This window comes from Cricetulus griseus, chromosome 2, assembly GCF_003668045.3.
Source record: "Cricetulus griseus strain 17A/GY chromosome 2, alternate assembly CriGri-PICRH-1.0, whole genome shotgun sequence".
Taxonomy (NCBI): Eukaryota; Metazoa; Chordata; class Mammalia; order Rodentia; family Cricetidae; genus Cricetulus; species Cricetulus griseus.
The window spans coordinates 123,278,502-123,350,590 of NC_048595.1; positions in this window are offsets into that span (position 1 = coordinate 123,278,502).

A 72,089-nucleotide genomic window follows, 5' to 3' on the forward strand; every position below is an offset into this window, starting at 1 on the left:
TTTTCTTTCAGTCTGGAGGCACCCTATGAGATGGTGCGCTGTAAACTTAGGGCAGGTCCTCATTTAATCCTTTCTGAAAACGCCCTCACAGACACACCCACAGGTGTTGATTAATACAATTAAGTTTAAATGAAAATTGAATCATTATAGCACTAAACAACATTATCTTAATATTCCAACTGTTAATCTTCCTTTTAGTTCAATTATTATGCAAACAGACCTTTGTGACTGAAGTTGAAAAATGGATGGAAGTAGAAGAAAGCAGCCTGACACTAGTCTGTGGACTAGCAGAAGAGGAAGTCTGAAAAATACCTTCTGTTCAAGCCTGGATAAAACCTATGATAAAATCAAGTAACTCAATAGTGTTTTTCAATCAATGCATACTTACATCATAGGTAAAATTTAATTCTTTTATCAGTCTACTTTAAAGTCCATTGCCACATCTCTGAAGTATAGGCTTAGCTGTTTAAATGAAAAGCCATTTTTAATATCTAATATTTCATTGTTTAACTGACTTAAGAAAGTATTCTGAGCTCTACTTTCAAATGGGCTACTACCATTACCAGTTTACCAAGTGGTAAACTGGACCATTTGGCATATTATTTTAATGTCTTTAAATGTCTTAGTTTTATCTTAGTGCATCATTTAACTTAAGGTGAGTAGCATGTGCTAAAAGATCCTGGATAGAACCCTAATATTGCAAACACAAATACATGGAATATGGTGGTCCATGCAACAAGCTAACTGCTAAATCTAGAGAACATAAATATCTTATTTTGCCTTTGAATTCTATTTTTGACTGTTGAGTTACCAACTATCTCTTTATCCTGACTAGTTGAAATGGTGCAAGAACAAATGAATGTGCAGTGGCAGACCACCTCCCAACAGGGATGCACCTGCTGACCAGAGAGCATGGAGGTCTATAACTGCACAAGGCAGAGCCAAGGCAGACAGTTACAGCGGCTCTTGTGGCAATGCATTAGAGACTGGATGATTGAAACAGTAAAACTTACTCTTACAAGCCCAAGGTGCTTGCAGGACTGTGCTGCTTATGGTGTAGGAAAGATCTCCTGGTTTCTCTCTTGCTTCTAGTGGCCACTGAGTTATAGCTAGAATGATCTCATGTATCCCCATCTAAAGAAATCCTCCCTTTATATGTCTGCCCAAATTTCCCCATTTTAAGAGCACCAGTCATGCTTATCAGGTCCACCCTATTACAGTATGACTATAGGCTGTATAACAGATTCCTCTGAAATAGAAATGATCCATCCTGCAGGGAAGCTCCTTAAGCAGGAAGGAAAACAAGTCAAAACAGCTTCAGGAAGTTCCTGAAACTGACCAGATTCACTAGTGCCCCCATTCCTGCCAGAGTAAGCAAAAAAAAAAAAAAAATGAAAGCCTCTCTTAGGAGAAAAGAGCAAAGCTATAATGAAGTCTCTGAGACTGGACCAGCTTCCTAGAAGAAGCAGAAACCAACTGAGCTACCTGGAAGAGGTTTAGAGTAAATGAATCACTTGGAAAAGACTCTCTTTAACAATGCAACCTGTACTATTTATAATAGCCAGAACCTGGAAGCAACCTAGATGCCCCTCAACCAAAGACTGGATAGAGAAAATGTAGTACATTTACACAATGGAGTATTACTCAGCAGAAAAAACAATTGAACCTTGAAATTTGCGGGAAAATGGATGCAACTAGAAGAAACCATTCTGAGCAAGGTAACCCAATCACAAAAAGACAAACATGATATATACTCACTCATATGTGGATTTTAGACATAGAGTAAAGGATTTACAGCCTACAATCCACACTGCCAGAGAAGATAGTAAACAAGGAAGACCTTAAGAGAGACATACATGGTCCCCTGGAGAAGGGGAAAAGGGAAAGGGTCAAGATCCCCTGAGCAAATGGAGCACATGTTAAGAGGGGGGAGGGAGCTAGGAGAATGAGAAGGGGAGAAGAGGAGGGATGCAGAGGACATGAGGGAGAAGAAAGGTTGTGGCAGGGGAAGAATAGAAGATAACAAAAATGGAGATACCATAATAGAGGGAGACATTTTAGGTTTACAGAGAAATCAGGCACTAGGCAAATGTCTGGAGATCTACAAAGATGACACCAACTAACAATCTAACAGAGGAGAGGTTACCTTAAATGCCCTCCCCTCATAATGATATTGATGACTGGCTTATATGCCACCCAATAGCCCTCATCCAGCAGCTGGTGGAAGTAGAAGCAGACACCCACAACTTATCACTGAACTGAACTGGAATCCAGATGCAGAAAAGGACAAGTGTAGAGCAAAGGGGTCCAATCCAGGTTGGTGAAAACCACAGATACAACTGACCTGAACATCGGGGAACTCCTGCTCCCCAGACTGATAGCTGGGATACCAGTATGGGACTGATCCAGACCCCAGGAATATGGGTTTCAGTAAGGAAACCTTGAAAATCTACAGGACCTCCTGTAGTAGTTCAGTACTTATCCCTAGCATAGGTGTGGACTTTGGGAGCCCATTCCACATAGAGGAATACTCCCTGAGCCAAGACACATGGGGGTGGGCCTAGGTCCTATCCCAAAGGATAATATAGAGTCTCATGACACCATATGGAAGGCCTCACTATCCAGGGGGAACATAAAGGATATGTGATAGGTAGGGTTTTAGTTGGAAGGGGTGTTATGGGAGGATAGGAGGGATAAGGGCACTGGGATTGTCATGTAAAACAATCAAAATTTTTAAAACCTGCAAAACACAAACAAACAAAAAACAATGCAGCCTGTGCAGTGTGCTCCAGCTTTCTATGGCTGTCACCCATGCTTGGGTGGGCTTTGGTGATACAGTTGTCTTTAAGTCATTTCTGTGCTGTAAGTAACTCCAATAAAACTTATGGTTCACCAAACATTGCTTCCACATTATTTATATGTTGGTCTGTTATGGTTCCCTATCTGGGGCAAGTAGACATGTGTGTTGCATTTCCCTGAGAAAATTATGTCAGACAATATCACTATTTTAACTACTACATTGCTAATGACTCCATTTTACAAATAAGTTAATAATATGAGAGACTAGGAGTTAGAATTTAAACACTGGATATTTTGGGATATTTTAGTGAAAACAGTCAACTCACAAAACCCTTCCTGAAGAGCAGTATTAGCACCTTATGCCTTATATTAATTCTCTAAGATAACTTTTGAGTCTATTGACAAATATAGAATCAGAGGAAATCACAACTTTAATAACAATAGTCATAAAACGTGAGTGCCAGATGATTAATAAAAAAGGAGTAGATAAATAAAACTTGATGAAAGTTGTTATTTGCTAGGAATTGGAGTAATATCAGCTGAAAAAAAAAAGAAGAAACTATCTGTAACTCTGAACATGGAAATATTATAGGAAGACAAGAGATCTAGTTTTAAAGCTGAAGAGAAGTGATCACCTAGAAGGAGGACATACAAGGCCTGAAGCTGAGCAGGTTCATTAGGAAAACTCTGTCCAAAAACTGGGACATGGGGACCACAGGGGTCTTTGTATCCCACCCCCAGCATTTGAGCAACTTAAATATCTTATTTGAATGCTGAGGACAAATCAGGTTGTTTTCCCATGGTGTTGGTAGGTAGAGATGAAGGTTGGCACTGGAAACAAAACTACAAAGCATTGTCCATTAAGTTTCTACTGAGTATGTAAGTAAGGTATAGGTATACACTTCCGTTTGGTGTTGAAGGGATTTGCCCATGTACAGTAAACACTAAACAAGAAGTAAATCTTTATTATATATCAATGTGTCTTCTTCTTGCTAAAGACTCATTAAGACATCATCCCTCCTTTAAGTCTTGATTATTTATTATTATTCAGTAATAGCACAGGTAGTTTCATTGTTCTAAGTTTGAAGTTTCCTGGTTTTGTGCCAAAATCCCTCAAATGTGTATTACACGGTTCCATGCGTTGGTAAACAGAACTTTCCGAACCTAGAGTCAGTGGTGTTATTTGGGCAGATGGTTTACAAAACCAAATTAGCTCTTATTAGACAGCAGTAAGCATCCTTAGTTATTCTAAGGGTGAATGCAATTGATTTCACTGTCTTAACACAATATGCTGTTGTTGAGCCTCCTATGCCATGGCATGACAAATATAGCTGTTAAATAATTTAGATGTTTTACTAGTTTGATATTTTTCCTTCAATAAAACCATTATCAATTCAAATAACTTAACTTACACTTATAAGAAGTATCTCCATTTCAAGTTTTGTAACACTGCTACTCCACATATGGCTGCATGACAACATTGTAAATTGGATCCCCTTGTAACCAATAACAGTATCCCACATCTCTTTCGATTTTTTCAACACCTGATTTAAATGTTGGAATTTTTGGCAGCAAGTGACAGAAACTATACATTAAGTAAAATAAACTTAAATTTTCAATATTTAATATGACAATAGAGCCAGTCTAGGCTACAGGTTTAATTCATTGTACCAAAACAACAAGCAAAAGAAAAAAAAAAAGGGTTAAATTGTCAGGTGTAAAGGTGTAAGGAGACACCCTTCAAAGAGTAAGACATTGAATCTCCAGCTTGCTTCCCCCACAAATTCAGGTTTCCTGGCTGCTATGCTCCTTGAACTACCTGTGGCCCTTCACTGTCACTTCTTTGGTAATGATGACGCTGTGGCAATGGCCTTAGCCTCTATTATAACTTTAAAGTGTAACTAATTGCCATTTATAAGAGCAGGCACTTTAATAACAAAGAGATAACAGATTTAGTAGTCAACATTCTAAATCTAATGTGAGGCCCTTCTGTATGCTGAGTATGGAAGTATTAAAATTTTAACTTCCATGATGTCACTTAATAGTTTATAAGTTATGTTGGGATGAGACTCAAAAAGGGAGTATATGTTTAACAAATGTCATTCTAGATGCCTAAAATAATCAGTTCCTCCATTTGCTTTGTCCTCTACAACAGAAAGAATTCACTGCTAAACCATGGCCCCTGGGACCAAATAGTTACACCTAGGTGGCATACATAAACATTATCAATAAAATTGTGTTACAAGGCCCTTAGCTAGTACATGTATAACATTTGTTGCTCGACTCTATTAATTTCATCTAAATAGATTATGAAAAATCAGTTTGATAATTGTGAATGTGGTCACTACACGTGGTCATTCTGGTTACTTCACTTGTATTATCATTTATTTATTGTTTGCTTGTGTCCTAGAGAATAGGATTTTCATCATTTTCAAACTGTGTACCGAATATGTATAAATACGTAAGGAATAAATTAACTACAGAACAAAAAAAAGAGTTTTATTGGAAAATTATACAAAGCACAGCTGAACCTAGAAATTCAGGTGATATTACCAAATCTCTGTCTTATCCTTTCATAACTAAGTCTTTGTTTTACTCAGTGGCTTCCCATCTTAGATGAGCAACACACACATAATTGCCACCAAACAAAAAATCTGAGCTCTTATATAAAGAGTGCATTCATTTCTTATTAAAAGGGATTTTGTATGTCTGTATCTTTATATAAAGCAGTAAAAGAAACAGCTCCAAATAATGGAAAGGCACAGCAACTTACTATTTTCATAGCCCAGGCTATAAAACCAGAATATTCACTTGTTGGTGAGAGGTTTTCAATTTTCCATAGGACATTTCAGTTCCACAAGCTCAAAATTGAAGATGCATTCCTGAAAATTAGGCAACTAATTATCTGAACAGTGTTGGTTTAATGATCAGTGAGATTCAACTCCTAAGAAAGGGAAATCAACCACAGATCATTCCTTAACAATGGAGGGGTGCTTGATACCATTTTTCAAATTCTGGGAAATAATTTTGATCAGGCTCACCCAGTCTCCAAACAGAATTAGGTTTTTATTTTTAAATTTAAGTTAAACAGTATATTACATAATATACTCTTTTAGAGGAATGCAAAACTAATCTACAAGAGTGACATGATCTTGACATCATGAGTGTTATTGAGAAGAGAATTTTTCCATATTGATCTATCAACAGGAATGAAAATGAAGTAGATGCTCATTTTTGTGTTCTAAGAATCTCCTGACATTTCCCACTCCACTTACATAAGTCATAGCATGTCTACCACACCATATCTAATGTTAACTCACTAAAAGTGGTAGGATTCTATATACTAAGTTGATATCTGAAGGGAGATTCACAAAGCCAAAATATTCACTTATTCTCTGTCACTGAGATTAGCAGACCCTATGGCCTCACTGCTTAGAATAAAACCCCCACAGCATAGCTCTCACTCTGAAAAAGTGCCTCTGAAAAAGGGCACTATGATAGCATCGCTTACTGGGTATGAATCATCACACTGAACAGTGATGATAGAAAAGAAACAGTAGAATAAAAAGTTATCTATTTTTGTGACTACAAGTGGCAAACATCTCCTGCATTGCTTTTCCTCTGTTTTCCATAGGGGGAACAAAGGAAAGTGTAATCCAAGTGACTAAACAACAGTGGCCTGCTGTCCTGTTTCAAACATAGCATTAACATTTGTGCCTGTGTGTGAATTTGATATTTCTGCCACAGCAAATCCTGAAGAAGAAGAAAAGTCATCTATCTCTTTGTCCTCGGAATTTTGAAATCAAGAAACAGCTTCTGCCAGGTGTGATTGCATGCTCTTATAATCCCAGTAGTCAGGAGACTGAGGAAGGAAGACTGTAAGAAGTTCAAGGCCAGCCAGAGCTATGACATGAGTACTTCACAGAAAGATCCTTTAAAAGGGGGGGAGGGAGAAAAAGCTTGCCATCTGTTAAACAAAAATCATGGAGAACAATGAGAGACAAACCCCAGTGATGAGAGTGCCTTGTCAGATCTCATCTCATCGTTTTCTAAAATTCATTCTCTCTAGGCCAATTTGCTTCTAAGACCATACTGCAATGGATTGGCTTACATTAGGTTTATACTGTTTGTCACTTAGTACTAGTTCACATTCTTGAATAGACACAGAACTGGCACAAGGCTCTAGGTCGCTTTTTAAGTACTTCTCCTGAATGTCCCAGTTCTAATCATCTAGCCATATATTTCAGATTTGCTGGGTTTCCTTTAACATATTTAACTCAGAGGCAAGGTCTAACTGCCCTTTCCCACATTTGTTGTTTAGAAGTATAGCATCTGGAAAAGTTAATCAAATGACCAAGGCAATTCTGAGTGGACTTGCACAAATTCATGTGAGTTTTACTCTATTCAAGTAAGAGGTGTGAAGAAGTGCACACTTCCAGGCCCTTCCATGAACCTGTCAGGTCAGGTAGTTTAGAGGAGTATATGGGAATCTGTGTTTTTATTTTTTAGTATTATTTTATTTTATAAATTTTAATAAAGATGAGTTTACATTATTTTCATCCTTCCCTCTCTCCTCTCAGGTCTCTTCCCTCCAATTCCTTTCATATTTCCTCTATGATCAAATTGATAGCCTCTTTTTCTTTGTTCATTATTGTCACATATCATACATGAGTGTAAGTATGCATAAATATATAAGTACAACCTGCTAGATCCCTTTTTGTTGTTTGTATGTATATGGTTTCAAGGCTGACCAATTTGTATTGGATAATTATGAGAGGACTCATTCCTAAAAGAGGCTAATCCTCCCTCTCCCAGCAGTCATTAGATGCTTGTAGTTCTTTGTCTAAGGGTGGGACCTTGTGATATTCCTACCATATTATCATATCAATTGATATTGCCATTGTTTAGGTCATGTTTATGCATTTCTAGGAGACTGTTTCACAGCAGACTTTATTCTGGCTCTTAAATCTTTTTGCTGTGCCTTCCAAAGTGTTTCCTAAGCCACAGACGCAGGAGCTATGATGTAGATGTACCCAGTAGGGCTGTTCCCCAGGGTCAATTGTTTTCTGCATTGTGTCTAGTTTTGATTTTCTGAAATGGTCGCCATTTGCTGTAAAAAAAAAAAAAAAAAAAAAAAAAAAAGAGCTTCATTGACTATGGTTGACAGCTATACTTCTCTGTGTATATAAGTACATTTTAGACAGTAGTTAGGAATTATACTGGTCTAACAAAATGGTGGTCGTAGATTTCCTGTAAGGTTTATGACCTTACTAGCCCAGAGAGGTTGGTTTGGCATGGGTTTTCCTTCCATTGCACAGGCCTTAGCTTTTGGTTGTGTGGGTGTCACTTAGTTCAACTTTATGGATATCTTACCATGCTGGTCATTGTTCTGGTTCATAGATACAGCTGGGTAGAACTATTAATTGCTTCCTTCCTTTGAAAGCTTGCATGGTATTTTTGAAGCTAACCCAAGGGAGGGAGTTTTCAGGTTTGATCCAGATCGAATCACCTGAATCCTGTGTTCTGAATGCATTAAATCTTCAGCAGTAGGAGCAACCACGGAGAGACAGTAAGTGCAGCAGCAGCAATCTTTATTACTTTGAGAGCTACTTGGATTACTCTAACCAATCATTCTAAAGAAGGGTTTTTGTGCCTAGTATTGGGGGGGGGATGTTAGTGCTCTTGGGGGGAGAATTATTAGTCTAAATGACATAACTTCTTTAAGCTACACACACATACACACATATACATATACACACACATACACATATACACAAACACATACGCACACATATACACACACATACATACACATACACACATACACGCACAGAGATCCACATACACTTATGTGTATTGTGTATAATTTTAGATAAATATGAAATGATGATTCTTTGGGATCTTATCAAACAGCCTTGATGTTGTTTGTCCCGAATCTCCTTGTCCTTTTGTATTGACCTTCTTCCTCTCTCCCAGGTTCCCTGGATGATCATTAAAATGAAGCAAGTTTGAGAGACTCTACATTAAGAGTTTGTATTATCTTAGAGCCATAATTCTACAGTGTTTTGCTTTTTCAGTGAACAGTAGGACCTACATAATCTTTATATTCCTCATTCTTCAAAAAAGAAATATTACTGTTGTTATAATTCTTTGTTCTGGCCACTTGGAATCCCCTGATTTAAGGATTGTAATCTCCACAACTTACAAGTGAACCCGAGATCTCTGAAAGCTACTTCACTGAGGCAGAAAATGTTGTCTAATGAGCTATAAGCCTGGAGTTTAAAATTTTTCAATAGTATGTGAGTCTAATGGACTACTCCTGATGCATAGATAAACACATGTGACTATTTTTACATTCAGGAAATTGTAACTTCATGGTGTTCACCAAGATTTGTAGAAAACTTTTTTCATGTTACCCTGTCTAGTATCTCTCTTATCTCCTGGTAGAGAATTAAGAGTTTTCTTTAAAGGAATCACTTTTAGTCAGCTTGAATGTTGTACATTAAGACTTACTCCACTTCCAAATGTTAAAGTGGAACTCAGTTGGTTTAAGCCTACTGTGTATTTCATGCCTCTGCATGAGAAACTGGTTGAAGAGAGGACACGGAAACTAAACTGAGGGAGTTACATACAGTAGTTTGCTGAGTATCTGGGAATGAAGAGCTTCTGTCTTCCATAGGAGGCACAAGAAGAAACTTTTCATGAGGGAGGCATGAAGATGCTAGAACTAGAACCACTTGCCTGGTCTGGCCAAAATGTAACCCTATAAACTTTTTGTTGTTTATGGAGCAGTGAGTTGGGTCTTTTGAAATCTAAAGCTTCCTGACATGTGAGGCCCTTGATTATTTCAGAGTGGTCCTTCCTGGAGGAGAGAGATGAATAAAAAATAGAGTGAAACAAAGCTGCCTGGGATTCTGCCTCATCACCTAAAACATGATTTCTGAGCAAAACGGAAAAGATAACCCCATTTGTAAAGAACACCGTGTACCAACTAATCATAACTCCCGAACTAGATATCCATAAACATAATCTAGTGTTTATTTTCTGATTCATGAACTCATTGTTTATCTCCGAACAATATAAAACACCAAAATCACCTTACATTGTCTTCCACTAATTGCCCTTATTGTAACGAAAATAAAACTACATGAAATTAAGTTTATCACAGAAAATTTAGGGCATATGGTGGCTATATCTAGGGAACATCCACCTTCTTTTATTGGAATAAATTATTGTTAAAATGAACACACTGTTAGAAAGGCTGTTACCAGTCTGCAGGTCATAAAGATAAAAAGAGCTAACCAACCTCTCAGTGCAGAATTGGCAAGTGAAAAGATGTTCTCTGCACACGATAGGTACACAGTGAATATATTTGACTGACAAGAACCCTGCTAGGATTAGCACTGAGCTATTAAGCCCTGCTGTTTCTTGCTGACTTTGCCAGCCATGGCTGTGGGTAATGAGAAGTCTGTAGCCACTAACAAGAGCCCCAAGCTACATCTCCTTTTCTTGCACTTCTAACTTCCACAAGCCATACAGTCAGGTGCTGGGCTCTGGTGCTGATAGGTGGGCAGGGTCTGAAGCAAACATTTTTATACTGGATAATATGCAGAGATAAAAATTTCACTGTGCATTTGTCAACAAGCCTGTTACTATGGAGTTTGTAAATATATTCATTAAGCTGTAAAATGATAGCCTTGTATTGAAATTGACCTGCTTTTAACCTATGTGTTTTAGGCATCTGGCACCTAAAAATGCTGCCACAGAAAACGAATCATTGTAGATGGAGCCAGTTAGCTGAAAATAACAAGAGGGGTTCAAGTCTCTGAATTCCTGGAAGAGATTAAGTGAAGAACAAAAAAGTACAGAAATACCTCTGAAAATTGAAATTACATAAGATATTTTGGGAAAAAATAAATGAAAAATAAATTTGGTTTTCATCCGTGTAAGAAATACATATGCCCAACATTCTTAGTCATGTAAGAGAAACTGAGAGAAACATGAACCACTAAAAGGTCTTAGAAGTATAGCCTTTACAAGACAAAGCTTTGTCTGGGAGGTAAGCAACTGTGTTTTCAGGAATGCAGCAAAGTGTGCTGGGCCCATAAAGTATCTGCAGAAGCCTTAGCAATGTGTGTAATCCTTTCCTTCTAGCATGCTCCATCAAAGGCAAACGCTCAAATGACCAAGTTTAACATGTCACACTCCAACCTGCCCATGGAAGAACCCTTGACCATCATAACTGTCTTTGGTCATTTCAGCATCTCCCCTCCCACTGTTCATGGTGCCACTTATCACTGGGGTAACTGTCACTTACCATGCAGTTAGCAAGTACTAAGAAGTGTGCTAGGTGACTTCCACACACCTTCACTTTATCTTAACAAGATACCTGCTTCTTTCAGTCCTTTGACAAATAAAGAAACTGAGATTCAAGGTTAGAAAATAATAAATAAAAAGTAATTGAATTTTAACCCAGCCTATATGATTCCAAATCTCATGGTCTTAATGACCATCATCATTATTATTACCTTTGGGTTTTATAAGAGAATTTCCAATTTTCTCAATAGGGATAAGGAAGCCAGTTTTGGTGGCCCATACCTGTGATCTCATCACACAGAAGACAAGAGAATCAGGAGTTCAAAGCAAATCTTGGATTTGCATTAAGTTTGAGGCCAACCTGGGCTACATGAGCCCCTGTATCAGAAACAACAACAATAAAAAATAGTGTCAAGGTAATATATCTCAGTTTTGCAATTTGATATCAATGTCTAATGAAATTCTTCTGATTAACTACCTAAATTTAAAAGAGAAGGAAAGAAGCTAGAGAAATAGCTAACTCAGTTAGTAGTGCTCACTGTGAAAACATAAGAACCTGAGTCAGATCCTGCAGAGAACCACACACCTGTAATCCCAGTGCTGGGGAGGTAGAAACAAGGGGCTCTCTGGAACTTGCTGACCAAACAGTCTAGCCAGTGAGCTCCATGTTCAGTGAGAGATCCTGTGCAGAAATTAAGTGAGAAAGACATTGAGGAAGACACTATATCAGATGCTGACCTCCGCACATATGCACTCAAATGTACACACACAAACATACACACACAATGCACACACACACACACACACACACACACACACACACACACACACACACAGAGAGAGAGACTTGTTCATGAACACTAAGAGAAGACAAAAATGTAACAGACACTGTGTAACTGTGGCTTTTAGAATTATCAATTATAATTAGACAGAATCTGGCAGTTCAGACGCTGAGAGAACACACTGAACTTGTACATTGCCCATTTTAGTAATTATTTGCCCGGCTTGTCGCTGATTCCATCTGAAGCTCATCAGCATGCTCTCCATCCAGGAAGTTTCTCTTTTTCTTCTCTGCTGTTTTCACTGGTGTTCTCACTCTGCATCTCCTGAGGAAATGTTAATGATTTTGGAAGGCCAGCGGCTGTGATGGGGCCACGAGTATTAACAAAGCAGTGCTATTTCATATGGTGTTACTATTCATCTCTATACACATGTAATTCTTTTCCCCTTTCTCACTTCCTCTTATTCCTTCCTCTCCATTATAGATCTCCCATGCCAGTCATTCTTCTCATGGTCCCAAGGTAAGTTTGTTTATTATTATTATAATGATGAGATACAGGAACATGTATTTATAAAAAATCTAGGCCTTGATTTTGATCAACTTGATGATAAGATATCAATCAGGCTTGCCACTAATTAGAAGATGTAATTTTCTTCCCCTTCAGCATTCATAAGAACAGGTGCAGGGCCAATGCAGTCCAAGGTCCCTTTGATTTGATGAGGTACAGCAGGTACCAACACATAAACAGTAGTGGTACATGCAATCTAGTAACACAAGCACTCCACCACCACCACCCAATCTCACTCTCAAACACATTTATACCAGCAGAAGTCTCTTTAAAACTCTTTGCCTGTTTTGGTTGTTGAAGATGCCCTTTCTCTTGTTTTTGAATGCAAGTTTTTTAGGACATTCATAACAACCTCCTTTCAAGTGAGACTTCAAGATTATTGTTTTTATTTTTCATTCATTTTTCAAATATGCTCAGCTCTCCCTTCCTCCTTCTCCTCCCCAGATCTCTCTGGTATTTGATAAGTGCTACCTGTTGTAAAGCAGGGTGACTGGAGCAGTACCTGGGACTCTTGCACCCTTAAGAGCATGGCATGTGCAATTTATAGGATTACAGATCCCCCACAGCCAAGGCTGACAAGGGAAGCATGCCATTTCTTTCTACTTTCTCTGCTAAGCACAAGGCTTTGCACTTGAGAAATATTGATCCTTGGGGCTCCAGGGGCAGGGACACATCGATGAGAAAGGCAGATTCCCAGTGTAACTCTAACTCCCCTGTTAACTTTTTCATTTCCCTGCAGAAGTTGTTTCTGTCCATATTTTTACTTCAGCTGGGCTGAGTGGGAGAAAGAACTCAAAGGGAGGTTGAAGCAGATGGTTGTCACAAACTGCATACGGCAATTGAGAATTAGTGTGCAAGCATATGCAACCTGGTACAGTATGAAGCATTCCAGCATATGAGTGCCGAAATAAATCAAGCCTGGAGAAGATTGGGACGGCGAAGTGATGAGCTCTTCTTTCTTTGCTACACATATATATTTAGGCTTGCTGAATTCATTAGGATATGCTCTCTGTTTTCAGGAGGCAAGCTAACACCTACATCGAGCAGATTCCTGTAGATTCTGATATCTCACTTGTTTCTCTCATCCAGTGTGCATCATGAAAAGAAATATTTCTGAAGAGAGATGACTCTTTTTCATAGAAGACCTGGAGATGATGATATCAACTAGTCTGGACGAATTTGACCTTTATAATAATTAGTGACCTATCACAATTTACATTTTCTTCCTAGGTCATTAAAACAATTCTACCAGCTACACCTAGTCCACTTACTTGTTCCAGTCATTCTCCTTTTCCTTTTTGATTTTGGTGTTCTTGGCACTGTTGGGGACCCATCTATTGAAAACAATCCATTGACAAACCTAGAAACATTCAAGTGTTTTCTATCAATAATGGTCTTAAAGAGAGAAATGCACTAGTAGCAGTTAACAGCCAACAGTACTCCACTCATGACCTGGAGGTCTTCAGTGAGAAGATGTATGTACACAATGCCTTTTATCATCAGAAACCCCTCATGATTTGTCCTTATTTGTATCACAGGGATGCCAGGAAGAAGGGTGAAATGAATGCCTGCCTATTTTAAAAACACAGATACAGGAAGAGAGCTTAACTGTCATCACCCTCTTCCCTAAAGAGCAAAGGGATTCAGCAATGAGACTTGTTCACTGCAGGGCCACCTGTGGCTCAGCCCTAGTTGGCTGAATTTCCATGTTCCCATCTAAGACCAAGACTGCTCCTGTCTGCCCCTGCTGTCAGGGATGTGGCTATCTCTCCCTCAACCCACTCCCCAAGAAATGATAAATAAAGCACAGTTGTTTACAAACCCCAACTGTTTTTGCCTCTGGGTCTTGTTCACCTCCACATCTATCCCCTACAAGACACCAAAGGGTGGTGGGGGGACAGTGATAGGTACTGGCTCAACACAAATATTGAGTTACATATCAGTAGACCAAAACACAAATCAACTCGGAACTACAGGAGTCCACCAACATGCACATAAATCATTTATAACGATAATCCAAGACTAAGTCCAAATCTCATTAAAGTATATGAATCCTTAATCTATTTTGGCAAAAAAGCACCAATAGACATTTTTTCTTTTTATCATAAATTACAGTTCTGTGGCACTGTGCAAATATTACCAAGCTGTAAGACAGCTGTGGTCCATTAAAATGTGTAATGGTTGCTGATTTCTTACAGCACATGGTCATCAGGCTGAATCTACAGCCAGTAATTAGGAAGATGAAATGTTTAATTGTGCCTTAATTTTGATAAAATTTATCTGTCACACATCCCGCAGCCGAGCATTATGCTCACAAATCAATGTCATTGAGCCGAGCAGGAACTCGGGCACCAGACTCTAGTCCCTGACAGATTCATTTGAATATGTAACTGCTGGTGATGAGCAACCAGGCTAAGGAAGCAAATGAAAACTTTCCCTCTGCTACAGTTCTGGGGATGCTTCCCTCAAGGAAACATAAGCAGGTTTGAAGATCAGTCTGGTCTTTAGTGTGGCCGCCACTAGGCCTGATCAGAAAAAAAAACAAAACAAAACAAACAAACAAACAAACAAACAAACAAAAAACAGTCCCTAGGAGCCTATTTAGACGGGAAAGGTAGACAGGAGAAGGTACGCCAGCAGATTCAGTAATGCCCTTTGGAGTTCATGCTTTAACTATCTTATTCAGGCACAGATCAAGGAGGTTGGCAAGTGCATCACCACTTTAAACTGAGTAGCCAAATGGCTCCAAATTCATGAATTATTAGAAAGGAACAGCTGAAATTCACCTTATTCTTTTGTTGTTGTTGTTGTTTTGCATCTGAAGCTGAAGACCAGAGAGATGACTCAAGGATATGAACATCTCCAGGAAGGTCCAGAACTCATTCTGTAGCCACAGTTAACCTACATCTTACAGGAGATGATATAAATCTCAGAAGCAATATTTACCACTCACCATGTTGAAATCCTTTTCAAACTGGCAAGACATACTTCTTAAGCACAGGGAAGTGCAAGTGCAAATACCTGCCAATGCTGAAAATTAATTTATGTCATGTTTGCCCTACAAAATGAAGCAGCGATCATTCTTTCTCACCCACAATAACTACTGCTCGCCATCCAAGAGAACTTAACGAGCATATGTCGGATTACACTTTACATTTGTATTTTACATAGCTGTGGAATTAAAGATAATTGGGGGAGGCCATGGTGAAATGGTGGGGTGGAGTAGAGGGAAGACGGGGAGAGCAGGTTGCACCTACAATCAAGGGGACTCTTACCTTGGGCATGACATACCCCAGGGCCCCTGAGAAACAGTGATTGTTGACATAGAAATCCGTTTTCCCAGACCAGCAACTTAGATTCTGAATATGATTTTTGAAAATGTTCTTAAGAGAAAAAAAATTGTTAATAGATGTTAGTGAGCTTTCTAAGGTAACTAATCCCTTACCAATGACCAGTGAACCAAATTAAACCTCAAAGCACACCAGCCTACTTTAAAGCAAAAGAAGTCTCAAGACCAGGAATAGAAGAGTCTTCAAGGAGAGCCAAATGGCATTAAGCTATAGCCTGCTAACAAGACTCATTAAAACACTCTTCTAAACTTAGCCATGGAAATAAGTCCAAGCTAAAGATATCCCACTCCCTACTCCCTTTTGTACTATTTTCATGGGCAGATATATTCAGGGATTGGGTTAGAGGATAGTATTCTTGTAAGATAGTTGTTTTTATCCCACTGGCATACCACTCAGGCTAAACAGAAGCAGAAATAAGTAGGAGGGCACAAATGGCCTGGAGAGCACTGCTAAGTATCTGTCACGTCTGCCTCTCTGAGGAACATGCTGGTTCCACATCCACTGTCTTGTTTACACTTGAAGAGGTAAGAGTGGTACCCAACTTGTGGGCACCGAGATACAGACAGAATCTACCTGAGAACCGAGGCAGTCACCCAAATAGTTTATGGCTGGGTCATGTGAGAAGCCAGAAGATGCTGGGGATGAAGGATTGATTCTCAACTGGGGCAGGACCCAGCCAACTGTGCATTCATTCACCTCATGACCTAGAATGAGGCACAATTAAAAACATGAAAGTTGTTTATTACCAGAATTTTCCAGGTAATATTTTCAAATCACTATTGATTGTTGATGACTGAAACCACAGAAAAAAAATAATGGTTAAACAGGGAGTCTACTTTACTGCCATTCAGGCAAACTTACTTGAGTTCCCATTAGGCCTACATGGAGAATGGACAGGGGGACCCAAAGAGAGAAGCAGGAAGGAGGAGGAATCAGAGAGAGAGAGAGAGAGAGAGAGAGAGAGAGAGAGAGAGAGAGAGAGAGAGAGAGAGAGAGAGTGAAGACAGAGTATATATTCAGAGTCCCCAAACTGTGCCAACAAGTGGTGTTTTGGAGAAAATGGCCCTGGTGTCCATTTGCTGATTTGTCAAATCTCTAATTAGCCTCAAATTCTTCAAACTCCATCTCTGTCAGAGGCAGCAAATGTCCATGTGGTGCCACTAGGCTATGTTTTCAGGACTTTTATCTTGCATCAGTTGACCAGAATGAGTGCCATGGGCTACTTCAAGGAATTTCCTGAAGGGTACCCAAGTCCTTAGATCTCTGTCTCGTGTGCTGCTCACCACAGGTGAAAAATAATGTAAACTGTCAACTGGGTCAGAATTTTGGGAGGCTCAATAACTTTTTAAGGAACTGTTGAAACCCTCTTTTGGTGTTATAGAAATAGATTAATTGGCAATAAAAATAGATTCTAACCTTAGGTGTGACTCTCTAATTTTTAACAAACCAGTGTCTATATTATTGTGTCTTCATCTTACAAATACACATAGTAAACTACATCAAGAATCACTTAGCCCTTCATCTATCTATCTATCTATCTATCTATCTATCTATCTACCTATCTATCATCTCTTGATCTTGTTGTCATCTATCTATTCTCTACTTATCTTTCAGACTTTAAGCTTGCATGTGTCTCACTGAGAATTAGTAAACTTTAAACTCTCTGCTCAACATAGGAAACCTAACTAGACTTCCTATATATGTTATGATCTTGAGTTTCCAAGAAAAATACTTGTTTATATCTGTATAAATGAGAACACACCTCCAAATCAGGATCCTGACAGGTTAGAGCTAGCCTCATGGGACATCACAAAGGCAAGTCCTTGTACTATACAACACAGCCTGAATGCACTGCACACAAAGGCACACTGGGAGTGAGTGGCCTGCCTGTACAATCTGTGTCAGGGGCATTCCCTATAGCACAGTGGAGTGACATGGTGCTGAAGATCACTGGAGAAAAAAATGGAGGTGGGTGATATTTCCTGTCCAGTTTCTATTTTCCATGGCTGACACGTTCCACTAAAACCTAAAGTTAAATCAATAAAAATTATTTATAGATACTTGACATGCACAGTTATACCTCATTGTTAAATAGATAATTGGTCCAATAAATGCCATTGGCAGCAATAATTAATTAATTAATTGACTAATGTCACCTTCACCAAATAAGTGAGAACTTAATGGCTTTTGACTGTGGATAATTATTGATTTTACACAGAAGTTATTGCTTTAAGAACTTAGAGTTTTGTGGCAGATATTTTTCAAGATTTCTACATTAGCTACAAATTATACATCTTTCCAAACTTCCCCAAGAAAATAACTTCTCATTTCAGAGGCCTGAAATGAAAGGCACTTCATGCAGAGAAACTGACTTTTAATCTCAAAGTAATTTAGATGAAGTATGTTTATACAGCTTTTATGGCAAAAATCAATTAATTACTTTTTACTTTGCATTGCTAAAATAAAAAAGTTGATAAAAGGACATTTGTGGGTTTTGTTTTCAAAGCACTAAATAATCATTACTCTTCCTAGCAGAATTTTGTTTGGGTGTGATTGGTGATACAAATGTAACTACAGTCCTGTCTCACAACTACTCTGTCAGTGTTCTAAGGCAGAAATTATAGTATGTAATGGGCATTGTTTTAGATGGGATATTGATTCCATTTTTTGTCTTGACCTACCCATTTGGCTACCACATTCATACATCAGCATATGGTCTAATTCATATGATCTCACTTCACCCTAATTTGAAGAATTCATAAAAATTGTCATTTTTTCAAAACAATAAAATAAAATAAAACTTTGGAATCACTAAGATGAGATAGACAATGGAATACTTTCTTTGATTTTTCTAAATACAAATATACTGAATATTGTAAATGTAATTCTTACTTCATAACTTTTTCTGCATATAGTTTTATTATGTTAAAATTAATACTTTCATTTCATTTTTATTTGGACAAAAAAGGAAAAATGTTATGGAATATTAGTTTAAGATGTGTTACATTCATTTATACTGTGGAATATTTGCTTAATGATGCAAAGATGTGTTGCATTTGTTTATGTTGCATTTGTTTAACTCTGTAAAGCTGTGTTACTTTGCCTAAAACACCTGATTTTTCTAATAAAGAACTGAGAGGCCAATAGCAAAGCAGGAAAAATGATAGGTAGGTCTGGCATGCGAAGAGATAAATAAGAGGAGAAATCTAGGAAAAAGAGTGATGAGCAAGTAAAGAAAGAGAAGAGGAGGACAGCAGGGGCTAGCCACAGAGTAAGAAGGAAAGAAAGAAAGATACCTTTTAAAGAAGGTAAAATTCCCAGAGGAAAAACATAGTTAAAGATAAACAGGATAGAAACAAGTCAAACTAAGTCCAGTACTAATAAGTAAGAATAAATCTACATGTATTTATTTTCCAGCTGGCCCCCAAAGAGAAAATAAAAAAATAAAACTACACCTACAAACATCTTTATTTTACCCTTTTCGACTTCTGAACTATAAAATTATAATGTATAAATTCCTTGTTATAAGCCATTAAGTTCTGGATACTTTGCTATAACAACCATATAAAACTAATATATTCAGAGTGCATTGTTTTGATTTGACCATTAATCCTGCTGTGATGAGAGAGTACATTCTGAAAAATTTCTGTTCTTTTAGATAGAGTGGTGCTTATTTTCTATATGATTTATTTTCAAAAACATACACCGTGTGTGTGAATGGTTTGTTTCAGTGAGTGTGCTGTACACAGATGAAAAGAATGCACAGTTTACATTTATAGCATGTCACAGACTACAGTTGTCTATTATCAGATGAAGATACATGATAGCATTTAGCTTTTCTCTTTCATTACTGAGTTTTTTTTCTATTCCTTTTATCAGTTCCTAAGAGAAGTGTTAAAACAGCCCACTTCTTCTCCATGTAATGCTGACCACTTTGCTTCTGTTGTTTTTAGGCTAACTTACTAAAAATAAATATTCGAAGTTGTATATATTCCTAATGAATGGCCCTTTTATCATAATGAACTATCTCAGGTATTTCTGTATGGTTTGTTGGATAAAAGTGTTCACTCTAGTCTCATATGTTTAGTGTATACATGGTGCAACTTTTTTTTTTTTTACTAACTTTACCATTTACTTTCAGTCCATCCATTTAAAATTTGGAAAACTGCAATTAGTAGGGTCCTTTTGTCTTGTTTTTTCTTTTTCTTTTTTTAAATAGAAACATATATTTTTATTTGAATTAGAAACAAGATTGTTTTACAGTCAATCCCAGTTCCCTCTCCCTCCCCTCCTCCCCTACCCCCCCCCCCAACTAAAACCCTACCTATCACCCCAGGGAGGGTGAGGCCTTCCATAGGGGTCTTAAGAATCTATCATATCCTTTGGGATAGGACCTAGGCCCACCCCCGTGTGTCTTGGCTCAGGGAGTATCCCTCTGTGTGGAATGGGATCCAAAAGTCCACACCTATGCTAGGGATGAGTACTGATCTACTACAGGAAGCCCCATAGATTTTTGAGGTCTCCTCACTGACACCCACATTGCTGAGGTCTGGGCTTTGTAACCACTCTGCCACTGACCCATATCCACAGCCTAGGGTTTTAGTTTAAGTTCTATTCCTCAATTGCAATCATTCAATAAGGACACACAGACTATCGATACATAATGTAATTATTATAGTCTTTTGGATATTTTTATACTGTTCAGGACTGATTTTAACTCAGTCACTTTTCATTTCTTTTTTACTATATCTGATCTTATTTTTTTTTCAGTGGTTACCGTGGAGATTATGCTCTATATACTTCACCTTCCGTAGCCTAGTTAGAGTTAAAATGTAACTACTGCACACTAAACAGAAACTCTAAAAGCATGGAGGACCCTTTCTGACTCCCACTTTCAACAGCCAATATTCCTAGTGAGGTTTAGATCATAATTTCAGATTTATCTTTTCTAGGTTACCGTTCAGTCCAATTTCTTAGGATTTGTTTCTTAGGATTGCTACTTGTTTTGTGTCCATATCTGGGAATGAGTCTGAAACATGTAAGGAGGTTCCAAACTCAGTTATGTTCAATTCTTCATTTCTCTTCTCTCCTTCTCATGGACTTCCTTCCTATTACTCCTTTTAATTTTCTGCTAGCTCTGGTCACAGAAAAAGCTGCCCTTGGCATTTTAGCCAATTACCCTACTATGTCAGAGACTGTCCAGGAAGGGCACTGGAGATGAGGTGGCAACAAGAACCTTGGTCCTTGGATGTTTTTTTCTCTAAGGTTGATTCACATTCACAGCTCTGCTGCCCTTACCTCTTCAGAGTCTGAAGGATGGGTTGTTTCTATGTTATGTTCTGGATTTTAGTTGAATTTGGTTTGTAGAATAGATCAGGGGAGGCTGGGCCACCACAGGAAAACAAGACCAGGAGCATTTTTTAAGTCATTAAATAGCTAAAAGAATTGAGGAAAGCACTGCTCAGATCATTCCAGAACAATAACAGCAAAGACATTATCAGCATGGAAGAAGATGAAAATATTAAAATGCTCAAAAAGCAGTTAGCATGCAATAACACAAACTGGAAAGTTATGAAAGTTAATAAAAGCCAATATTCATCAAAGAGTAAAGGGTTGAAGAAGTATAACCAGTAAAAGAAAATGAATAAGAACAAATCAGGAGTTGGGTTTAGCTCAGTGGGAGAGCCTGGCACATGCAAATCTCCAAGTTCAATACACTACAATGAAAAAAAAAAATCAGGAGCTGCAATCCTAATGCCAGCCAAGTAAGAGTTTATTTTTAGCAGCATTACTGAGATATAATCCTTATTCTCTCTAAGTCAGTCATTTAAAATAGACAAGCCAATTTGTTCAAGAGCTCTTGTCTCTTTCCCCTTCTCCAGGGGACCATGTGTGTCTCTCTTAGGGTCCTTCTTGTTTCCTAGCTTCTCTGGCAATGTGGATTGTAGGCTGGTAATCCTTTACTCTATGTCTAATATCCATATAAAAGTGAGTACATAGCATGTTTGTCTTTCTGAGACTGGGTTACCTCACTCAGGATGGTTTCTTCTAGTTCCATACATTGGCCTACAAATTTCAAGGATTTTATTGTTTTTTTTTCTGTTGAGTAGTACTCCATTGTGTAAATGTATCACATTTTCTTTATCCATTCTTTGGTTGAAGGGCATATAGGGTGCTTCCAGGTTCTGGTTATTACAAATAATGCTGGATGAACATAGTTGAACAGATGTCCTTGTGGTATGAATGTCCATCCTTTGGGTATACACCTAAATTAGGAGGAATTTCTGGATCTTGAGGCAGAGATGGGGGAGGGGGAGGGAAGGAGGAGAAAAAGGAGAAAGAGGAGGGGAGCAGGGAACATAAGGGATCAAGAAGATTGAGTCAGTGGAAGAATAAAGGAGAGCAAGAAAAGAGATACCTTAATAGAGGGAACCATTGCATATTTAAAGAGAAATCTGGCACTATGGAAATGTCCAGAGATCCACAAGGATGACCCCAACTAAGAATCTAAGCAATAGTGGGGAGTCTACCTTAAATGTCCTCCCCTGATAATGAGATTGATGACTACCTTATATGCCATCCTAGAGCCTTCATCCAGTAGCTGATGGAAGCAGAAGCAGAGATCCACAGCTAAGCACTGAGCTGAACTCCTGGAATCCAGTTGTAGAAAGGGAGGTGTAACAAGCAAAGGGGTCAAGACCACGCTCTGGAAACCTACAGGAACAGCTGACCTGAGCAAGGAGGAGGTCATGGGCCCCAATCCGACAGCTGAGGAACCAGCATAAGACTGAACCAGGCCCCCTAAACATGGGTGTCAGTTAAGAGGCCTGGGCAGTGTATGGAGCCCCTAGCAGTGGAACCAGTATTTATCCCTAGTACACGAATGGAATTTGGGGGCCCATTCCTTATGCAGGGATACTCTCTCAGCCTTTATACACAGGGGAGGGCCTAGGCCCTGCCCCAAATGATGTGACAGACTTTGATGATTCCCCATGGGAAGTCCTCACCCTCCCTGGGGAGTGGGTGGGAGGTGGGATGGGGGGGTTGTTGGGGGGAATGGGAGGATGGGAGGGAAAGGGAACTGGGATTGATATGTAAAATAATATTGTTTCTAAGTTAAATAAAAATTTATTTAAAAAGTAAAATAAAATAGACAAGCCAATGACCTTTTTGTATATTCACAGGAATATGAGGCCATCACCACAATCAATTTTTGATAGCGTCACCTCAATAGAAGTTCCATAGCCTTTATCTCCCCACAATTAGACCTCCAACTGCTGTCTCCCAGCCCAAATCAACTACCCATCCACTATCTCGACAGATTTTCATGCTTTGAAGATTTGATATGAGTGTTCTCTTGTATGGCTAGCTTCTGTCACATAGAATAATGTATTCAAGGTTCATCTATGTTGTACAATGTAATAGCCTTTCTATGGCCAAATAATGGTTGTTTGTATGTTTATACCACATTTTGTTTATCCAACTGATGAATATTTGGGTTGTTTCCACAGTCTGGTTAATGGTGCTATAAACAGTAGGTGTGTATTTACATAAGAACATTTTCATTTCCCATATAAAGACACATGTTCCTGGACATATTTATAGTTTGGGAACAGCCCCCAAGTCTCACACATAGTAAGCTGGGTGTCCATGGTGGCTGTGCTAAGCTAATGGAAACATGGAACTAATCTAAGTAGCAATGCTGACATTACAAAGTGGGTTGCTTCTCATTGGAGTTAGTTCCCATGGGGCTACATTAAAAATGTTATCTCTTGCTTCTTATTTCATCATTTGATTTCACTTCCATCCCCCATGCCACGGTGATACTATGCCCTGTGAGTGCTTGCCAGAGCCAAGTGGATTAACAGCACTACACTCTTTAATTCTCTGACCTATGTGTTAACTAAACTTCTTGTCTTTGTAGAGTATTCAGCCTTAGGAAGTTGACAAATAGACTCAGGATGAAAATGCCAAGAAGTGCAGCAACTCAATGGCTAGCTGTTTGAAGAACTGTCAGGTTGCTTTCCAATGTAGCTGAACTCATTGTTTTATACTTTCACTTGCACAGTGTGAGGATTTCAGTTTCTCATTAATACTGATTAATTTCTAATTAAAGCTTCAGGTCCACAGCTTCTAATTGTAGTCATCCTCATGCATATGAAGAGGATGCTCCTTGTGGTTTAGTCTTGCCATTTCCTGAAAACAAATGGTTTTGAGTGTCTTTTAAAGTAAATTATTTGATATTTGCATATGTTCTTACAAGTAATGTCTACTTGGATCATGTGTCCATTTCAATAAGGTTGTCTTTTTATCATTAGGTTGTAAGAGTTCTTCATATATTCTACTAACAAGTTCCTTATCAAATACATTGTTTTAACAACTCTTCCATATTCTGTAGGCTGATTTTTTATGTCCTCTTGAATTACACTTTTCATTTGTATTAAAGGATCACAATATTAAGAAGGTTGAGAACCACTTCTGTAGAAAGTATACTTGAAGTTTGTACATTACCAGATATTACAAATGCACCATTCTATTGATTTTGTTCCTCTAGAGAGCCTTGACTAATATTCCATCTCTTTGATGACCAAAACAGAAATTCATTGATTTCCATTTCTTCAGATTGTTTGACCTATGGTTGGAAGTGACAAATTCCAACCCTTTTATGTGTTGCATCTGAGACCCAACGTGATAGCACTATTTATTTGTGTGTTTGAATTTTGGAGTTTTTAAAAATAATCTCAATGCCTGAGTAGTACAGTATTATACTCTATCTTAAAAAGAGGCATGTAGCATTATGTAACACTATTTATGATGTAACTTGAATTGTGAAAATACTATGTACATATACCTATGCTAAAATTGTGAATGGCTTGTGCACTGAGAGACACCTAGAAGAGAAGACACAATTCATTCTGAAATGCACTATAGGGGTATGCACATCTCTATTTGAGAATCATCACTCAACAATGGCCACCAATGCCCATATCTATGGATATGCTTTCTTGAAGGAAAAGAAAAATCTTTTGAAGGGTGACTACACAACCACTGCTTTTCTTTAGTGTGTATGTGAAGGGGCTTCCTTGTGGATGACCTTCCTTATTGGTGGGCACCCCTGTGGGTGGGCTCCCTTGCTGGTATTCTTGCATTTCTCTGTTCTCTCCTTGGACACATAGTCATGTATTTTTTTAAAGTACACAACATACCATCAGACTGATTTACTACAAAGATTGTAAACCTGGAGATATTATTCTATTATTCTACTTAGTAATGAACTTGGTCACATTCCTGAAACTTTCAAGATAATTCTCATTTATTCTTTGAGGATTTCATACAAGCATACAATGTATTTTGACCATATCTGCTCTCTGTTTCCCCCTCCCAACCTCTCCTGAACCCCCAATATATCTTTCACTCAGTTCTATGATCTCTTCCTTCTAATTAAAAAAGAATGTCACTGGTCCCAATTAGTTCTGTACAATTAGCACATGATAATATGAGTACCAGATTCTCATTGCTGTGGGGCCACCAAATAGTACATGATAACATGAGTATCAGGTCCTCATGGATAAGAGGCCACCAATTACAGCATGGGAAACCTACATGTGGCCATACCCCCAAAAGAAAAGTGATTCTCCTCCCCCCAGCAGCCATCAACTGCCAGTAGCTTTCAGTGAGAGTTTTGGTCTTATGAGCCTCTTTCCATCTGTGTAGGGTGTTTTTCAACTGTTCTCCATGTCAAGTCCATTCCTTTCCTTTATTTCAAATAGCAAACTCAGTAACTGGGCTGTGGAAGAAATAAAAAAGATGATGGAACAATGTCAATTCACAAAGACTTTATAAGAAGAAGAATGATGGCACAAAAATTTGAATAGTGTTCCAAGGAATGCAGGGACGTTTGCTGTGGACCTGGCCTAATAAAAAGGACTAGTGAAGGAAGGGTTTGGAGGACTCTTTTTTTAGACAGATCTGGAGGCAGAGACTGAGTGAAGAAAGTTTGAATCTGCTTGGAAAGTTGAATGATCATTCCTTTTAAGGATCAAATTTAATCATGGAGATTATTATATATCAAAATCCCAAGTCATCCATTTGAAGGAGGTTTAATTTAGTCATTTTGAAATAAACTCTATTCTGAGTTCCAAATTAAATACACTTCTCAACTTCATCCTGAAATGGAGCCATACAAATTCTGCTTGAGGTGTCCCTGGAATAAGTGAAGAAATGCTCAGAGTAAAGTTACGAGCTGCTGGTTCTTAAACATTTATTGAAATAACACACTCAATTTCAAACAGTGTACCTCCATGTCATGTGATACAGATCAAACAATTATCCTTGCCTAAAGAATGGAGCCTGAACATCTCTCAGACTGAGAAATCCAAACAGGGGCTAAGAAGCAGGAGAAACGGGATGGCAGAAACATGCAGACTGGGGCAGAAAATATGTTTTCTTTTTGCTACACTTCGATGGCTAATAAAAACTTGATAACGATGGAAGGAATCTTTTCTGCAAATACTTATGATATTAATAATGACCCATACTGGAGAGATAAATCCAGTTTGTAGTCTTGCCTAAGTAAAAGAAATTCTTATTACCTCATTTGTCAACTACTAAGTATGTCTTCAGAGGGTCCTTTAAATATTATAGATGTGGTAAGTGAGGACAGGGGACTATCACTGCCTGAAAGCACAGAATAAAATCCCTTCATTAATGTTCGACACTGGAGGGTTTTCAGCTTGCAAGAGAGAGAGAGTCCAGGCCAGGAAGTTCTGCTCAGATGATAAAAAAGGAAAATAATGTCCCTGATATTTTCATTTAATCAGAATTATTATGTGTCATCCATTTCCTTTTATGTAGCTGCAATGTCAGCTTCAAAAGTTAATATACTCAGAATCTACTTTACTCTTACTTTTCTTTTTCCCTTAATTTTAAGTTCATACCTCTAGTTTTCACCTTCTGAGTACCACTGCTTAGCAGAAAGCCTTTAAAGGAGGTGCCTGAATAATGTTTTCTAAGTAGAATGTCAAATTCCATTCATCATGAGAGAGATGACTGTTTCATACTTTTCCTCCTAAAGCAGTCACTTGGGAGACCTTATGCCTGAGAACACCTGTCCTTCTGCTGGATTACACCACTAGACTGCACTTCCCAGTTTATTTTGCAGTTATGCCCACATGACTAGCTCTAGCCAATAGTATAGGAGTAGAAGTGCCCTCACAAAAAAAAACGCTACTTCCAACCTCAGCTATAAAATATTCTCATTAAAGAACTTCTATGAGCCAGGCATGGTGGCACAACTCTTTAATCCCAGCATTCAGGAGGCAGAGGCAGGTAGATCTCCGTGAGTTTGAGGCATGGTCTGCAAAGCAAGTTCCAGTACAGCTAGTGCTGTTACACAGAAAACCCCTGTCTTGAAAACAAAAAACAAAAACAAAACAAACAAAAAAACAAACAAAAACCCTTCACACTGTTAGATATAGCACCCATAAGACTGCAAGAAATCAGCAAAGCCCCTGTCAAGCAAAATCGAGTTACTATTTAGAACAAAGCTCTCCTACTCACCCAGAACTGCCATGTACAATTAATGGACAAGAAAAATAAACTGCCATTGTATGTATACCATTCATTAGTTTTTGGTCTATCTATTACAGCAAGAAAATATTTCCAAACCAAAAACAAAATGCCTTTGTATCTTGTAGATAGAAAACTTAAGGCCAATAAGAAACAAAATTTGATTACAAAAAAAAGTGAAAGCTGCTTAGGCTAAATATCAAAAGGTCATAATATTCATTCTCATTTAGATGCTTTATAGCCAAAAAAATTAAAGAAAAGGTGAATGGTGATTTATATGACACATTTGTTCCTTTTCTTAAGAATTTGGGGGTGGGGGTGGAGCTGAATGCATTAGCAACCTTCCCAAAAATCACAAACCACAAACCTGCTATTGAGGTTGGATTTGTTATGTCTATCCAGGACAGTTCTCACCACAAGTCAACAACCCTATTTTCTTTCTGTTTTCCCTGCAGCTCTTTTCTTAATCCTCTACAAATCTACCTCAAAGGAATCATACAATCCCTATTTCTACCTAAAAATGTAGCTGAAGTGAAAGGCACTTCTTCTGGCTTTAATACACACACACACACACACACACACACACACACACACACACACACACACACATTCACACACACAGCACAGCCCCATGTTAGCAGCGAGTCTTCTGATTTGCTTTCCCAACAGAGTAAAGTATTGTTTTGGGGGAAGAAGGTATTTTTTTTTCTCAGTTTGTGATTTCATAGTAAGAGGATTTGGTTTAGCTAGAGTACTTGGACCAGAAAATAAATGACTCCTGCTCATCCTGTAGGTGCCAACTATGTTCAAGCATGAGGGGTTGCTGGCCCACAGTGCCAGCATACAGCACCTTCGCAGGGAGGCCAAGGCCCTCATGCTCCAGCAGTACCAGACGGCGCTCCGATGAGCCGGGCTGCTTCTGGCAGGTGGTGGCACAGGAGGTAGTAAGTGAAAGCAGTTCAGCATAAACAGCTCCAGTGAAATACAAGAATAATACTCTGGCATCCTCAACTCGTTTCCTCTCATTCATGACTCACAATAAACACATATTCTGATGGGCAAATGGCTAAACCACCCCCAAGAAACGAAGATTCATCTCCAAGCTCTGAAGGAAGCTCTCGCTGATCTGAAAAGCTTTTTTTCCCCTCAAGTCAGTGAAGTCTGAACAAATAGGATTCTCTCCTCATTGACCTTGGAAATCTGTCCCAGGCTGTTGGCCATTCCGGTCATCTTTTCTAGACCAGCTGCTGTCTCCATATTAAGGGGGATTTGGAGCATTCCATGGGTCAGAAGAAGGCAATGTGTTCTGGGTCATTTCTAATCCATGGAAAGCCCAGGTGTACAGGACTGAGCCAGCCAACTAAAGAGGAGAAGAAGACAGAGAAACACAAAGACCGTGTAAACACACACACACACACACACACACACACACACACACACACACACACACACACCTAACACAGCTACTAACCGATATCCCAGTGCTAAGAATTGCATCTTTAAGGTTGAAAGCATTGCCCTCTTTGGAAACTCAGTTGGAATTTAGAGAGATTCCTGTTGGTCCTGAAGTATTGAAACTTGGTGAAAGGTCAAGAGTTTATTATACTATATCCTCTACTTTCATTTAGGTTTTTAAAAATTCCCACATGAAAGTTACAAAACTGGGTTTGGATTTGGCTTGGACAATAAACTGCTTGTCCAAACATAAGCATAAGGACCCAGTGTGCGTGTCAGTAATCTGGGCATACAGAGTGTACCTGCAGCCCCAGCACTGGAGGAGGGAGGTAGAGACAGGAGGATCCCCGGGTCTTGTCAACTAGACAGCCCGGCCTATTTGAAACCAATGAGCTCTAGTTTCAGTGAGATATTTTTGTCACTAAAGCTAAGGTAGAAAATGACTGAAGGAAATCCTTGATATCAGCCTTTAGCTCCCACACACATGCACACATACACACATGCATGTACACCCACGCACACATGCATGTGCATACACTAGGAAAGTTACAAAAGTAAAAGGTGAAGCTTACCTAGGTAAGCAATCACTATGCATCACAGAACATTTCTCTCTCACCTACCAATGTTTACAACTCCTGGTATGTAGTCATCCTCTTCAGAACTCCCCTATATGGACAAGTAAAATTACTAATGGATTATATGGCTGTGAAGTCCTGTAGAGAATGCACAGAAAACTGTAAAGACAAGAGAGGTCCCTGGGAGTGACTACTGATGTATGTGTCTGTCACATAATGGGCCTACCAGAGTCACAAGACTCCACAGTTGCCATCTGTACAAGCCTGGGATACAGACACACACCAACACTGAAAGTCACTGCCCAGGAAAGCCCACTTATCTTCTGCAGTGTTTGTCAGGTTTTCTCAGATACATGGGCTCCAATAAGTGGCACACATAGCAGGCATTTTAAGCCTCCTCTCATTTACTAGGTCAGAATTTCAAGTCTGATTCAATTTTGCACTCCCCTGTTGCCTGATTTCTGCTCAGCCTTTGATAATTACTTCCAAGGCCTTGTTAATTGGGATGACTAGCGAAGACAATTTGTCACATGGTTTATTTTCCTAAAATTTTCAATACTTACATTCAACATGTATGAAGTTACAGAAAATGAGATTAACATGCACAATAATGTCAACACAGTGTCCACGTTTTCATATTTCAGGGCGATTATGGAGTTCCAATCTTCAAAAAGCCATTTGAGATTATATAACCAAATTCTGTACTTAATTATAACTTATCTGTGGAGGTTTTGCTCCGTGGGGGAGTACTAGAAAATTGCTCTTTACTGGAATGAGGAGAGCTGTGGTAATTCTTCTTTCACATTGAGATGCTCCTGTATCAAAGTCTTAATGATGTGGGCAGAGAGACCATTGGGGAGCTACAAAGTATCAGTAAGTGATTTTAACCCAAGAAGTGTGTAAAACACAATCCTATGGACACCTAAAAGCAAAATCAGAGCCAGCAAGTTCCACAAGTGCTGGAGGATGGTGGAACCATTTACCGCTCTTAGCTGACTCAACAGTCCTCAATTACCTGAGAACCAAGGGCTAAAACTTTCATACTGTTATACTTTCTACTCTTTGCTAGACCTTCTAGAAAAGTAAATGTACCATGGAGGCAATGGTTTAAATACCCGTATACACTGAACTTAGTAAACCCATGTGAGTCCTGAGTCTTCACTCCATGCCTGGTCATTTATACAAAAGATTCCAGGTGTTCTTTCTCCTCTCACAAAGAACCATTGAGGCACTGAGATGTTATTTAACTTGTCCAAAATCATGAGGAGCAGAGCCTAAATTCAAACTGAGGTGGATTAGATGCTATAGGTACCCTGCCTGTGTTCTCTTAACTCGATCACTGGCTACTAATCTCCATTTCCCAACACATGGAATTGCACTCATTTGCTTTAAGCTATTCCCTGTCTCTACTGCCCATTTTGCTGACTCCAGAGTGTTAGGATAAAGCTTTAAGGGGATCCTTGCCTGGGGGACTATGGCAGATTCCACGGCAGATGAGGCTGACCAATGTGGAGGGACAAACACACCAGGCAGACAGAGCTTAAGTAAGAAGTTTATTAGAAAGAGCAGGGAAGGTGGAGGGAAAAATAGGTAAAGAGACACAGAGAGACAGAAAGAGGACAGAAGAGAAGAAAAAGACAGGAAATGTCCTGTCTGCACCAGGGGAACCACGGGGAAGAGAGCAGGAAGAAAACTGGAAAAGAGCAGCTCGAGAGAGAAGAGCCAGAAAGAGAGAGTAAGTGGGCAGGGGTCTGTCTTTTAAAGTGGTCCTTTGCACCTCCATGCAGACTACTACTCATGGAATCCTGGACTGACCAGGGTACTGTCAGGTGGCAGGGGCAGGCCAGCATAATGCCTGAATCCTTACACAGAGGCTGATTAGTGTGGTGATATTTTGTGATCTAACAAATAAAGCTTGCCTGAAGATCAGAGTGTGGAGCTAAGCCACATGAGTTAGCCATAGAGGCCAGGCAGTGGTGTGCACACCTTTAATGCCAGCACTCGGGATGCAGAGGCAAATGGATCTCTGTGAGTTCAAGGCCACCCTGGGCTACACTAGATTGATCCAGTCTCAAAGAGAAACAGAACCAAGCAGTGATGGCTCACACCTTTAATCCCAGCATTAGGGAGGTGGAGACAGGAAGTGATATGACTAGGAGGACAGAGGAATATAAGGCAGGAGTAGACAAGAGCTCAGAATTCAGCCTGAGGTTCATAGAGACAGCATTCAATCTGAGGATTCCTAGGAACAGGATTCAGTAGAGGTAAAAGCCAGTGGCTTGCTCCTGTCTCTTTAATATTTAACATTTACCCTGATATCTGACTCAGGATATTTTATTATTAAGATCAATTAGAATTCACACTACAAACTAGACATATCTGTGAATGAACTCTCATCCCAGTCAAACCTGACAAAAATTGGTGTGCTGATAATCAAGTTCTCCCACCTCCTAAGGGTTATCCTGAATGATAACAAGTATACAGATAGCATTTAGCATCTATCTATCTATCTATCTATCTATCTATCTATCATCTATATATCTTAATTTGTTAAATTGTTTTGCAGCAATTACCCTTAGCTCTTAAAGTAATGGCAAGGGTTGCTAGATAGGCACCCTACAAAATGACTTCATGCAAGATTATCATGACCTTTCTCCAAGGTTGCAGTTTTGGCAGGGTCCTTTATATTTGTTCTTGTCATCAAGAAAATGTGTCAGAAAGCCAGACCCTTATGGCCTCTTAACTTTGCTTTGTTAACTTTGGCATAAATGACTGCATTTTTATTCTGACTGCTTAGACATGGAATATATGTATAAGAAGAAGCCCTAGTTTCCCATAATGCTAACTTACTTGACAACAAATCCTTCATTGGAGTCTTTTCCTTTTCCAAACCCTACATCCCTCAAGCCCAACATCCCTCACAGGATTTTCTAAGAACAACTTACAAATATCTTTTTTGTCTTGATGTCTACTTCAGAGATAAATCAGAGACAAAATCTGATTCTAAATCTTAAAAAAAAATAGATTTATTACATGTGTGTGAATGCTTTGTCTACCTAGATGCGTGTGCACCATGTGTGTCTGGAGTCTGTATAGTTAACTCTCCAATAACTGGACGGATGGGTGCCAAGATATCATATGCATACTGGAAACTGAACCTGGGTCCTCCCCAAAAACAACCAGTTCTCTTAACTACTAAGTCATCTCTCCTTAAATCTTTATGACAACTTCTAAACTGAGAATACAATAAGTGAGGAGAGAACAACAAAATGCTCAAGGTAGAGAATTATGTTCAAAACAAAGCATTGTTTGGTGTTTGTTACATTTGGGAGTCTTTCCCATTGAAGAGAAAACTGGCCAAAAGCCTGAAGGAATACCTCCTCTCCTCTGTGCGGACAGCTGTCCTTTTACCATGATGCTGCACTCTCTGCCAGAGGATCATTGCACCCAGATATTAGAAGACTACGCTTTCTTACTCGTCGAGTAGTTAGGCTTGTTAGAGTTGAATATAAAGAAGAAACTGAGGTAATTCCAGGAATGTAATACAGTTGGATCTTAATTATCTCCAAATGTCCATGTGTTTAAATCTTTATCCCTATAGATGATCTACTGGGATATGGTGAAACCAGATGAGACCAGAAGGAAGATCTTTAAGACATTGAAAGGTGTGTACTTGAAGGTAATTGTGAGATCCCAGCATTGCCTTTTCTCTCCCTTTTTTTCTGACAAGCAGGTAAGTTGGTATGGCACACCTTTTAAAGAATTCAAGCAATAAGCATATGCTTACCCATGGACTAGAACTTCTAAGAGTAGTCTAAAGCAAATTATAAATATTTATATTTATTTATAAATATAAATCCCTTTATAATTTGTCCCTTTATAAATTGGTTGCCTTAGTTATTGATCATCAGGATAGAAATCTGATTAACACAAAGCATTGTTAGAGGACAAGAGAATATGATAAGAATCGCAGTGTCCTCAGGAAGGTGTTGAGAACACTTTGGCCTGAGTGTAACTCAGGCTGATTTTTCTACAGAGTTCTGAATTCACCTGTGTGCTGACATTATACATTTTTCTCAGTCTGTAAGACTGAGGCTGCAGAGTCCCCAGTTTTGGAGTCCACATTCCCTCAGCAGAGGCAGACTTTGTATCAGAGCATGATGCACCCTGAGGAAGGATATGATTGGCAGATCATGGGAAGCACTCTATGTGGAACCCTGGGAGATACAGAAAGGCCTAGGAGGCATTGCTGAAGATGGTGGATTTTTAAAATACTAAGAAGAAACTTAGCAGGAGAGAAGAGAGAGAGAGAGAGAGAGAGAGAGAGAGAGAGAGAGAGAGAGAGAGAGAGAGAGAGAGAGAGAAAGAGAGAGAGAGAACAGAGTGGGTGTCTTCAAGAATACCAAAAGGTTCCATGGCAGAATTTTAGCTTTAAGGAGGAAAAATGACTTGCCCTTATAATTCAGATGTGTGGAGAAAAAAGGTTATTGCTGACAGTGCAAGATTCATACCAGAGAATGTTAGGGAAAATAAAAGAGGATAGAAACCTCATATTTTTGTCTAGATGCTGTTCTCTATGTTTTACATTTAAGAGCTCAGTGAACAGATTTTGGAATACACACCTGTAATTCCAGCACTCGGGAGGCTGAGACAAGAATATCACAAGCTAAGACCTTGTCTCAACAAAAACAGTTAAAAAATATTTGAAATTTCTCGCCTCAAGCCAAAATAAATATTACTGTGATATCATTACAGCTCAATGGAGGTTAGGGAAATCACTAAGTTACCCAATTATTAGGAAAGTCAAGCAATCTGGTGCAGTATACTCTAAGGCCTAGAAGCAAAGGCAAAACAGAGCTTTCAGAAATAACTATAAAAACCCGATATAAAGAAAAAACAGAGTCTTATGATTCCATAAAAATTTTTCATTCAGATTTGTTTTAGATTCTTATATGACCTGACAGTATAGTCACCTGGAAATAGTCTGGTGCATGGTCAACCCTTGGAGGCCTGGAAGTTGTGTGGCTACCAGGAATCTTTGTCTCCTTTGTTAATTTCTGGGACCACCCACTTTTTCATCTGTCAAATGGGATGTTTAGAATTGAAATTTGGTGATGACAAATGTTCTAAGCTGAGCAAAATACCTTCTACTCAGTCTGTGTTGCAGACCCCGAGGCTATCCCTTGGAGGTGGGGTAAAGTAGTTGTAATACCAACTACACAGGTACCAGGAACAAGTTGAAACAAGAAGCTCAGTTTACTGAGGAAGGGATAAGTCTTATACACTCCCCAACACTGCCCCAGGGGAGGAAATTCACTTAGCTCACATCTGCTGAGGTGATGGAGTCACTGTACATAGGTCCATGTCATCGCAGCTGCTGTTGTCAAGGGATACTATTTCTTTTTTTTTCTTTGGTAGTCTTTATTATTATTTTAGCTATTGATAACACAGCATGGCAGCATTACATGAGTAATGTAATATAATACAACCTAAATTGAAGCCTTATCCCTTACTATGCTCTAGGATATTTGGAGTTTCCCCTCCTTCCCTGCTCTAACGTACAACTGAGAAGCCTCTACTGTCTCTCCCAATAGAAAAATATTGCACTACATTTAAAGGTATATTTTACAAACACCATTAGCAGCACTGTTGAGCTTTCCATGATTGTGGTTCTACTTTAAAGCATGAGTAGATTCTCAGAACTAAAGCTTTGCATTATTTCTACAGCTCTTTCAAATGGATCAGTGCAGGAGCTGCTTGGGCACCACTGAAACTTCCATGGTTTGATCCATAAGCACACCAGCCACTTACAGACACATAGCCATCAGTAGCAATAGCAAGTTACTGTTTACAAGATGAAACATGGCTCTATATCAGGCAGACTGTTTTAAGCATAAGATGCGGGACAACATTTTAGCTTCTGGGGTTTGTTGTGGAAAGTTTTCTGTGGTGCTATTCTTTTGAATTGTGAGCATGCTTAAATAAACAATAAAAAAGCAGGTGTGGGGTGGAGATTACACAGATACAGTCTTTTCTATAAATCTGGCAAAGACAGGTTTGTGTCCTAGTGTCCTAATATTTCATTTAATAACAGGGATGAGAGTTAGCTATTGAGTTTAAAACTGGAATAACTGTCTACACTCAACAATGCTTTTCTTATGTAAGTAATACCTTTCATTTTTACTGTCTGTTCAAAGTGCTTTTTCAGTGATGCTCCTGTTTGTCTCACAACAGCCCCATGAGGTAAAGAAGGTACCTTCAGAGATGGCGAAGCTGTGTGACCCTTTGTAACGTGCTCATGGCTGCAGAGCTCACTAAAAGCGCTTGATCTTAAACTCCTGGTGGAGTTGGGGGTACATATGGGCCTCTCTTTTACTATTATACTATGAATTTTCCTGCAGCCAAAGAGCTGTTCCATAGTTTTAAATTCAGCTGGTTTATGTGTTAGCATAGTAGTTGCTGTAAAAGGGAATTCTATTCTACAGGTATAACAGGCTCAGGCTTTTAAAGATACATTGATAGGGGTCAAGCTCACATATTTCTCTCAGTTGTGTGTTACCAGCATCCTTTAGATGAACCCAGTGCCACAGCAGGTCTTCATTTTGAGGAACTAGTCCCAAGTCCTAAGTACACTGTCTATTTTTAATTTTTCTTTACAATGAATGAAGACGGTCTAAACTACTAAAGTATTCAGAATGCCTGACATTCCTTTAAGGCCACAAGACACCAAATGATGTAGTAAACATATTTTGTATAATTTCCCTCCGCATCATATTCCTAAGTTAATTTTTGTTTTCAAACAAATCCAGTTATCAATGCAGCCATTGTCATAACAAGTCCTGTGAAACTTTAAATATCCTTGCACATGCTTTATTTCCTATGGGAGAACCAAAGATGAAAAACTCATCACGAGTGTTCATAACTTCCATTTAAAAGGAAAGCATCAACATTTGAAAGATATTTCAAAATTTTACTGATTACTGTTCTTCAGTAATAAAATTCTGTTATCCAATCTACAAAATTCTTGACCAACTAGATCTTGCATTTATCCTCTATTCAATACAACTTCCTTTAGCTAAGTACTATAATTTTACTATACTTCATTCAACTGCATAAAAACCTTAAAAATATCACAGAAGTATAAGAAGCAAGCAATATATGTAAAAAAAAAAAAACTAAATCAACATAACATTTTTAAAGCTGTAGGGTCTGCTTTCATTTATATTTGGCAACAACAACAAAAGAAAACAAAACAAAAAATCCCCCAAACCCCAAATAATGAAAACCTCAAGCAAGTGCAGCTGACAGACCTCACAGCACAGGAGAAAGAAGACTCAAACCTGCTCCCTCAGTGATCACTGTTGTCAATTTAGGAATGCAACAAATTTGCTGCTAGAACCGTGATGAAAATGAGAATGAAAACATTTCAGGACTCTGGACAGCATCTGACTTAACATTAATTCAAAAACCAGGAGGAAAGGGAAAAAAAAATGACAGTGAGACATTGCACATTCATAAACACAAAGTTAGCTTACATAATTAGAAAAGGTTAAAAATAAATTAATAAAACCCATTTCCCAGTATAAACCCCCAAACCATTAACTATAAGCACAACCTAAACAGCCAGTTTGGTGAGCTCATCATGTTTCTGCTGGAAAATCACCTTTCATTCTTTACAAGCAAGTAACTGCAGAAGCAGGCCAAAGTGCACCATGAGAGAACTGAAACATGGCTGTTCCAGTGGCATTCCAGATGCATTTTGTCCCCAACCACCGAAAGTTTAAATAGTTTGTTACACAGACTCAGATGGGCCAAACAAGTCATCTGAGATACTACTGAATGGCTGAGAGTCTATCAGTTGGCTTATTTCATACTATTTCTTAAAGTCCCAGAACAGTGGGTTTTCTTGAGGAGGGCATATTCAGCTCAGGTGATTGATAAGCCCATTGTCTTTATTCTTTACTAGAAAGCCTCTATCAGGATAATAATCTTATGATCTTCTGGGTATTTTAGAATGTCATGTCTCCATCCAGGGTCAAAAACACACACAGTTTCATTCTAAAGTCCTATAATTTTAGTGTCTGTTTTAGCAATGTTTATTATGAGAAAGGTCTGTCTTAGCTAGGGTTTTATTGCTGTTAAGAAATACTATGACCACAGCAACTCTTCTTTTTTATCTTTCTGTTTTATCTTTTTTAAAATTAATGTATTTTTTACATTCAAATCCCAGTTCCCACTCCCTTCTCTCCTTCCTGACCACAGCAATTCTTAACAAGGAAAACATCTAGTTGAGGCTGGCTTACACTTCAGAGGTTTAGTCCATTACCAGCATGGCAGGAAAGCTGGAGGCACATAGGCAGACATGATGCTGGAGAAGGAGCTTTGAGTTCTACATCTTGATCTACAGGCAGCAGGAAGTGAACTGAAACATACTTCTTCCAACAATTCCACACCTACTCCAAAAAAGCCACACCTCCTAATAGTGCCACTCCCTATGGGCCAATCTTTCAAACACGTGAGTGTATGGGGGTCATACCTATTCAAACCACCACAATCTCTATCAATGATCTTCAAGCTTTCTTATATCTGACTTGATACCCAATGGTAGAAACCATAGTCTGTAATGGTAACAGGAGAATTTAAGGGGCAACTGATGAAGATGATCTTCCTCTGAGTGATCAGACATTCTCTGTACTTAGATACTGTCAAAATCAAGTTAAAAAGCAAGGCACTAATTTGGTATGCATTGGATAATTAGTTGTTGGTAAGATAAAACCCATACCCATGCCCCTTCCAACACATACATGGACAGATACACGAACACATACTCATACATATACATGTTTTGGTGACCAGGTGTCAAGTATTTTGTACAGTCCAAAGTGACCATGAGACAAAAACAGTGCTGGGGCTGGAGAGATGGCTCCGTGGTTAAGAGCACTGGCTGCTCTTCCAGAGCACTTGGATTTGATTCCCAGTGCCGACACATGGTGCTTAGATACACATGAGACATATACTCATACACTTAAATAAAACTAACTTTAAAAAGTTAAATGACATAACTATGTCTAAAGATTTCTCTTTTTTTTTTTTTTGGTTTTTCGAGACAGGGTTTCTCTGTGTAGCTTTGGAGCCTATCCTGGCACTCACTCTGGAGACCAGGCTGGCCTCGAACTCACAGAGACCCACCTGCCTCTGCCTCCTGAGTGCTGGGATTAAAGGCGTGTGCCACCAATGCCTGGCTCTAAAGAGCTTATTTCCCTCAAGATCTAGGAACCCTAGGAAGTTACAGCTGGTGTCTAAAGTGAAAGGAGTTTGGTGGGGGTTGTGCCTTTAACTTTATTGATATTCAAATTCTACTGAAATGATCAAGAAGTATAAAATAACTACTAGAAGTAAACGGTTGTATTTACTAGGAAAAGTATAGAAATTATTTTTCCATACTTGAGATTTAGATTTAGAAGATCTATTCAGATTTTTCAGATGGTCTAAAGGAAAAAAAAATTTTTGGTTTCAGGTTTAAGATTAACTAAACCATCAACCAAATGTGACTTAGAAGGATATTGATGCTATTGTGGGGTATCCACCAAAGACTACTCAGGCTTTCGTTTAAGCTAATAGAAAGTTGTTATGAGCTAGCCAGTGAAAACATTAGGTGTTTAGAATCCCGAACCTTTCTCAGGATGATCTTTTAAGCACAAATACCATATTCTGGGTTGACATACTGTAGTTAATAAGAACAGTTAGCCAGAAGTGTAACTACAGAAGCCAAAGAACAGGTTAATATATTTAGAGACTTTTCCAGAACTATGGATTTGATGGATCAGATCTTTGTTTTCTTCTTGACAGATAGTGCAGTCAATACGCTGAGTTTTATGGCCTGAGTGGTACTTCCATGATGGAGTCAGTAGTGCTAAGGTCCAGGGCCCTGCTACAAAGTAGCAGGATTTACTTGTCTACCTATCTATTCCTTGAAGCAGGATAAAAAGATAAAAGAAATTAAGGACTCAAAAGATGGTAATGAGCCCCCGACCCTGTAGTCCAGATGAAGCTGCTTACCATCTCAGTCAACACTTTCAGCACAATGGATAACATTTTCTATGAAGGTTGACTACACAGAGGCAATTTGCCTTTTATATAAAGATATCTCATGTAAGTTGTGCTTAAGGTTTAAGCATCTATGTCCTTTCTTCTTTCCCAGATGTAAACCTATAAGCTTACAAACAAATTGATACACTTCTGTTTACAGAAAAAAAGGAAAAAGAAAGCCTCAAATTCTCATGCAACCACTGTGACTGGGGTTTTTTACCTCATCAGGTATAATCTTATCCAATGCACCTCTGGAACCACTCTATTATCTGTTCAAGTTCCTTAGAACCCTTTGAGATATAACTGTAGAAGTTACCAAAATCATGTATATGGAGCTATTCTAAACATTTTAGAAGCCATATCCTCTTGAGAAGCCTATACCCTGGGTATGTGCCTGGGTATGTCTTGCCCACCACAATCCCCAGTGGTGCTAATGTGTCTAAAACATATCTTTTTGTAAACTCAAAAATTATTGTAGGCTCCAGGGAGTTGACTTGAATCCACTTCAATCAGGTCATCAAATAGCCTCCAGATAAGTACTGTCAATCAATTACTGCCTATTCCTAACAATGGGATCTCCTCCACCCTTCCCAGGTCTTGGGACTCCCCTCCCTCAGTTACCAGGACCTAAGGGAAAAAAATTCCTCCTAAACTTCTTAACCTATATTCTGCTCTGCTAACGTTCTTCCAGGTCCAGAGGTCCTCTCAAAATCTGCATCCCAGACAGCTTCAAAGTGGCAAGCCACAAGTGGCCCAGCCTCACAGACCGCTTCAATTAGACCTGCACTTTCCTAGAGCCAGACAGTCCCACAGAGCCTAAACAGCAGTGAAACAGCCAGCTCCAGGACTTTGCCAGCATCCCAGCTTTCTCAGGTCCCCCAAAGATACTGATGTCCCTCAAAAAGCAGAAAGCATTCTGGAGAGCACAGAGCCCCCATTCCCACCTCACTTCCTATTTCCTCACCTTTTCATAATAAACAAAAGGGAGGAATGTTATCAATCAGGCATTTATACTGGCCTGCTCTCAGCAACCTAGCAGGACACTTCATCAGCAGCATCCAAGATGTGACACTGTAGCTACTGCAACCACTAAGTAGGGCCCCCTCCCTATGATGCACATGCGCTGTATCTCCTTATAAGCCAAACCCTTCTTGCCCCCTCCTTCCTTCTGCTCTCACTCAGAGGCTGTCTAGGCACCTTCCCCCAATAACCTCCCACATGAGGTCTGTTGCGGGATGTGACTTTGTGGTATCTCTTGGCTCCAATCCGCCAAGGTTGCTTTCCGCCACTAAAGTATTACATATGGCAAACATTCTTCTTATAAGTTCCAATTCTGCTTCATGTTGGCTTGTATTGAAGTTCTTTTCTGAGGCATGGTTAAGAATCTCTCCTTTATCTGAATAGAGCTCTCTGGAAAGATCTCCTCAGGCTACTGAAGGCGATATCATGGAGCTCTTTCCAGCCCATGCCCCACTGCTACTGCCACTCCACCTTGATTTCTAACGCTTTGAGCTGTGCTAGAAAACACTAGATGTGTATAATGTCTGTAGGTTTTCACAAGCATGTTTAGCTATTTATTCATTAGACACACATGTATTGGTCACCTGCTATCCACCACAGTTGGCCCCCAGAAGTATTCTGAAGCTCTATCTGCTATCTCTATGACCTTCGGCAAATCACCTGTCATTTCTGTAGAAAAGGAAACTGGACCAGATAAGATTATTGGATTATAACGCATCCTGTTCAACTGCTATTGATTCCTTGAGTGAGCCTGAAAACACTGGGAACCTGAGCAGGAGGCCCCTCTTCTTCAGTGTTTTCCAACTCCCTGGTGAATCTTCACTCAGCTCTTCCCTCCACCCCTCCTAACTCCATAAATCTGCATACGAAAGGACCAGACAGCTGTAGCTCTCAACAGCTTTGGTTTTCATCCTGCCTGTGTCATCCTGCCTGGTGAAGCTGCTTTTTAAAGGGGCCAAGCCTCTTTAAACAATTCTAAATATTTTTGAAGATAGCAACCAGAACATAACGAGCTTACCAATAGATAAAACAGTAAAGCTTTTCCACAGGTGGCTAAACTAATGAGAGGACATCTCTGTGGGAGAGAGTCTGTGATGTAGGCTGATTGTAGAAGGGCCCAGAACAGCATGGGGGAAGCTAAAATGGTGTGGGACAGTAAGTGGAGCACTAAGAATAGGTGGCATCATGAAAAAGTGCAGGAGAAAGGGAAGACATCACTTCAGAGAGCATGTCCTGGGTGCAGCACACTCTACCATGTGTTCGATCTGCATCACTTCAAAATGCCACAAACCAAGAAAACCAATTATAGCTGTTGAAAGGAAAGGCACCAGAACTAGGTGTAAACACCATTGCTAGAATAATCAAGATGACTTCTGATCTTGCTGAATAAGCCAGAGAGAAATATGCATTCTCACACTCACATACTACCAAACCCTGCTCAACTCCATATATTTCAAAACAGGCCTAGATAAAGCATTAGGATAAGAGCTTAGCGATACTGTGTTTGCCTAGAAATGCAAGGCTCTGGCTTTGATTTCTAACAACAGAAAAAGAAAGAGGTGTGAGGGGGGGACACAGGAAAATAAAAAAAAAAAAACAAGAAAACAGAAACAGCACCATACAGCAGTAGAGTAACTTAATGTGTCTTTATAAATCAAAGTTTAAAACTCTCAATCCAAACATAAGTACTGTCTGGGGCAGGACTTTGAAGACCCTTCCATTCAAGTTTTGGACCATGACTTCCCCAAGTTCTTTGAAAAAAATGCCATTTCCCTTTTCAATGTGAAATCAATACACCTTCAAATGTTACACTCTTAATTATTGACTCCAAGATACTGCTTTGTCAGATCCTTTGAGTATATATATCTGAGTTTCCTGCTTCAGTCCTTTGGGCTTCATCTTTTTCCCAAGGATCTTTTCCCTGTAAAGTGGTGCAGTGTGTTGCAGAAGAAGGGTTCCTCTCCTTTGGACTAAAAGGGGTCAGAGAGGTAGAGTTTTATTAAAAGCTCTTTCAAGAGTGATTGCATATGGCCTTTGTTGAGGTGGGGAGGAAGGGTGTCATCCATCATTTAAATGTTTCATTTGAATGACAACGGATACCCAGCTCTTTTGATTCCAACTGGTGACAAGACCCCTATGTTTTGTCATGATTTCATTGCTATACATTCTGTAAAACAGGATCCAGGACACAATAGGAAAAAATAGCTAACCTTGGAATCTAGAGAGCTGGGTTTCTTGTCTCAACTTTTCTGCAAAATGTCAAAATGACAGACAGGTCTTTGGATCCTTCCTGCTTTTAAAAGGGAAAAGAAATCGAGGACAGCAAAGAATACTATAGTTTAGATCTGGAAAGTCTCCTGATGGCCCATGTTAAAGGTCTGGTCCCTAGGGTGATCCTGATGGGAGATGGTTAGCTCTTTAGAAGTGTCCTTAGGTAATGAGGAAGTGCTCTTAAAAGGATATTGGTTCCCATACTCCTACTTTTCTCCTTTGCTTTCTAGCCACAAGAGGAGTAGTTAGCTACATCACAAGCCCTATGTCATTGCCTATCAACATCACCACTGTCTTAGTTACTTTTCTATTACTGTAAACAGACACTATGACCAAGACAACTTATAGTAAAAATCAATTAGTTGGAAGCTGATTAAAATTTCAGAGGGTGAGTCCTGCTGTCTGGGGGCAGCCAGCCTCCAGCAGCACAGGGTTTTGACAGGAATCCTGGAGTCAGTGAGGCTAAACTTTTTTATCTGGGGCAGGTTAGGGAGAAAGGCACTAACAAACTCTCTTCAAGGTGTTCTTGTCAGGTCTTTTACTGGCAGGCTGCATTTTGCAGTTACAAACAAAGGGTTAATTACTACTTATCTTGAAAGGCAATCTTATAAAGAATCGTAAAGAAATCACAAATCTAAAGTTTTATGTATGAAAAAGAATCAGTCAGCTCTACTTTAAGTCTTTAGAGTACATAATCATTCACTAACAGTTTTTTGGTTTTTTTTTATTTTTTTAGGTTTTTTTAATATCAGGAGATTGATAGCAAAAATGGGTATAAGGAATTAATCGTCACCTTTGGTCTTGGTCATCAACCAAACCTAGGAAGGACAGTACATCAGCCAGTAATAATTGGGCTGCTTTGTTCTTGTTCCCTGACCTTAAAGAGTTCCACATTTAACCATGTGTCTTTCTAAAACTTCAGATGGTCTTCTTGGGTTTTTCACTGCAAAGTTATTTAATAAAAACAACTTAATCTAACTTTGTTACTTTCAAAGTTTGTTTCAGCAGTGATGCACTCTAAGACCTGTGACCACATCTCCTGACATTAAGGTTAAAAGAATTTAAACTAGCTGGGATACTGGGATTCAATTGTTTTGGGTACTTAATTGTTAATCCTAACCTTGAACTACAATGCATGCAGCTCCTTAAGTGAACTCACCGACCCTAACTGTGAAACATAACGTTGTATTTATTTTTATTCATCAAAACTCTGTATAAGTTATCATTATTATTATCAATTTAGACAGTACATCTTAGGGAAGGGTCATCTTCTTGACAGTCCACAGGTAAAAATACCCAGTAGATAAACACACTTATGAGGCAGTGGAGATCTCCCCACATCCACTCACACCATGCTAGATACCAGAGAAAGAGAGCAGCAGCTAACATGTAAAGGCACAGCAGAAGCAAAAGACATTCCAGGGTCTACTGTCCTATGGCCTTGCCTAAAGGAGATTGACCCATCAGAGGATTGTCTTCTGGTTGGATTACACCTAGAACGTTAATGGCAACTCACTGCTCCTCTGGCATGGCCAAGGGCAGGTGAGTCCATGCCCATCAAGGTGAGAAGCCTGAAAGCAGGCAGGGAGACATGGCACTGGAGTAGAAGATCAGAACATACATCTGATCCACAAGCAGGAGGCTGAGAGCTAGAGAGTAGGCCTGGCACAGGCTTTTGAAACTTCAAACTCCAGCCCCAGTAGCACACCTTCTCCAACAAGGCTATGGATCATAATCCTTCCTAAACAGACCACCAACTGGGAACCAAATATTCAAATATATGAGCATCTGGGAGCCATCCTCATTCAAGCCACTGCAACCACCCACAAAGGGTCTAAGAGTAGTGGGTCCACCTGATTGTGAGCTGGAATCCCCACAAATCAAATTCTTCTACGTGCAGGAATCACAGGTATGTGCCACTGTACTGGCTAATGTTCCTGATTATTAATTAATTATTAGATAATAATAATTATTATCTCAAGTATTCACTTGATACACACACAAAGGAAAGATCAGATGTGGAAAGAAGGGAGAGAAACAAGAAGGTAGAAATAATACCATCTTTTAGGACCATAACGAAAAATTAGTAAGTATAGCCACACAAAATGCATATTCAATGCAGAACATTATGTAATGTCCTTTCTTAGAAATGTTACTTTAGATACTGTGAAAATACCCTAGATGCTGTGAAAAAAAAAAATCCAAGAAATAAGCTTTGCCTGCTGTAAAGTCTAATAAAGGCCTGATTTTGAGATAACCTATAGATACAAACCAAACACAAACAGGAAGGCTTCTTGTTGCCTGTCAAGGGAGGCTCAGTGCTCTGCAATGAGGCCAGTGACTAACTACACCCTCCCCAAGAATGTGTCTTCTTTCATTGCACCTTTCCACAATTGTTGACTCCAGATTTTACTTTCTGTTTGCTTTCCTTCCCCTGCAGTATATACTGCACAGGTGAGACAGCAAGCCATAATACTATGCGATGGGGACAGTCAGAGTCATAACAGACCCTGAACTGAAACAGAACATAGAAGGTAGGGCACTGAGTGTCTTGCAGCACACCAAAGCTGTTAGTTCTGGTTTGGTGTTCAGTAAAGAAAACAGGAGTCAGGACACAGAGGCCTTCGATAAAGAGGAACTAATGGAGGTAATTAGAAGGAAACACCTGTCAGTGAGAAATCGTACTTCCACACCAGCCACAGCCAGTCATGGTTCCCAATTATTACCCACAACAATGGAGTGCCTCTGGACTGTGGATGCAAGCAATGATGGACAGCAATAAAACCTGTAAATGAGTTTTCACATTGTCTAATAAAATTCTATGACTCTGTCAATCTGTGTTGACACAGACCTACACAGAACTAGATGATAAAAATATGTACCAGTAAGCTAATTGTTTCCTGGGGTTTACATGTTTGTGTTTTATTTTTATAGTTTTAGATGCAAATTCTGGTTGTCTTATGAAGAACTGTGAGGACAGTGGTCATTTCTGAATCCCTAGCCATCAAAAAGTCACACTACTCAAAATGCTTCAAGTCCAACAAGGCTGCAAAGGAGTGGAGAAATGAAAGCCCTATATGAATATATCTGAATTCATCAGCATACAGAAAATCAGGGCTACCTAATAGGTGTTCATGTTCATGGGTCAGAACTTTACATTTCAAGTCATTTTCAGTAGTAAGCAAAATCTACCATCTTATAAGGTCCTTATCAGTGAGCTTTTTAATCTCCTCTAAATATTGTAAAGAAATAAGAAAGAAAACCTTCACTCTTAAGTTAGTCTTAGAAAATAATATTTTTACAGGGCAGTTAATTCACAGATAATTCTGGAATGTGTCATATGGGAAAGGGGGAGGCAAATGTATTTGAGAAATCACTATGGCAGAGACCAGCTTACTGCTGGGATGCCTTAGGATTTTATGCACCAGGCTAGACAACCATAGAAGAAAGGGGAGGATTGTCTTATCACACAGAATCTCCATAGTTTTTGAAAGACAATAGTGAGCTCACTGACCTATGCCTGCTAGCTACAAGAGGGGGGACTCTTTTTTTTTTTAAATTTATTTATTAGTTCTAGTTAGGGAACAAGCTTGTTTCACCCTTCTCCCTCTCCCTCCCCTCACCCCCATCCCCAGCCTACCCCCCACCCCATCCACCCACCACTCCCCAGGCAGGGTAGGGCCCTCAAGGAGGACTCTGCAAAGTCCACCAAATCTTCCTGTGCTGGTCCTGGGCCCTTCCCCATGTGTCCAGGGCCAGAGTGTAACCCTTCACATGGGATGGGCTCTCAAAGTCCCTTCTTGCACCAGGGAAAAATACTAATCCACCACCAGAGGCTCCATGGAGTGCAGAGGCCTCCTTATTGACATCCATGTTCAGGGGTCTTGATCAGTCTTTTACTGGCCTCCTAGACAGCATCTGGGGTCAATGTGCTCTCCCTTGTTCAGGCCAATTGTTCCTGTGGGTTTCACCAACCTGGTACAGACCCCTTCGCTCTTCATTCCTCCCTCTCTTCAACTAAATGGGACTCTTTGATAAAAATGTGTTGGATATACATATAGAACTCAGCATATTCAATTGCTTTATTGGCTAAATACATTTTTCATTTAAGTCGTTAATGGTTTATTAAGTCATTAATTACATTTATTTTTTATTTATTTATTTTTTTTTTGGTTTTTCAAGACAGGGTTTCTCTGTGGCTTCGGAGGCTGTCCTGGACCAGGCTGGTCTCAAACTCACAGAGATCCGCCTGCCTCTGCTTCCCGAGTGCTGGGATTAAAGGCGTGCGCCACCACTGCCCAGCCATTAATTACATTTATAATACAATAAAATTATAATGTAATAACATTATATCAGAAAAATGTAATCAGAAACTCTCTAGCCATTGGACAACCCCAAAACACATGAATATAAACACAGTAAAGCTACTTAACTCTTTTTTTTTTTTTTTTATTAAAGAAGACACATTGCTACAATCACCTAGGAATGTCTATAGGTTGGCCAGCTTTGTGTTACAATAAAGTCCTTGACAAGACTTTGTTTAACTCTGTGTGGGAAGTTCAAGACCAAGATCAGGTGATTCATTGATTTGGCCTCATGTGAGGGTAGCACCTCAATTAGAGCAGAAAGTGTGTAGGAGAAATAGTCACATTTGAGCTGAAATAGAGATAAGAAGAAAGATGAGTGTGCCTTTAGAGGGTATACTCCCAATGAACTAAGCGCTTTCTGCTATGCCCCCCAAAAGTTTCATCACCTCCCAGTTAGCACCGTTCTGGGTTTCTTAGGTGAACAAGTCAATTCTCAAATCACAGCAACCAGCCTGCTAGTTTGTACAGATTTCTAAGGGTTAATTGTGCTTGGTTTTTGCCTGTCTCATAAAGGATTATTGAATTTAAAACTGGTAGCATATTTTGGATTGTTAGAAATAGATTAACATAATAATTATTTTAGAAATAAAACTGAAAAAAGTGAGAGAAAAATCACACTTTAGAACATGATGGCATCTGAGATTCAGATTTCACAGGGACTTAAATCTCATTAGCACCAGTTTTCAAAGCATTCCAGCCAATGGAACCACAGTTCACAAATAAATATAAATCAAGTGTGGAAGCCAGAATGACTTCCAATCTCATATTCTCCATGTTTGCCAAAATATATTCAAAATCAAAGTATAAATTTATGAGGTCATTAAGTCTTTTTGGATTACATAAACTTCCAGGCCCTGGGTGAATTAAATATTCTAGATATTTTGTAGAGGGTTTGCACTAAAGTTTTTTTTTAACATTTTATGATTAAGAAAACAAAAACCATATGATAAATTATGTTAAATAAAAATAAACATGATTACATTATACCAAGATAAGAATGCATGCAGTAGTATAATAGTTTGCATTGTGGTTGGGACTTATAAAATTGAAAATCTAAGAAATTTATATACAGACTGCCATTAAGAGAGGTTAAGTGGTGAAAGGTTCCTGGAAAGAAATAACTGGCAGGGATTCCTAGCCAAATCATAAAAGACAATGATTTGACCACTGAATCAAAAGGAAAGGTAAGTCTTTTGGCTCTAACTGGAGCACTTAGACAAACTATGCTGTCTGCCTGCTGGCCTCTCTTTGTGGGTTCCTTTCTATTTTCTCTGCACAAGCAGGTGACTCAATTAGAGTGGGAGGATATAGTCAGTTGTGACCTTGACATCATCTAAAGATTCATCCAAACAAATCACATCTGCATAAATACGTACAGACATTTTTCTTACTATTCATCCTTTAAAATATAGTTATTTTCACAGCTATGCCTCATATGATATAAAACAGCATCTAAACAGGATATATAGTGCATAGTAGGATGCTATGGGTTAGATACCCATATTTGACTGTTTCATATAAAAGATTCAAGCCTGCTTCATCTAGTATCCACAGAGAGGTCTGGAAACTGATGCCTCACAAAAACAGAGGCCATCACCACACTGTAGGTTACAGAAGAAGATCAGAGTTGTAAGAGTATCCGCCCCAGGTTGAAAGGTTCAACTATGGCCATTGAGGATGGACCAAGATCTAAACTTTATTTGGTGCCAATCCAGCAGAAATGCCTGCTCTGAAGGTCAAGTTGTCTTTGCTTCTGTCCAAAAAGACTCCCAAAGCTGACTGTGCTTTTCTTATCAGCTGGGGAAGGGTGTGCTTGTCTTAGCATTACCCTCTAGGCCTCAAAAAGTCCTTGTCATCATACAAAAGAATAAAGTTCACATGACTTTGTCTTTAATATCTTTAACAGATGCAAAATAAGTCTGTGTTTAATGTAACTGTGGTCAGTACACTGCTTTTGCTAAAACCCATTATGGTGGTTGACATTGTTCTGGGACCCACACCTAGGTTCTGAACAGGCCATATCTTCTATCTGAAATGCCTTTCTTGAGGTCAGGAAGAGCTGTAATAGCCTTTCTTTCTAAGGTTGTTGATCTCAGCCAAACCAGCCTCCACCTGCTTCCTCAGCTCTCTGTATATGTCTCTATTAGAATTTGACAACTTGCTTTTATATTTACATGGCACTACTAATTTCTATGATACAAACTTTTATAGCTTTGGGAAAGTTTCTTGGCATCCTTGATCTTAGTTTTCTAATCTGTTAAATGAAGTGATGGAATAGTCAGTCACAAGAAGACTAAGATGAATGTTTCCACCCATTTTAAAGTTTGGGAATGTGGTGGTGATCAAGACAAGAGGGAATGTTTTGTTTGCTCTATGGTCTGTCTACCTTCTTTCTCTTCTTTTTGAGGAAGGGTTTCATATAGCCCATGTTGACCTTGAACTCACTGTTTAGGCCAGGGTAACCTTGAACTCCTGATCTTCCTATCTCCACTTCCCAAGCGATGAAATTACAGGTGTTTATCAAGTCAACTAGGACTAGAATTTTATCTTCTGCATATCCTCGTAGAAGAAGGAAAGAGAGACAAGAAGCATATGAACAAACAGATAATAATGGGAAGTGTCGTGATAAAACAAAATATGATAAAGCTGTAGAAAATGACAGGGTAGAGGAGGGGGAGGTGTCCCTCTGTGAAAGACGGAAGACAGCCAGAAAAATACATGAGTCTTAGCTAGGGGATACCCTGAGAATCATCTGAATGAAATTTCATGGGAATTAAGTATGTTTGCCTGTAAAATGATGAATGAAACAAACAGTAGGGAATGTCAATATACAGACCTAGAAGAAAGCCCACACAAAAGATGCAGGGAAAGCAGGGAGGGAAGGAGAGAGAAGAGACAGTCAGGCACGTGTTATGTGCTAGCTCAGACAAAATGTATTTAAAGATAATAAAGTGAACAAACATCTGCTGTTGAGCATTGAGAGAAAATGGGACATTGTCTTTGGCAAGAGGCAGGTCATTGTTTTATTGTTTACTGTTAGAAAGCACAAGGTCTGGAAGTGCTGAGTTGACATGTGTAGTCATAGAGTTAAGGTGATAAGAGAGATTCTGATGGTGTACTCTCCTGTGTCAATTTCCACCCTCCATCCCTCTGGTCCAGAGTGCAAGGAATGGAGCAGGGTTTAACTAGTGTGTACATCAGGTTTCTTGAAGAGACGAGAAGAGAAGAGAAGAGAGAGAGAGAGAGAGAGAGAGAGAGAGAGAGAGAGAGAGAGACTCTTTTAAATTTCTTGTGATTTCAAAAATTCAATGAAATGAAATAAAGTCTGGTTTATTTGAATCTTAAATTTTAAACTAGTTCTTTAACTTTTAAACATTACAAGTTAAGTTTGATTATGTCTGTTTGGGAAAACTTGACAGTGAAGCCATGGAGCCACTGGAGAGAAAGACCTTTAGCCACCCTTCATGGTACTTAACTCACAAATACTCAACTGAGCATAGCTGTCAACCCCATAACACATGTCACAGTCTAGTCTTCCAATATTTCCCACTTATCTGTTATTGCTCCCTTTCTCCATGCCTCAATCTTGGGGAGTTTAAGGAATGGACTCTCATGGGCTGGATGCCTTGAAGGACAAAAAAAGAGGGATCTATAGTCAGAGTTTCATAAAAAAAATCTTTTATAATATGACAATAGCAAGGACTTTAAATACTAATGAAATCATCTGTGCCAGTAAATAACTCAAAGATTAACTATTTCCCAAAGTTCTGACATGGTATGGAAGGCAGCATTCGAATTTTTTATTCATTTTAGGAAATTCTAAAATTAAAACCTACTTTACATTCTAAAAATAAGTGGTTTAACTCCTGAAAATTTATTCAATCACATTTTAAACTCCAACATACATATTTCTAGACTTGTAAACATATTTGCATTCTTTTAAATTTAAATAGAAATAGATTTGTTAAAATCCAGTTCTCAGAAATGTTCAGGAAAGTATCATCTGGCTAGATTTTTATAAATTATATATCCCACGTTAATAAAGAAAAAAAAGACATTCATACTATGTGACACTTGGAAAAGTATACTTTTCTCCTTAGTTCTCAGAACAGTAACTTTTTTGACAATGTCCACTTTGCAGGCCAAAGTATGGATGTGCATCTCAGTGTGAATCAATGTTTAATTCTTGTTAAATTCACTTTGTCACAATAAAGAAAAGCAAGTTGACTTCCAAACATTACAAGTGACAAAACATTTTACGGAGCATTCATTTTCTGTGTGGACAGCACCTGAAGCACTCTGCTCTCACTAAATGAAAAAGGCAAAGTGAAGTCAAACGTTGTTTACTGTTCCTTCTTCCTTGACATCTCCTAACTGGACATTACAAACCAGTGAAGAAAGCAAGTATGCATGGACAAGTCTCCTTGCTCCCTGATCTAGCAATCATCATGCACAGCACTCCTCCTACAGAGGCCAGACAGCCTCACCCTGGCCATATCAACCAGCAGCTCAGATCCACAGAGCACTTTCTAGCACATAACGTTCTTTTCATATTGCGTTTGTTCCTTTGTAATGAGAGGGGAGCGTCATATAGAAGATTTTATTCCCTTAGAAGGCAGGAGACTTTTGGCAAGGATTTGCATCTCTCCTCTGTGGCCAATTAGTGACAATCCCACTTTTGCAAGACAGCCGTCTCCCTGTCCAATTTGACAAGGCAAAGCAAGAAGACTGGCACTAAATTTGGTGCCAACAGTAGTTCAAAAATCTTAATCACCATCAAAATAGGAATCTAGATGCAAAAAATCCAGGGCTTGCATAGCCTGCTCATGCTTCCATAGAGCCTGAGCCATAACTGTGACCAGGGTTGGGTTAGTGACAGTGCAACCAATAAGTCCTTTCTATAGATAAAATTCAACAACATGGCTATAATGAAAGCCAAATTACATAATTGCACAACCACAAACTCATCAGTGCATTTCTTTTGACATTTTTCATAATAGAAAAAATGAGAAGCAATAGCACTAATCCATAGGTACTTGGTTAATTTAAGTACAGTACAATTGTTAAATGGCTATTGTGTTGTCCAAGATTTAAAATACAAGTGTTGAAGCAAGTGAGGGTGAACAGTTGAAGGTCAGGCTATAGAATTTAATATTTTCACTTCTTCTTGATGTGAATTAGAAAGTCATTGGAGATTTTTAAACAGAGGAGGGACAAAATTTGGGCAGAAGGCTCAAAGGAACAGTCTCTTGCTGTGTTGAGAAAAGAATGTGGTGGTGCTTTGTGAGGAACCAATGGTGATATACCCAGGGAGGGCTGTTGACAGCACAGAACAGGTGCCAAGAACATACAGTAGATAAAGTTCTGAGAGTCTACAAATGAGGATGGTCAAGAAAGTAGTATTTTCCGGTGTATTTGATAGAGTGAGAAAATAGAGCCAAGAATGACCCACAGGTTGTGTGTAATGCGCAAGCAGGGCCACCTGCAGAGGAGGCTCTCCCAAAATAACAGGGTCCATGTGAGTAATTGGGGAGCAGAAGATCTTAATTTTCATCCTTCAACTTTTGCTGGGAATTCTGCAAGAAGCATGTGCTGCTTCGATCATTTAGAAAGCTATTTTAGAAAATAAACCAATGCCAACACAAATGAGAAACAGGTGGCCATAGTTCCTGTTGCTGTGGTCAGCAGCCCCTTGTTGCTTGATGACCAAACCTCAGAGCCCCAAGTCACAGCTCTGGAAAATGAAGTGGTATCTGACCCCCAAACTGCCCAGCTTTAGGATTCACAGCAAGTTGCAGCTCTGTTATTTGGGTCTTTTCTAACTGAAGGGAAGAATTCACTGGAGCCTCCCACACAATGAACCTGGAGATTAACACCACAGAGCCAGCACACCTGCCAACCAATGCGCATAAGTAAACCTCCATCTGTGTAGTGAAATGACTAATTCTGATTCTCATTAACCCTCTTAGTTAGCATGTTTGCATCTTCCTCCTTTTCGAATTTTTATTTTCTGTTTACATTCTTGCAGGCCTTATGGCATACATACCTTTATTTATTTATTTTTTGTAAGCCCCATCAAATCCCTTTTTATAAGCATGTGGAGTAAATACATACTGAATACACGTTTCCCCCACATCTCCTTTTGACTGCAGAATTATCCATACTAGGTCATATTCACGTCATGCCATTGTCTCTACTGTCTCATTTCTCTTACTGTTCAGTTAGCCAGAGCCTCTGGAGAACCATGCAGATAAGAAAAATGTTCACATAACGATTTTTATGTAGGCCAGTGGGTGAAGACACTTTCTGGCAAGACTGACAACCTGTGTTCAGTCCCTGGAAACCACATTGCAGTAAGAGAAAACTGATTGCCACAGCTGTGTATGCCTACAACAACTACCAACAGCAACAACAATAGCATCACCACCACCCACAAACACACACTACAATGAAAAACAAAAAGAGTAATTTTTAAAAATATCTTTATGCCACCTTTGAACTGCCCAAGAGAAGGTCCAGACAAACCTAAAACATAAAGAACACCATGAGCTCAAGGGGTGGAGAGGAACTAGAACAGGTGTTTCCTCGGCAGATCTGCACCACCGGGAGAACTATACACCTCTGCACATTAATCCCTTCACTCGGTTACAGAGATTAATAAAACCTCCTGGGGACTCCACGATGGTGGCACGAGTTACGGCAGAATAAGCAAACCCAGTTTTCAAAGAGACGCTTCCCCCAGTACCTTCTATAGAAAGATTTTTGATGTCTCACCTAAAGTCAATCCCATCCAATTTAATCAACACAGCTTTCCCATTGTAACTGTACTCATCATTTCTCATCTTCTAGGAAATGTATGCGCTGACCCGAGGGGGCTGGTGACAGCCCCCATCCAGTCCTTTGGGCCGTGTGCTTACAATAGGGACTGTTCAATCTCTAGTTCATCTCATGGGCAAATATTCTAGCCCTTGGAAGTTCGGCATGCAGTCTGTGCATGTACTAAGAATGAGGCTTCCTGCATATGTCTACACATCATTTTTTCAGGAAACTCTATTTCACACCACGCCAGCTTGCTGAGTTGCTGTTGTTCACACCCACTGAGAAATAATGCCATGTGAGAATAATACCTTTACAACTTTCAAATGTCCTCAGACACATGTCTCATCTCCAGGCCATCAACCTGCTGTGAACTCTCATCCTGACTTTTCACACTTACAGGCAACAGTCGTGCAACATACTGCAGAACAATATGAAGGTTTGGGGAAACGTGGAGAAGTGCAAAATTAAATGGGAGCCCTGAGCATCTTCTGAGTTTGGTACAATTTTTGGCGATTAAAAGAAATCTGCCACATGGGCAAGCACTCTTGTATTTGGTGCTAGCTGAGAACTTCTGCTCTGTGTCTCTGAAACGCATCTGGACTCTGGCCCTCATCAACATTCCTCTGTTGGAGCAAAGCATGGGACTCAGCATTGCAGGTCCTGTCCTCAAGATACTTCCTACTTGAATCTTTTATAACATAAATAATTCTGGCCAAAAGTCTAAGTCTTTACTTTTAGCCATGTTATAATGCTGAAGCCTGAGATCCTGGTGTGGGTGTAGTATCAATGAATGAATTTTTTGCCTTTGAGAATGATCCAGAAATAACTTTATCTATACTGTGTGTTGAAAATCTAGCAAGAGGCAAGCATTTGGTAAGTATCTCCGCAGGAATAAATAAAATAATTGGCACACTCATTCAATGCATAATTGATAATTCCTCAAGATATTCCAGAGTGCAAAAAGAAAAATCAGGGCCTGCCTAGGCCTAGCAGGAACTCACTGAGCTTAGCAGAATAACTGACATGTTAATTACATTCTTCCTAATTCAATAGAAACTTTTTAAAGGGAGGACCAGAGTTTATGCACCAATTCTTACTTAAATCTTAGTTAACCAAATGATTCGGTTAGGCAGCAAATAATTCCCATTCAGTGCCGTATTCCTTTGGTTAATGTCCTCTTACTCAACAGCTGGAACTCAGTGAACCTGGCAGATGTGACAGAATGATTCCCAGTAACTGCACACCTTGTACTCATTGGGGTAAGACTCGGGACACATATAGTAAAGAAGATAACAAGGGAATTTAGTCTGTCCGCCAAGACAGAAAACATTAAATTCATAACAATACAAGTAGCAACAGGAAGTATAAGGTACAAGAACTGATGCTGGAGATCAGAGAAGGAATGGGACAAAGAGACCATTCAGGAGTCCCACCACATAGTAGGTGCACCTGCTAAGGGTTGAAGAGGGATCTAACCCAGCACAGTCCATAAATGTTACTTCCCAAACTCTTTTATTGGATTTTGTTTCTTTGCAATTCTCCTTACAAATCATTAGAGAGAAAAAAGTATAAAATCTAAACTTCTGGGTAGTTCAGTTCTGTTTAATTCAAGTTGTCATAAATACACATCTTCTTGAATTTACAAGATGTTTTCATGTAAGTCATATGAAACTGAAAGAATGCAGTGTGTAGATATAAATACAGTAATATATGCACTTGTGTTATAAGACAACTACTTACATATACATTGAAAATATAAATTAATTAAAAGCATGAATGTAAGTTTGAATACTTGGTCCCCAGTTGATGGAACTGTTTGGAAAGAATTAGGTGTAGCCTTGTTGGAGGAAGTGTTTCACTGGGGATGGTCACTTTGAGGTTCAAAAGATTCACACCATTTTCAGTACCTCTATCATTCTCTCTACTTCATGATTGTATCTGGAATGTGCTCTCAGCTGTTACTCCATCACCATGCCTGTAGGCTGCTATGTTCCCCTCCAAGATGGTCATAGACTCTAAATCTCTGAAACTGAAAGCCTCAAATCAAAAGGTTTCTTTTATAAGTTGTCTTGTAATGGTGTTTTATCACAGCAATAGAAAAGTATTTAGACACTTTGAAACATAAACTAAAGAAAGGCACATATGTTTATATTAAAGATATATTTATACATGACATATAGACATAATATGATACCCTTGTTTATAAATTTGCTTATGTTTACTGAAAAAATTTAATGTCAAATCTTAATGGGGACAGTTTCACTTCCAGTTTGTACAGAAGATCCAAGAGATGACAAACAAAAATGGAAACCTTGAGAAATTGGTGGTTAACCAATGAACACAGTATGCTTCAAAACACGTCCAACAGAAGATGCAATTCCCTTCAACAAATTCTTCTATTAAATTTTGCAAAAGCATGGCTGACTCTTTTTTACAGCTTAATTTTGGAAAATGTTTTTAAACACTTCATGTCTTGGGGAAATGAAACTGCAGTGACCATCACTCATGTTTGCATTTAAGAAAGAAGCCATCAAGATAAATGAATTTTCCATAAGATGGGAAAGCAACTAAATTCCATCACAGTAACAACTTCTGAGATGTTGCATAATCTAGCTTGCTATGTTTAAAATCCTTACAAAATCACAGCCTGGAAACTGTTTTATCTGTGACAGATTTTCAAAAGAAATCTAAAGACTGGGAGCAAAAGAAAGCCAGAGATTACGATGGGTCACAAGAAAGTGACAGGTGTCTAAAACATACCTACACATTAACTAATAAACTCTGACCACGGTCATGAGCAATTATGTCCTCCAATTAAAGCAATAAGGGATAACAAAAGCCAGTGAAGATGTGGGGAATGAGAACCCCTTATTCACTACTGGTGGGAACACAAACTAGCACGGCCATCATAAAAACCAGCGTAGAGTTTTCATAAAAACAAAATCAAAAATAAAGTTACCATGTGACCCATACATACCACTCCTATGAATATACCAAAGGTGCTAGAAGTGCTTGCATGTCCATATCCTTTGCTGTTCATTTCACACCAGCAAGGAAGCAGAATCAACCTAGGTTTCCATAAATGAGTAATGAAAATGCAGTTCCCTATGCACAATGGAAATTTATTTAGCTATAAAGAAAAACAAAATTATAAAATTAAAAGGAAAATTATGAAGTTAGAAAATATTAAGCAAGGTAACCTAGACTCAGAAATACATATGTCACACATTCTCTCTCACCTGTGGACCCCATTTTTGTATGTGTGCAGTTATGTGGTATTAAGCGTAGGTAGAGCTCATGGAGTTTGTGATACTACAAAGGAGACCATGAGAGGAAGAAATGTTTAAAGAAGCAGTCCATGTGGGGATGGGAGGTGACAGAGCACATGTGACATGAAAGCTAAAGGGGAAAACTGGGGGTGTAAGGGTACAAGCAAGGGGTGGAGGAAAGGAAATGGGGAAAGGGGAGAATCAACCAATACTAAGTATGTACAAAAATGCTGTTACACACTAATTCAGCAATAAACAGAAACTTCCCATTAGGAATATAAGAAAGCAAGGGATTTGGGGAAGTCAGTGATTCTGCTTAGCAGTTAATCTTCTCTGATACTCATGACCTTTCCCTGATACTTATTGACCCCAAGGGCATAAATAAAATAGTTGTGAGGCTTCTTAAAGTCACTGGGGTTCCCTCTTAGCCCCCCTGTAGTTGGAAGGAACATCACCTTTTCTCAAAAAGGCATAAGAAATTCATATGAAATGTTTCTAAGGACTCTATTTCAGATGGAAGTGAAGGGTAGTGTTAGAGGGTTCTGGCTTCTCAATTGATCTTCTACTGACGCTCATGATGCTCATGATGCAGCCTATTCCTTAGTGCAGGAAGGGAGCCTGGCCACATTTTTAAATCCAGATCCAGGGGCATACCCCTTATTTTAACAAGAATTTACTGGACTTGAAGTGTATTTTCTGGTCTGTGTCCTGCCTCTTCATGTAGACAAAGGCTCCCCAAAGACAAACCAATCACTTGACAAACTAATCATTCCAAATCCACTACCATATACATCCCAGAACTCAATGGAATGAAAGGAATTTTGGTTAAGGGGTCAATCCAAATTCTTTTATTAGCAAAGGAATAATTGCTCAAAAGCTAACACAGCAGAGTCTCCATGGTGACTGGGAGTACCCTGCAACCCAGTAGGATGTTTCCAGGGCACAAATATCCTGGACTAAGCTGCATGGTGCTGTTCCACCACAATGGGAAGTTAAAAGTGAACACCCAGCACCTAAAGTTCAGGGGATACTTTCTGGAAACTGGTGAATCTTTATGGTCAATTTGAGTCCAAAGCTCAAAAGTATACATTTACAAATGAAGGCATCAATAATTTGGAAAATAAGAATCTCTTTCTTCCCTACCTGTTTCTCATTTCTGCTTGCCTTTCATTGTATTTTTATTGACTATGAACTGTTATAGGGCATCAATTCCTGGAAATCAGTAAGCTAGACATGACTCCTCACAAATGGTCTTAGTATATTCAGGGTGTTCTGATTTGCTCTTATGGATCGTTTAATTTATTCTTGGATTTTTCCATAATTAATTAATTAATTATTCCATCAAAGACATAATTCCACTAACACTGAGTAGTCTCTCCAGTGTTCAAGAGTTGCTTAACCTCAACCTGAGGTTTGCAGACACAGTAGAACTGAGCTGAATAACTTCACACTGTCAAGGGAAACTTTCAAATGCCAGAAACAGAACTTTGCAACCCTAGCTTTTAGCATTGGCTGCTCCCTTTCTTGTCCCTTACAGACAATTTCTGTGAGACAATAAATTCATATGATAGACAAGGTATGCTGGGAATGCATCTGTCTCTCAGTGGTGCATGGTTTTTGAGGTCTTTACTAAAGTGGTCCATTGTCTTCCTTACATGAGTCTGGCTGCAGAGGTGTGGACTGGAACACATGTGTTATCATTTGGATGGCTACACTGTAGAGTCACATAAAGATTAAAAGAGCTAGATGTGCGGCTAAGTGTTTAACAACAACAACCAGTAAGTTTTATAAGCAGATCACTCATCTTGAGAAATATTCTTTGCTAGATAAAAAAATAATTCCATTCTTCCAGCATGGACAGAGAGCAATCTTCTAGTGCCCATGGAAAGATGGGGATTTCTAAGAGAATATTACTAATTCAGGGGATCAGAATAAAGAGTGGCTCATGACTTCTGGAGTTATACAATCCATAAATCCATATATCCACATGGAGAAATATGTACATTTGTTACTATCTGTGAGAGCACACACCAACCACACTCATAACAGTCTAGACATATGCCACCTCTAGGGTAGGTCTTTCTCTTTGTATTAACTCGTGACTTTCATGTGTCATGTACTTTCTTGGCTCACCATACATTTCTCATCTCTATTGGAAACATGGTGGTAATTTCATGTTCAAAGGACCAAGGAGGCCTAAGCCTGATGCAAAGATTCAGAAACATGTTTCACAAGTCAAAGAAGTAACTATGTGAAGCACCCCAAAGTACCAGCACCCTCACAATGCACTCATGAATTTTACAGCTCAAATAACCAATAAACAAGCAAATAGGTGAGTAAATAAATAAATGCTCCCAAAGAAAAGCAACTTTGGAAAGTGAACTTATGATCTCTAATCACATTTATTCTGGTTGGGGACACAACTCCTTTTCCCTTCAGTAAAACCTGTGGTAGGATATTTAATAGCAAGAGCATGGAGTTTGACATGGAGTGTGGTAATGGAAACACATAGTTCTAGAGAATTACAGTACAGTGTACGGGGACCACAAACACAATGAATAATTGAAGTCCAGAGCTTTTATGCTCCAATGGAAAAATAACAATATTTCATGGCACATAAATTTATTCGGCTTATTTGCATTAAGGGTGAATGATCAAAGCCCTGTCCACAGGAAAATAGTGATGGTACCTTGATTTAAGTGTGATGGGTGCTCATAAATATTCTTAGGAAGCAAGATGTACCTATATTTAATCAGCACTTATTAAAATTTTATTCCCTATAGTTATTCAACAGGATCTGTGGTATAAAAACATAATTACAAAAATCAGATTTGAGCTCATTTGACAACAGAAGGGTTTTATGGTGACCTATCTCCAAATGTTCCTATTTGTAATTAAATGCAGCGATCAGCAGTAAGGATTTTGAAGCTGTTTTAGTAGTTCCGCTATTCTGCTTAACATGTGGCACCCGTAATAATTAAAATGATACTAACACATGCACAATTTTATGGCCCTTATGGTGCAACCCATTATGCCAAATAAGGGCCTCTGTTTTCACAGCATACTGCACATGGTCTCATTACACCCACTTTTCTTTTCCTGTCTTCACACTAACAACTGTTAAAGTGAATCAACACACGAAACGTACTATAACAGCTTAGTGTTTATGATATGTGTGCTGTTAGTCAGTGAACAGGAAAATCTAAACATTTACTGTTTATGTAAAGAATAGCGTTAGTGTTAGCGAATTGCTCGGGTCTGCTTACTTTATTATCTAGATCACAAACGTAATGATGGGTTTCAATGGCATCTATATTTTTGCTTTGTTTTGTTTTTCAATGCAGATGTCTATAAAAAAAAACTGGAAGAATTTGGCACTTGCATATCTTGGAATATTTCTTCTCAACCATAAAATTATTTAGGGACTGCTTAAAAACAGATAGATACATCAGTAAGAGAAGCATTCTTCTCAATGGAAAAAAAGAAAAGAAAAAGAGTTAAAAATATTTAGAGATGAAGATGGTGCCCCCACAGCATTCCTAGGCTAAATCTGGCTTCTTTAAGGTGTCAAAAATCTACAAACCATTTTTATGCGACATTACACTAAAATTTACAAGAAACTAGGAATCTGACGTTATTAGCATTTTATCGGGAATAATTTTGTAATTAAGAAGCTCCTCGAAGACCTCCTATAGTCATTTTACAGTCATCAGTTCCGAATGGCATTCAGTCTTTTTGTTCTGGGACACAGTCCAAAGTAGGTCCCATCGGTAGAACACCAGTGGATTGGGCAGCCTCTCGTGTCTGCATTCCACATGACTGTTTCCTGAATGGTAGTCGGAACTTGGGGTAAAGAATTACCATCTTTCTTCATGGCTTTTCCTTCTGGAGTCAAGCAAATCTATCTGTTTAGGAATTTTGTCGTCTTGGCGCTAAGTGGGGGTATAAGCTGGGCTGAGTAGGCCTTGAATGTTAATGGCTTAATAGCTCAATTGATTGCAAAGATACAAAAGAAAAATGCTCACAGATTGCAGCCTTCACATGGCTTGGCTCTGAGATCTCATAAACAGTGTGACGTCGACCAGTAGAGAACCATGTGGATACTGTATGAGGACCATGCGCTCGTTACAGAACTGTGAAAATTTGTGGGACCGCAAAGTGAAAATTATCAGCCAGGAAAAAAAAAAAAAAAAAAGAAAAGCAGGCACGATGAGAATGAGAAACGGTAGTAAGAAAACAGCTTGAGAAAGACCCGACACATTCTTCTGTACAAGTGGCTTAGTAGAAAGACTGGGAAAATGTAATATTATGCAAATAGCACATGGGTCCTATCAACACTAAGAACGCCTGAGCTCAGGGTATTGGTCTTAGAGGCGACTTAGAGAAGATTGCATCTGGGTGCATTCATTAACTCTGCTGCTTACAAAAACAAAGCAAAACCCTACTCTCCAGCCATTAAAGAAAGAATAAACAAGGCTGCCTGTCTGAACTTGAAGAAAGTTGAATTCCCAGATTCCTATCCTTTGATTAAAATAAGCATTGTGATCCGCATTAGTATTTACTATCCTATGATCAAAAACAAATAACCCACTTCGTTTGTTTCTTACTGCAAATGAATTAAATAAGACACCATTAGGAGGACTCGCTGCTTCCATCCTTGTTTCAGCAGTGGTAGTATTTGAAGTTTCCTGCGGTAAGTTCATTACTCGTATTTTGTCCAGAATTAGTGAAGCGTGCTGAAAATTGCTAATGACAGATGTTTCTCCACTCTGTCACACTTCTTGTATCATTTGATTTGGAAAGCAACATACGGTGTTCTGCTCTATCAGTATGTCACAGACTGTCTGTAAACAGCTGGTCATAACTCAGTTCAGTGAAAACCATTACTTTCCAATGAAGGGCTGGACACCCTCCAAATTGCATTTTGGCATGGCCTTGGCTGCATAATGCACAAAGTTCCTCTGTTCTGAGGTTACCTAAGGAAGATTTCTCACTTTCCCAACATGCATTTTTATGTTTCAAAAATAAGAGTGTTTTCTCAGTGATAGAAAAAAAAAGATAAGAGACTATGAAGTATGTTTCAACAATTACAGCAAGCGCTCAGAAAAGGCAAAAACAAAAGCTACAGAAAATGTGAGTTTTTTTTTTCAAATCTATTTCTGGTTAAGTCTTTGAAAGAAGGGAACAAATTTATTAAAGCCAAGACACATAATATGACACCCTTAGGAGTTTCCTTAGCCATGACCTGTGAGTGCAATCATGATTTCCAGTTACGGTGAGACTTCCTAAATAAACTCCTAGCATTTATATAGTAGTGAAACTCAAGGGAATGGAGATGGTGATCTTAATGATTTTATATGAGACTCATGAGTCCAAACCCAAATATAAAAACCAGGCAACTATACAGACACTTACTTCTTAAAATGGCACCTTAAAAAGTACTAATAATCACATTAACAATGCCACATTCTTTGTGTAGTCAATAATGCATTGAATACCATGAAGTCATTGGCAACATATTTCAGAAGGCTTGGAACATTATGTTGCCCTGGAAATAAAATATCTTATGAAAATCCTTGGACAGAACAGGGAGAAATATAGAATATTATTAAAGTTAGTTGACTCTTCTATAGAAGCCTCCTATAGTTAGGGGGGATCTAATGGGAGGAAGGGAACCTATGTGAGGAACTGGATGATGGAGGAACATGTCCATATCAGCTTAACATTCATTCAATCAAGTACTCACCACTAAATATCAATTTCCTTGCATGCGTCAGATAATTACTGGAGAAAATTCTGTATAATTATTTTCTATTCATAAAGGCAGAAGGTAATGAACAATAAACTCTAAAAGCATAATATTTTTCATTTGGTAGACCATACTTTCTTCTAGGGAAGATTCACTTATTATTTTACAAAATCTTCTCTGACTCTCCCAAATAGTATTAACTTTATCCATCTTTCCCTAACCACTCTGCTATAGTGTTATAGGCCAATGCAGTTGTAGGCAAGGAGAGAGGCAGATGCGTTCCAGGAGTCAGGGAACACTACAGAAAAGGTGGTATTTTAATGGAGTTTCAAAGGCTCACATATTCAAAAACATTCTGCAACACTCCAGCAAAAAAAAGATGTCCTCAGCTATTGAAAATGCTATTTTTTTCAGATTAAATGTAGTAGAAGACAAATATATAAGAAAATTCCAAGAAATTGAAACTGTATACACATTAAACAATCACTTCAAAGCAAGATAGTACACCTGGTGTTTTTATTCTTTGCTTCTAGGCTATAGATTTAGAAATAGACATGTACCTTTTTCTCTTGTAGAAAAGATCATAGGTTATGTATATGAACAGAGCTCACACTGGAGATAGAACTCAACAGTTGAATGAGAATGGTGTGTGTATGTGTGTGTATGTGTGTTACTCTTTCCCCATCTCTTTACACAATCTCTCCTCCTTTGACTATTTGTCCCTGCTGATTGTGAATCATTTCTATATCCAGACCCACAACTCCTTTGTCTCTGCTGAAGTACTATGTAGAGGGCTATTGGTTTTCCTTCACTGAGAAATACTCTAATATCATTCAACTGACACTTCCTCTCTTTCCAAACATAATACCAGTACCTCTGTGAGTTGATTAGACCAGGTGCTGATGACATAAAAGTAGGACTTTGTATGGATACACAGATTGGCTGGTCTTAATCTCCATTATATTTGCTATTATGCCAATGTGGGTCTCTCATTTTGCTCCTCTTTTCCAAACTTCTGTTGATGATCTTTTCCCCTCACAGTAAGTCATGCTACTAAACATGAGCTATGGCTCTGACAGCAGATGGGTGAGAAGAGAAATAATTTCCACCCTGTAACTTGTGAGAAGAGTTGAGTACCTTGCCAGTTGGCCAAGAGTCTCGGCACTCAAATACAAAATACACAGATCCTCCAAGATTAGTCCTCTCTATGGTTCTTACTTGAGTCTCTTGAAAACTCAACAGGGCCAAAAAATTATTCATTGGAGTTTTGACTAATGAAAATTGCAAGCTGTGGCCAACCATCATATTGGTAATCCTTTGTTGTCCTTCTGGTGAAAACCCTGGCCAATAAAGATATATTTGTGTTCTATCCAAAATAACCAAAAAACCCAATGTACCTGGTAGACATTTTCCACAGTGAACAGAGTCTTTTGTGTTTGAGGATTTTTTAAAAATCTACTTTAGAGTACAAATGTTTTGCAATGATAGATAAGTAGAGCCTTAAAGAGGTAATAACGTGACTATAAAGAAGCTTGAAGAGTTCATTTAGTATAATTTATTTGTAACATTTATACAGGCCCACTGCCTTTCCCATCTTAGGGATTAAATGCAAACACACTGATAATCCATCATGAAACAATTGTACAATTTGGTTCCATATTATATAATTCCATTCAATTAGTACCCATTGAGTCCTTTGTAAAGTGTTGAGGAAAAATTAAAATAAGTGAAATTCTTACAAGGAAAGTATTCCTAATGAAGCCAATTATTTTTTTTTAAAAAAATTCATCATGCAAGGCACTAGCACAACAGTACTTTGTGTGTGTGTGTGTGTGTGTGTGTGTGTGTGTGTGTGTGTGTGTGTGATATTGTTAATCCATTTTTTAATTTTAATTTAAGTTACAAAGTCTTCATCTTCTACCAAAATGATACTGTGGAAAACACCTAAGTCCCTGCAACTAGGGACAAAAAGAGCTTCTGATTTTCTAAGGCCTGATTAATTAAATTCCCTTATAATTTATCATCTAAACAAGGACAGTTTGAGAGTCAACAGGAGTAAACTGGGGCTGTTCCAGGCAGAAAGGACACAGGAAAATTCTACTGATTCCCTTCATACCAAACTAGTCTTCAACAGTTGTTTTCTGTTTTGTTTTGTTTTATCCTCTTCAGTGCTGGAGAACTGAACCTCGTTTGTTCTAGTCTCATTCATGCTAAGCATGCACTCCACCAATAGAGCTACACTCACTAATCCCCAGTCTGGAGTTTCTGAAAGAACCCATGCCCTAGTCAGGACTATTTGTTCTTATCATTCATTTAATTCATTTAATTCTTTTAAGATACACCCTTGCATGTGTGTGAGGATGGGATGTCCAGCTATCAAATACTCAAGCATTTAAAATGCTTATTGCATTTATTTAAAGCTACAAACAATGGTTTATTTAAATGTGGAAAAACACCATGTTTACCATCACAACTTGGGCAGTAATTAATATCAAAGGCTTAACAATTCTATCAATTTTTCCCATCTGCTTCATTTGTTGTTAATGAAATTCAACTCATATTCATTCTTTTATTCACACATTCATTCAGCAAGGATTTGTGGAGTACCCCTGTTCTAGGTCTGAGAGATGCAAAACTCCCTACCTTCATGAAACTTATATTCTATTGGGAAACAGAGACTGAAAATTCATTTTTAAAAGCTAATTTTACTGAAGCATGATGTGTGTGGGAGATTAGATTCACAAGTTTCCAATGTGAAGAATATCTAAAACCAAAATACTATCTGCGTGGTGTTCTGAGATGTCTTCACATGCCCAGAGCTGAGCAGGAATCATCACAAGCAATCAGCAGTCATGTGAAGCAGAAAGTAACAGGAAATATTATGTCTCTACATGATGCATACGTAGGTAAATTATTTAATGTGGGAAGAAAGTACAAAGGCTTACTACAATCACATTGTTATTACTCTTCTGATATTCAATTAATTGTTTCAAGAAATTAGTAAAATAATGCGGGAATGGTTATATGAGATGATTTTCATTTCTGTGTAGATAAAGTAGAAGATGACCAGATGAAAAAATTAAGTTTTGGCTGGGCATGGTGGTGCATACCTTTAATACCAGCACTCAGGGAGGCAGAGGCAGGTAGATGTCTGTGAGTTTGAAGCCAACCTGGACTACAAAGTGAGTTCCAGGACAGCCAAGATTGTTCCACAGAGAAGTTCTGTCTTGAAGCCCCTCCCACCCCCAAAAGAATAAGAACCCAACTCAAAGAACATGTCTGGGTAAACTTTGCCTTTGTCACTCTCTAGTAAATAACCCCATGTTCCTCAGTTTCCTCCTTTGATGATGAGATACTAGTTACGCATAGAACTTCTTAAAGACCAAACACAATAACCTGTGTGCAGCACTTGGAACAGCATGAGTGCTCACAGTAAACATAAGAAATGATTTATCAAACAATTATGACACTGACTTAATCCTACCATTACTTTCTTAATTCCACTATCTCCCTTTCCTCCCCATTCTGTAGCTTTGGTCATCATTTTCAAAAAATTTGTTTTTCATCTTAGGTTGTTCTCAGTGAGAAAGACTCATGGGAATAGTCAGTTACTTGACAAGATGTATTCAATAATCCTATCTTCTCCTCCTCTACCTCCTCCTCCTCACCCCTCCCCTTCCTTATTCCAGTTTCTTTGTCTACTGCTTTCTACCTGTCATTTTGCTCATGTGTTTTCCACTATCTCTCACAGGAATGAGGCGACTTCTTTTCATAAACATTTTACACTGGATCTGTGTTCTGTTCTTCATCTTCATACTAAGATTTTAATGCCAAATATTCGGTGTTCCATGACCCACTTCCTAGCCCAGACAGGCAGCTCTGGGAAGAAAAGGACAGCTGAGCAAGGTTCAACACAGTTCCTGCCTGAGTTCTTGCTATCTGTTCTCCCATTTAGACTTTGGGAAATGTTCCGCAGTTTCTGAGTTCACTCTAATCAGGAACAGCAAGAGGGGGACCCCATTACCATAAGAAGTTTCCTCTGCTCAGATGCCATGCTCATGAACCTGGGGTTTTCCCCACCATCTGACTCAACCCCTACCATCCCCCTCTCTAGTCCTATGGATCCTCCCAGTATTCATTTCCCCTTTCCCCATGCCTCCCTACAAGTCAGAAGTGAAGAAAAAGAGACAATGCATGCCTTTGTCTCTCTCCAGACTTGCAGCTACCAGCAAGCTTGGTTGTGGGTAGATGGATCAAGAAGTGCTTAGGTGTTACATAATGCCACAGTCTTCTATGTCTTGTCTTGTCTTATTAATTATTATTATTATTATTGTTGTTGTTGTTGATGTTGTTGATGTTGTTGTTTATTTAAGGTTTGAGTGTTTGGGACAGAATCCATGGCTTTGCATATAAAAGGCAAGTGCTCTAGCACTTAACTGCAAATCCAACTATTTTCCTGAGGAGTTGTGTCTACTCACCTCACAGGGAACCAGTGACAAGCCAAAGTAATGGTTCCATCAAATCTCATCTTAGAGAAACAATGAGTGTAATGGGGTTAGTTACAGGTATATGGTCAAGGGGTTAGGAAAAGGAACATTTCAAAGACAGCAAGCTATAAGAACAAAAAGCCTACTCCAGACTGGGTGCTATAAAGCTTGTTGAGGCCCTGCATGATGCTCAGGGCCTCAACAAGTCAGCCCCCCTCTCCTGGCAGCCATTCACTGCTCTTCAAACCTTGCGAAGGGTCTTGCAAATCTTGATAGTTTTAGGACTTTGCTGAGATGTGTTAGTTGTTTCCCTCCTGAGTCTCATATGTTTCATTCCTACTTCCTAAGGGGACATTTCAATTTATAGGACACTATAACACATTGAGAGACCTTTGATTTCTTGAGACAAAGTCTCACTATATGCTTCAGCCTGCTTTGAACTCACAACATAGCCTAAGTTAAGTCTTAAACTTCCAGGCTCCTGCCTCAGACTCCCAAGTTACAGGGTCACCGGTTTGTGCCACGTTGCCTAGCAATCCTCCACCTTTGAAATTCTGTATGGTTCTTATTTTTTTCTTTGCTTACTTAACTTTTTGTTTTCTTATGTTGGGTGGATTTATTGGGATTCAAAGCTGTGAAACCCTGTGTTCTGGCTTTCTTTTTCCACCTTCACCTATGCTAGCACTTGTCAGAATTCATTCCCACAGGTAGCATGTCTTCTCTGAACTATGCTTCATACCACATACCACAGGTAACTGATTATAGAAACCATTGGTTCGACTAACAAAACCTGTTTAGACTCCTCGTCTTCATATTACTTGAACTCAACCCAGGTAGTCAGGTACATCTAGAATAAACATTACCCCAGATAACCTTTCATAGAAAGTAATCATTGTATATCAAACAGCCACACCGTCAGAAATCTTAGTTCAGCAACATTTCTGCAGGACTCTAACTGTTGATGGGTCAAAGTGACATCCCCTTGAATTTCTCACAGAATACTGTCTCCTACAAAGAAAAGCCACAGTCAAAAGGTCTGACTTCCTTGTCAATGGCTGGGGAATCAACTCTGCAGAAAAGGAAATGCCAACAATAGAGGAATATTTCACAAAGACTGGAGCATCTCATCAGCACGCTATATGAAGCTGTTAAGATCTGTATTTACAGCGTAATAATATGTTGTCAAATATGCTATGTTTTGTTTATCTGTTAACCGACAGTATTGAAACAGAAAGCAAACTATTGTAATATAATCTTCAGATTATGGGAAGTTTTTATTTTCTGAACTTTTACATTTCCAAGATTTCTGGATTATATCACTCCTTTGATCTATAAAGAGAACTCTTGAAACTTTATTTAAAGAAAAAGTAATTTTGTTTGGTGCAGGATTTTCAAATGCAGAGACAGAAAGAATGTAATTTTAAAACAACTACATTCTCACACCCCCAAGACTGTATCATCTTATTCATTTTTCTTATGATATGAAGATATGGACATTTATTTCTTAAAAACACAGTCATAACAGCCCAGCAAATTTGTACAACAAAACCATTTATTTTTGGAGACAGGGTTCAAGCTAACCTTGAATTCACAGAGACCCACCTACCACCATAGCCTGGCTCAGGAGAAACCTGACAGAATTCTTTCTGTGAAGCTGCTGCTGACTTTGGTGACAACTGACAGATCCATAGTAAATCTAACCTCGTCTCCATTTGTCATCCTGCTAGCTAGTCATTCTTTGGTTGTTTTTAGCCTCAAGGCCAATTTCGTCTACAAAATAGAAAAAAACATATGCAGTGAATTCTGTGACTTTTGTGCCTTTTCTACCTCAAAAAACCCAAACCAAACAGTGCCAACATTCTGCTTTTTAAAAGTGAATACAGGATGCCCCACAGTAATGGAGATCTAGACTCCCTGGTCATGAAGAAGCATCTTGGTTGGCCAAAGACAAGGCACAAAATTGGGAGTTGACAGAGATTCTCATTCAGGAGAGAACTGTCACCATTTTTTGCTGCACTCCGGCCAGAACAGCATATGGCAGCCCAGCTGACAAATATAATCTTTTCCTCTTTTTTTCCCATTTCACATGCACATTTCATTTGTGGAATATTAAAACTTCACACAAAGTGCCTGTTAACCCCTTGGCACCACAGCATCCCTCATTGGGGATGTACTGTTTTCCAGGATCCTCATGTCCAGCTGTGAGAGGGTTAAGGCCAGTAGAGCTACTGATGGTCAGAGTCTATCTCATTTTTCCCTGCCTCCACCAGGAAAGTCCAACTCTCAGAATTTTCAGGCAGAATTGTCTTTATGTTAGAAAAATTATAGTGTACTGGCTTCAAAATAAACCTTCTGTTACCCTGCATCCCTGAACCTCTCTGTCTCCCAAATCAGATGTATTTTCTGAAGCAACTATACTTACAGATTGCCATTCATAGGGCCCAAGTTCCAGTCAACCTCACATCCACAGCACTCTGATGACTCCTATCCTTAAGATGAAATCCTACACATGTGATTTAAGTAAACAAGGCAACATCTTTAAATTCTCTCTTTTGCTACATGGAAGCAACTGGACTCAGGCCTGCTGAAAACCCTAGAGCAGTGGTTGCCAACCTTCATAATGCTGTGGCCTTTTAATACAGTTCCTCATGTTGTCTTGACCTTCAACCATAAAATTATTTCATTGCTACTTTGTGACTATAATTTTTCTACAGTTGTGAATGTAATGTAAATATCTGATGTACAGGATAACTGATATGTGAACCATAAGTGAGTCATGACCCACAGTTTGAGAACCACTGCCCTAAAGAATGTCCCTGAAGAACCTGAGCTAGAATATATTTCCAAAGAAATGTATCTGGCTATATGTCCATACGTCATTCTCCATCTTTGTTTCATTAACTATCTTTTGTTTGGTTTTCCATTTAGGAAGCTTGCCTAGAATAAAATGGAGCATTCATAATATGTTTGGAGTAAACATATTATGAGTGTCCTATTTTGAAACAAATTTTAAGCAAACATGAAATATGATACCTACCCAGAGATCCCTTCACTTTTGAGATTAAGCATCCAGTACCAATTTCTGCACTTTCATTAAACAACCCTGCTTTCTTTAAGAAGTAAGATTTGGAAGATTTCAAAGGAATGTCTAACCCACTCCACACTTCTCTTATAACAGGTGAACCATTGTTGTGAAATATGAGTTAAAAATATATGTTTCACAGTCTGTCTCTTCATGCTATATATAAAATATACATATTTTGGCACTTAGCATTATGCTGTCTTCTGTGATTCACTTGTGTTGATATTGAAAGGAACTTGTCACAAATTTTAATTGTTATATATTCTCAATGGTTTAATAAACCACATTCACTTAATATGGAACATTCATTCTACAGTTTTAGCATTATAAATGGTATTGCTTTGATCTCTGAATCCCATTTCCATGGGGACATTTGCCAGACATTTGCCAGAAGTGAAATTCCTGAGTCCTAGACATTGAATATTTTCAGGCTTACTAGATGGCCAAGTCTTGCTTTGACCATCAGTGATCAAATTCCTTCTTCATCCTCACTAACATCTGTGCAAGAAATACTAATTTTTGTCAACCTGGTGTCTTCTGTTGATTTACTTTTGATCTTTCTAAGATGGACTGGTTCTTCTTAAACTTGTGAATTTATTCAGTTTTCTTTCCAACTGTTTTCCTTTCTCATACTAATGTGGAGGAGTTCTTTGTAAATGTAAATATCCTAACGTCTCCAAGTCAACAAGTAGCTTAGGTTTTTACTTTATTTCTGCTATCACTTTATTAACTAGAGTCAAATTTATCCATATTTTTGGTTTAAACTTTTCCCATCTATTTAGGAAGTTCTTCCCAGACCTCAATGCCCAGAGAATATGCATGCCTATATTTTCTTACACAGTCAATTCTGCTATAGTGCTTATTTTGGAAATGTAAATTTGTTCCAAGACAGTTGATATAATAAGAAAATTATGAACATACCATAAATTTCCAACTTGCTTCTGTGTTATACCATCAGTGATACAGAGAACTACAAGCAGTTAACAAAGCCAGGAGGGCTGAAAATTTTCACATACATAGAACACTACATACCTGCAGCTACCCTGACTCACAACATGCTATAGCCACACCCATCTCCAGCTGGCATGGCAACCCATGACATAGGCTGTCATAATCAATTGATGTATTTTTTCTCCTCTCTGAGTAAAGACCATAGTTTTATTTATTGGACTGTCTAGTAGAAAGTTTGGTCAAAACTCAAAAATGTTTAAGTAACATCCTGGAGAGACCACGGTTCTGTTTTCTTCTTCTAAAAACTGCTTCAGGAATGCAGGAATGAAACTGATAATCTCTCTTCCTGTGAGAAGCTGGCTCCGAGGGCTCTGCCCAGGGTCTATTTTCCACTTCCATTTTTCACCTCTGCCCCTATGGTCTCATCTCCCCTATTGCTGAGAAATTTAAGAATATCTCCCAAACAAGACTTGTGGAGAAGTAAACTCACCCTGCCCATTAAGTTTGTTTGGGAATTCAGCTTGTCTAAGTATCTTCAAGTCAGGGCTCTTCAGAAACAAGTTTACCTTCTAA